General features: G+C 36.9%; 3 protein-coding genes across 12 annotated transcripts in view; 2 read left to right on the forward strand and 1 right to left on the reverse strand.

Annotated features, from left to right (window-relative positions):
- The first annotated feature begins 3,833 nt into the window (after positions 1-3,833).
- LOC113060223 (ephrin-A4) lies at positions 3,834-47,116 on the forward strand. 2 transcript variants are annotated; one of them, XM_026229125.1, is made up of 5 exons: positions 3,834-4,407; positions 33,688-33,983; positions 38,250-38,318; positions 44,697-44,723; positions 45,394-47,116. In XM_026229125.1, the coding sequence occupies exons 1-5, from the start codon at positions 4,289-4,291 to the stop codon at positions 45,498-45,500; spliced, it is 618 nt and encodes a 205-aa protein (XP_026084910.1). In that variant the 5' UTR covers positions 3,834-4,288; the 3' UTR covers positions 45,501-47,116. The 2 variants fall into 2 exon arrangements, with proteins under 2 accessions (XP_026084910.1, XP_026084911.1); XM_026229126.1 differs by lacking the exon at positions 45,394-47,116 and having other exon boundaries at positions 44,697-44,728.
- A 3,667-nt stretch (positions 47,117-50,783) lies between these two features.
- Positions 50,784-59,040, reverse strand: LOC113060224 (FAD synthase-like). 6 transcript variants are annotated; one of them, XM_026229128.1, is made up of 8 exons: positions 58,547-59,040; positions 55,303-55,452; positions 54,342-55,101; positions 54,068-54,215; positions 53,274-53,372; positions 52,478-52,667; positions 51,224-51,297; positions 50,784-51,134 (listed from the first exon to the last, which is right to left on the reverse strand). In XM_026229128.1, exons 1-8 carry the CDS (start codon positions 58,841-58,843, stop codon positions 50,999-51,001), a joined length of 1,854 nt encoding a protein of 617 aa, XP_026084913.1. In that variant the 5' UTR covers positions 58,844-59,040; the 3' UTR covers positions 50,784-50,998. The 6 variants fall into 6 exon arrangements, with proteins under 6 accessions (XP_026084913.1, XP_026084912.1, XP_026084916.1 ...); XM_026229127.1 differs by having other exon boundaries at positions 55,303-55,455; XM_026229131.1 differs by having other exon boundaries at positions 55,303-55,527; positions 58,547-58,683.
- A 1,505-nt stretch (positions 59,041-60,545) lies between these two features.
- The window catches only part of LOC113060226 (SHC-transforming protein 1), a 31,928-nt gene continuing 20,384 nt past the window's right edge, over positions 60,546-72,089 (forward strand). The window contains exons 1-2 of one of the 4 annotated variants that reach the window (XM_026229136.1): positions 60,549-60,794; positions 71,185-71,226. In XM_026229136.1, coding sequence (XP_026084921.1) covers positions 71,215-71,226 — 12 coding nt within the window. In that variant the 5' untranslated portion in view covers positions 60,549-60,794; positions 71,185-71,214. Of the gene's footprint in view, positions 60,795-70,860; positions 70,919-71,184; positions 71,227-72,089 lie in introns of those variants that run through there. The other 3 variants (XM_026229137.1, XM_026229134.1, XM_026229138.1) reach the window with 3 other exon arrangements.

Consider the following 72,089-nt stretch of genomic DNA (forward strand, 5'->3'; position numbering starts at 1 on the left):
GTTTGTGTTGAGTTTTTATTCAGAAAGGATGCGTTAAATTAATAAAAAAGTGCAAGTAAAGATTTACATTGTTCTAAAAATCTATCTTAAATAAATGTTAAACATTTTGTTCATGAAAGAATACTTATCGCATGTTTCATTAAGCAATGCAATTGTTTTCAACTAATGATAATGATAAGAAATATGCTTCTTGGGCACTAAATGAGCATATTAGAATGATTTTACAGATCGTGTGACAATGAAATCATCAGTTTTGTCATTTGAGGGATAAATTACACTATACAATATATATATATATATATATATATATATATATATATATATATATATATTACAGTTTTGAATTCTCCAAAATTATGTACCTAATTCTGCATTTTCTTTAAGAAAATTGCATGTTACTGAGAGCTGAGTGCTTAAGTTTCCCTTTACAGACCCAGGATGTTTTCTGTAACATATCTAATAACTATCATTATGAACATCACTCAAAAATTTAAACTTCTGTCATGTACTCACTCTCATGTGGCAGAGTGTTCATGTTTGGAGGAACTGTTCCTTTAAACTACCATGACTGGATCATTTAATGCTTAACAGATCATTGAGAATGTTAGACATTCGTTATGAACATTGATTGAACTAACAGGTCTTTATTTTAATTGGTTCTACAGAAGTTGAAATTTTGGTAGCACAGACCACACAGATGTAGCACAATTATTTAAAGCATGTTACAACATTGTAACATGCTTTAACAACATTGCACTCCAAATTAGCAAGACAGATCTGTGGGTCTGCGGGCAGACATTTTAATGGAATTGTGTGTATGGACTCAAAACACAGCCGAGACATGGTTTTTGAATCATGTAATAGAGTACTACCATCTACCAAGTAAATTAGAGGTGCACCACTGATTAACCTCACAGTCAAACAAGCACACAACAAACTCTCACTTCACACAAACAAGTGACCTTGCCTCGAACACATGCAAAACTGTATTGCACATGATCTACAGTCATAAATTTATTTCTTGCACAGACCATGGCATGTCCAACATGTATGTCACACTGTACAGCACTGAGTATTTCTTGAACATAGGATTTTTTAGAAGCTAAAATTTAAGGCACTGCATAAAAAAGGTTCAAAATGTTACAATTTAATGAAGCCACTTTAGAGAACCAGGAAATCTGTACTGTATTTTTAAATAAATAAATTGACATGTATGTAAATGCAGATATTTTTAGCTACACAATAATTTGTGCGTTTATTGTGAAATGTTTAAGACTGCAATTCATAGTTTCATCAATTCATTATGTTGTATTCTCCACATTGCCTTCATGGGTGCTACAGCAGGTTTTCGCATCAATGTCTACTTTCTCTTTCAGGGAAACTACTGTTGTGGCACAAGAAGATCTTGCTAAGTGAGTTAGTTAAGGCTAAGGGGTCTTGTTTACATATCATAAATTCAATTCATTATTTTATATTTGTACGCACAAGAGAACTTCAAAAAATAAATGAAAAATTCGCAAACACGTGTAAGCCCACGATTTTGTTCTTAATGAACATTAATTCTAATGTTAATGATTTTAGAGTATTCTAAAAGAGTGACCTCATGCCTAAGGTTAATAATTTGCAAAACACACCCAAACCATCTCCATATAAGGGCTTTTCACACAACTTCTCCTTTACAGCCTTTCATCACAGCAGTGAACATATGACACAAAAAAGGATTTTCTTTAGTGTTTTTCAGTGCAGGTCTATCTGAATGCAACTCACTTTCTTTTCACAATAGTAGGCAAACATTAAAATCTGCAATAACCAAGTAATTTTTTAATGCTTTTTTAACCAGCAATCATGTACCTTCGACTGTCTGTCAACTTGTGCTCTTGTTCAGCTTACTAAAACTACATAAAACAGGAGCAGGGTGAGGTGGGGACGCAAGTTTTGGGACAACACCTGATTGCAGGAGCAAGAAACACACTTCAGAGCGGCTCCTGGAGGAGCACAAGGTGACTGTTCCCCGTTTAGCCCCGATTCTTAATTACCGCAGCACTGCTGAGACTCCCACACAGCAGCCCAGACCCGGCCCACATGGGCCACTGGCACCCAGAACTTCATTTATATAAATCAGAGCTCTGCTGCGCTGCATATATGACCTCCACAAGGGCTCTCAGCTGCGCTCGACTGCCACAAAAACCTGGATGCATCCAGTTAATTCCAAAACAGGACAAAACTGAGGTCAGGAAATGACACAAGAGTCAGATACGAAAGCCCAGGCGTGAATACCTCTCTCCCGTGGATGTGCTGCCTATTATCATGCAGCTTTATTAATTAGATAATAACCAAAGAGGCCAATTCAGGCCTCGGTGGGTGAGACCTTTTGTGTAACTATCCCACGATTGTGAGAGCGAGGGAACGGTAAATCCTCCAGAGGGACAAATCACACAGGGGAAGACTCCACCGCACAATCATGTGATATTAATGAGAAGAGGACAGGGGAATTAATAGGTTGTGCCATAGCGAGGGGAAGACTTGGAAGAATTAGTAACCGAATATACCCACCGCCGTGCTTCCCAACGTCATTGGCGAACACTCTCCACCTGCAGCTAAGAGTGATGGGCCTGCTGCACTGCTGGTCTAACCTGCCTCGCATTACTCACATCTTGGGCCGGATAATTTAACGCAAGCAGATAATAACAAGGGACCACCGACTGCTGCCGCACATGGTGGCCACAGTGATTACTGCCTGAACACACACTCTCCCGGGATATCTGTTGTCAGCAAGGTGAATTAATTCTGCCTCTTCCTTACCTATCATCACATTCACACATACACATACAAACACAAAACGTGTCGACTTCCACAGAGACGAGCAGGACCTGAGCCAAAGTCTCCAGAAGCTGTCGAGCACTACAAACAACTTCAAAGATACTTCTTCATGCACTACTAAAGTATGGAATAACGTCACTTCATCCTGACTTCTTGGGATTCTGAAAGAGAGAGCAAAAGGGATCAATTAAAAGAAGAAACATATACAAAGTATGTGAAAACAACACATTGAGAAGGACAAGAAAAGTCATTTAGGGCTAATGCTGCTGCATGCTAAACACGCATAATACATTACCAATGGTGAAGGAAAACAGCTCTTTTCATTAATAACCAGTTTCGGAGGAGAATTGGGGTGTGTATGAACTGTGGAGGTTTCTCTGCCAAACAAATGTCCTTTATGTTCAGTGGGTTTGTAAATGGATCTGTTTAAATGTTGTTACAGAGCTAGTTATTCTGGTTAATCAAATGGCCAATAATTTGCTGACAATAGCTTAACAAAAACACGATCATCATGACAGAGCATGATATAATTATATATTATTAAAGCAATATAATAACATGACATTCATATATACATAGCCAAAACATACACTACCGATCATACATTTGGAGTCAGTAATGTTTATAAAAAGTGTCCCATGCCATGCTTAGTTTTTCTATAGAATACAAAAGGAAATGTTAGGCAGAATGATGTCTCAGTCGCCATTCACTTTCATTCCATAAATTCTGGTTATAAAGTCACAAAAAAAAAAAAATATATCATCAACAGTGTAACATTTGTTAAATCTAAACAAAATTACTGCAAGAGACAAAAGTTCACAGGGGGAAAAAAAACTTTAAAGATTTTTGTCCCACATTCAGTGGAAGTGGAGCTGCCAGGGCTCTGAGCAGCACACCTTCAAAAAATATGGAATGCTGGCCCCACCCCCTATATCATTGATTGGTTCAAAGTTTTAAGGACACGCCCTCGTGTCCTCCGCCCTGCCCAGAAACGCCGTCCAGTCACTCCTAATCACTGTCAACTAAACGGCCGTGATTGAGAGCGTCCTTCGAATACAAACAATTGCGTCCTTATCCTTTCATAAGTTTGGAGTTGTTGTCAAACTTGGAATTTATAAACCAACACTGGATTTACATTTGAAGAAAAATAAGTTATATTTATGTCAGCGTAAAGTGGAATACTAAGGAAATACTCAACGTCACAAGGATTCGCAAGAAAATATCTTTATGAACTTCTCAGCATGTGTTTTGTATTTTTATAAACTTAAGCATGCAACCTCCTGTTGCATTTAGTAAGCAGAACATGCCTCTTTTGCTTATTGAAAGCATTTAATGTTGCTAAAACCCGGGATTTGTGTTTCTCCTCACGGCTAATAAAGTTCTGCAGCTGGTTTTGACTGGGAACTGAGTCTCATCTCAGTTTAAACTCGTTTCATCAGCGACTCACAAGACCTGGTCGACATCTGTCATGAATGTGCCAAGGTGCTCTGAAGTTTTCGCTATGATAAGACTTCTGGCGCTGTTTATACACGTTATGTCAACCACAGCAAAGAGACACGTTGTATACTGGAACTCTACAAATACACGGTAAGATCACAATTACTTTTAATTCAAGCTCATCGTGTTGACTGTTTCCAATTACCCTTATTACGCAGGATTGCGGCTGCGTTCACTTTGCGTAATTCAGTGCGCGGCGCTCTTCGGGATCTCAGTCCAGTGAATGTGAAGTGACTAAGCTCAAAAACGCTCCCAGATTTGTGTTGCTTCATGTCTCCAGCCCTGCACCTATTAGAGGGTTTAAGTGTGGTAACGTGTCCTCCCATGCCTCACTCTTTCCACCAGTCAAACTTTGATCTGTTTATCCTTAAGGTACACTCAGTCATTTTTGATCATTAAAGTTTTAGGGCTAAAGAAAAAAAAAAAACCCAGTGTTTTCATAAGTATAATGCAAACAACAGTACGTTTAATCTCTATAGATTTACATGGACTCTTTTCTATCCCATAAGGCCATAGGAGAGGAATGTCATATTTATTAATAACAGGTAGCTTTGAGGTTGTAGGTCAGGTGTAGTAAGTCCAGTTTGTATTCATACTTCATGCACTTAACATACTTTTAGTTTTAATATTGGCAAAAACAGTGTGTGATTTTCAGTGTTGTTATTGTCAACTAAAATTTATAAAAAATAGTTTTCAGCAATTAAAATAACGCTAAAATAAAATACAAATATTAGATAAAAATACGTTTATTTGAAATTACTAAAACAAAATTATCATATAAAAGCTAATTAAAAATGAAAAAAAAAAACATTTGACTACTAAAACTTCAACTAAAATGACAACTGAAAATATAAAAATATAAGCTAGTTAAAAATATTAATACATACTAAAATAGTATATAAATAATAATTAACACTGCTGTTTTTAGATGCTGAAAATTGGATCTAGAGTCTAAGAATGTCCATTATGTGAATGTTTGCAGTATGAGATTGAGGAAAACAAACGAAGAGGATCGAAACAAAAGATAAACAAACCGCTTTGGTGTGAAGCGGCTGCGGTTCATAATTATCTTGTGTATCTGTGTTCCAAATTCATTAATTGGGATCAGGGGTCAGAGCGTTTGTTTCTGTTAAATGGGAGAATCAACTATATGCTGTAAAATCCAATGGCCTTTCCGCTCTTTACAGTATGCTGAACAATTTCTCTAGGTTTGGTCAATTAGTGCTGAATGTAGCACCACTTAAATTAATCAATGTTAATGATGTGTGCATATCAGCTCTATTCCTGTAGTGCCACAGATCTGGCCTCTATCTTTCTCTCTAATGGTTTAATTGGTGTCATTTGTAGACTGGTGGCACGCTCACCTGCCAGACCAGGTGTTAGCTCGTTCTGGATTGGCTGTTCAGTTTAGGACAGCCTGAAGGGCCAGCTGTGCTCCGCCCCTCTCGGAACGCCTGGGACACAGGAAGCCAGCAACAGCAACAGGCCTCATGTAGTGACATACAAACTGTTAAAACACTTGAAACTAGTTCTTTTGTCACAGCTCATTAATTTCTCATCAGAGAAAAATGGCTTTTTAAAGTTTTACAGATTTGTTGTTTGGCTTTCAGTTTATTATTCATATGAACGAAATGAAAGATTAATTTCCTCTTAGCTTGTGGGCTAACATACTTTTTGCATGCTAGCACATACACAAATCTACACGTGCATTCAGCACAGTCATGTTTAGTCTTGTTATGCAGTGATGTGGTATATTAACAGAAGGCATCTGCAGGCAAAACGTCAACTCCTTTGCTTCATGCTTCTCCAGTGCTGCAAACAATGAATACATTGCACAGACATTGATTTGCTGTTTACACCAAATTGTGCAATACAACCAGATTAATGAGGCTCAGTTTTTGGAGGCATGAGTGCTGCAAGGTAGTCATGTTCAGCTTGCAGTGTTTCATCACATCAATACTTTAGGAAAAAAAGTTGGAGAAATACTTAGGTTTCTGTTTAACTCTGTGTTTTGTGTGTGTGTGTGTGTGTGTATATATATATATATATTTCTTTCTCCTTAATCTCCACTCCTGCCTTTCAGTTGTAACTGAGCTGTGAACTGCTGTGAGAAACTTGTTGCTTTTGGTTTATCAGCTGACGTTTTAGATGGCCTGCCAGGTGGATAAAGCTTATAAAGTGTGCTTGGCTCTTATCTGTCACGCTCTCTCAGCTCACCCCTTTATTTCCTCATGTTTTCTTACAAACTTAACCAAAAAGTTTGAAACCTGATGCAATGGATGAGTATGAACATAGAAAGGAGCTTTTACTCACACACATAGTCAGAGCTTCTTTTTTTTTGTTTTTGTTTTTGTTCACATAAAAATGAAACTTTTTGTCCTTTTCTCTTTCCAAACCTGTATGGCCTGCCTTCTGTGGAACACAAAAAGAGATTCTGAAGACAGTGCTAAAAAATTACTAAAATTGAAATCGAAACCAAATGAAATGAAAACTGAAAGTATAAAAATAATAGCTACTTCAAAATACTCTACCAATTAATTGTTGTGACAGATTGAGTCCGAGTTGAGCTCAAGGATCATGTACAAATCATTCACACTGGGTTTGGGAACTGGATCAGAAAATTCATTGAAAAGATCCAGATTTGTTCATAAATTATGACGACAAGAGCTTCCTTTTTTGGTGAACTAGTGTTTTTAGGCACAAGCTTGAAACGTTTTTTAAGTACGTCAGTGATATTAAACATCTACATTTTCCAAATTCATCATTGTATATCTGTATTGTACATCTCTCGTGTGAGTCACTTACTCAACAAGTTTGAACACATTTTCTCTTCGACTCTTGAAATTCCAAATGCCTCTTTCTCAACAACTCTCTTTTACCTCTCACAGCTACGTGTTTTTAAACAGGATGCGAAAAACTGTATTTTTTTTAAATTGCTTATTTTGAAATAAACCATCAATTAATACCCAAGGAACTTTGAATAATTTAAATTGTGTTTGTGCGTAATAGTGTATTGTGTGTTCACACGAGTGTTAATTCATGCATACAAGCACATCAACCCCCCATTCACACTCTCCAAATACAGTGTAGTATGTTTTCTCGTAGTTTCAACAGCGAGAGGCGGGATCGAACCTCTCAGGCAGCACAGGGGCGGACGCACCCAAGCGCATGCAAATTTAAATTAAGGCTTGAAGATCAACTATAATTTTGCTCAATCAGGGCTGCCGTGATTGGACCCCTAAGCACGTCTCGTGCTTGGCGAGGACTTCCACAATTTTCGGATAATCTCCCTACTACTTCTATAAATCATTAGCTACGAGAACCTGTGAACCGTAATCAACAAACCTACTCAGAAATAATCACACTCAGGCTCGCATTCAGTGAACTCCCTGCTGCTTTCGCTCTCTCGCTGGTTATTATGTGGTTGACTATAGCTTAATGCATCCTAGTGGGTTGTATAATTATCCATATGAATGGAACTATATTTACTTCATGCTTGTTTTTGTCTGTCCTGCCCAGTGTCTGCCCGTAACATTCAGCAATCTGCAGCACAGTGTCATGAATGGCCATTTCCCGATAATGTAGATGAACTAAGAACTAGTTTGATTGCATAAATCAAAACAAAATGTTGCGAAAACAGGAAATATTCCTCAACGTTGGACTCTGTAACCTGAACTATGTCATTACATTTTTCCTGCTGTGTAACTATGAAATATGTTCCGAGAAACATACCCTAGTAAAGCTAGATAAAGTCTCTGCTTTTTATTCCCATTTAAAAAAATAAAATTTCATGGCATATTTTCCTTTCTTTGTATTGCTATATTTTCCTTGGCTTACATACTTGATTGAAAACTTACTTTTGAAATTGCTCAATTTGTAACTGTGCATCATTCTGGAGATGTTCCTATTTCCTCCGTGGTTTCCTATCAGTCTGTAAAGGCCACCCGGCCCAGTGGGCATGAAGAGATTTTGGAGGTTCATAGAGGGACTTTACAGACAAGATTTGGCTTGTTCCCGATTCGCTGAGGTCCAATCTGCTTCTTTGAAGGAGTCCCAGCCGATATACGTTTATGGACTATGCATGGAACGGATATAATCTTATAAAATGGGTCTTGAGCAGTGGAATTTGGCCAGACATGGTAGGGATGACCTTTCAATCTACCTTGGAGAAAGTTTTGTCAGCTGTTTAATATTATAATTTTGTGATCATATGAGCTTCAGATTTCTCTGTGGGATTGCGCAGGGCTGGCTTCGCAGCCATCCCTCTGGATAAGGCGAAGAGAGAGTTTCCATATTTTCCCCCTTGCCTGGATATTTGGCTAATACCCACCGTTCAGATGTTATCAGCAAGTACTCTCTATTATCTCACACCTCCACATTGGCCTATAGTGCTTCTCTCAGCATGACCACATCAATATCACTCACAAGTTCGCTATCCTTTGCATGGCTGGTTTTGCATGTGCTTGCATGTGCTATTGCGTTATTAGAGGCCGGGTATGTTGCCAGTCTGTATGCCAGCCGGTGGCCTGAATGTGTCTTTTGGAAGATAAAATGAAGTTTTAAGTGTAATGTGTAAATTTTCTTGGTGTCTAAAGAAATAGATTATTTACTAAAGAAATTTTGGAGGCACAGAGTGTCTTTAGCCAGCTAACAAGCAAATTGTGTACCAGTGCCAAGACAAAACAACCATTGTCCCCAAAAATGAAATGTTCTGGAGTTACAGTAATGTACATTTTTAGTTGCCAAATTAGAGACATGCTTGATATAGCATTGTTGATGATTGTTCAGAAACTTTAAGTGCTGTTTACTTAAGCCTCTAACAATAGTCACTGTTCAGAGATATTGTAATATAAAGACTAGACTAGTTAACTATAGTGCTTTTAGAGTTGTATTTAGTGTTCTTTTCCCCCAGTTTTTTTCTGGCAATCTACGAGAAGTTGTAACATTACCGGGAAATAACCAGTAAAGTGCGAATGCAGAACAAGATTACCATTATGAGCATGTACTTGTTCAGAATGCACTGACGTAAGACATCTACCTTTGGCTTTATCATAACATTTGACGCAGATGATGCATTTACTCTGAACTGTTTATGGGAGTCAAAGAAATATCTAATGTGAAAGGGGCTAATGTCACTCCAGTGATCCTTATTGTATTTGCCTCATAAGTAAAAAATATATGTTGTTCTAACATGCTAACCTTACAGTTTTATACCCGATTTGCTTCTACTTGCTGGACCTTACTGTGCTAAAACACACACACACACACCTTGCAGTTCAGTTGTAAATTCAGCTCAGAGTGAGTCTTATTCAAATTGCTTACAGTTTCAGCAACATACTGGATCATAGGAGGCATTTCACAAATCACTGAAGCTCACAAGATGATATGAGTCATTTAGTTTCTAAATCGTCACGTTTATTTTTTGTTGCATTTGTGACCATTTGCCATCTGGAAATTTGATAAAAGCAAATTTCCTTGCATTTATAAGCCTAAGATATATTTTATTATTAACAATAAGCAGCTAATTCACCACGTTAATGCTATTGCAGCATAAAAACACTGCATGTGGTAATTGGACTGCATATTTTCAGTTTTTTTTATTCCTGTTGTTGGGGAGTTGTTCGCACCGGTTAGTGTTTGATGAGGAATGCAGGAGTGGATATGGCCATGGTTGAGGATTCATAACTAAAAACAGTTTTCTTCTTTTTCACTGGACTTAACCTCATGGTGCCCTCTTGAAAATACCTCCAACTCCGTACCTGCGCCAACACTTCAACGGGCAAACCAAATTACTGCGTGACATGGGGGTTTTACTCTGTTTGTACAATCATATTAGCCTGGCTGGGAGATATTGCATTTCTAGCACTGCCTGTTGTGAGGCATCAAATGCGGACCGGAAATCTTATTGTTTTGGATTTCGATATTACACATGCAAAATTGTTTAAAGGAAAAGCTGCTTTTTCAGGAAACACACACACACACATTCAAACATGCAAACACATGCACAACTCTCTTTCCTCTGTGGGATGCATAGGATGTTCTGTCTCTTTGAGACTTTGATCTTGTGTGGTGTCCTCCTTTTTCTGCTAATGGACATGTATTATCTGAGAGACAGCGAGAGAAGTGCCTTGGCCTGATATACTGTTTAAGCTAGACCCTATATAGATCTGTGCCAGCTTGTGATGTCTGTGAATTCAGACACTATTTATCTTTTTCCTCTCCTCCCTTGCCATAGCATCAGTTACTCTTTCCCATTTTCTAATGTGTTGTTCTAGTTGTGTTTGCACAAGCATAATTAAATTATACACTACTATTCAAAAGTTTGAGGTCAGTAATATAATTTTCAATAAATTAATACTTTTATTTAGCAAGAATGCATTAAATGATAATTAGTGACAGTAAATATTTTTTTTACATTGTTACAGTGATTTATATTCAAAATAAATGCTATTTTTGAAATAATTTGTGTGTGTGTGTGCGTGTCTGTGTGCACAGGTGCTGGTCATATAATTAGAATAAAAAATCATCAAAAAGTTGATTTATTTCACTAATTCCATTCAAAAAGTGAAACTTGTATATTATATTTATTCATTACACACAGACTGATATATTTCAAATGTTTATTTCTTTTAATTTTGATGGTTATAACTGACAACTAAGGGAAATAAAAAATTCAGTATCTCAGAAAATTAGAATGTAACTTAAGATCAATACAAAGAAAGGATTTTTAGAAATCTTAGCCAACTGAAAAGTATGAACATGATTTTCTATGGGGTTAAGGTTAGGTGAGTTACCATAGTCCTTAAACCAGGTACTGGTAACTTTGGCACTGTGTGGAGGTGCCAAGTCCTGTTGGCAAATGAAATCTGCATCTCCATAAAGTTGTACAGGAGCAGGAAGCATGAAGTGCTCTAAAACTTCCTGGTATATGGCTGCGCTGACCTTGGACCTTAGAAAACACCATGGACCAACACCAGCAGATTACATGGCACCCCAAACCATCACTGACTGTGGAAACTTTACACTGGACCTCAAGCAACGTGGATTGTGTGCCTCTCCTCTCTTCTTCCAGATTTTGGGACCCTGATTTCCAAAGGAAATGCAAAATTTACTCTCGTCAGAGAACATAACATTGGACCTGTCAGCAGCAGTCCAGTCCTTTTTGTCTTTAGCCCAGACGAGACGCTTCTGACGCTGTCTGCTGTTCAAGAGTGGCTTGACACAAGGATTGTGACAGCTGAAACACATGTTTTGCATACATCTGTGCGTAGTGGTTCTTGAAGCACTGACTCCAGCTGCAGTCCACTCTTTGTGAATCTCCCCCACATTTTTGAATGGGTTTTGTTTCACAATCCTCTCAAGGGTAAGGTTATCCCTATTGCTTGTATACATTTTTTTACCACATCTTTTTCTTCCCTTCGCCTCTCTATTAATGTGCTTGGACACAGAACTCTGTGAACAGCCAGCCTCTTTTGCAATGACATTTTGTGTCTCGCCCTCCTTGAGCAATGTGTCAATGGTCGTCATTTGGACAACTGTCAAGTCAGCAGTCACCAGCAGCAGACACCACGTGTCTTCAATATTGAACCTTTTCACAATATTCTAATTTTCTGAGATACTGAATTTGGGATTTCCCTTAGTTGTCGGTTATAATCATCAAAATTAAAAGAAATAAACATGTGAAATATATCAGTAGGTGTGTAATTAATAAATATAATGTACAAATTTCACTTTTTGAATGGAATTAGTGAAATCAACTTTCACGGTATCACAGTTTCTACCCTGAATAAGTTTTTTTCACTAAATCAACATGAAAATGATTTGATTGAAGACACTGAATTCTGGAGTAATGGCTGCTAAAAATTCTGTCTATATTGTATATTCTTCTTTATATTTAATAGTCTATATTTTTTTACTCTATTCTTGTAAAATCATGTACATTTATATAAGTTTTTTGTGCTCTGATACGAGTGAATAAATAAAACATACTGTTTAAAGGGAGGATTTATTGCAATTTTCCTTCTGTTGAGTCATTTCCATTATTATAATAAATAAAATACAAGTATTATTGTCTGAAAGAATTATTTGTTATTTTCATTGTGAAAATTAAAGGGCCAATAATCATTCCCAAGTTCACAAATTTGTGTGAAGTAGCCTATGATATAGAAAAAGTCAATCATATACCAACCAATGGTCCAGCATTTAGAGATATCTTTTTACGTAGTTACTCATTACCAAAAAGCAAAGCATATCACTATTTCATTAGCTGTTATTGTTCTGTAACAGTATATGTTCTAGCACAGCGTAGGCTGTAAAAGCAGGTGAGGAATAGGGCTGTATATTGTTGTAAATTAATTTGTGAATAAACCTAGTGGGCCTCTAGCTGTAATGTTAATTTAGGTGTTTTTTGGCTTTGCATGAATATAGTTTATAAAGAGCTGTAAGTCTGTCTGTCAACACATTACCATTTGTGGTTGACTGAAGGGCAGTACGTGTGTGTGTGTGTGTGTGTGTGGGTGCGTGTGTGTGTGTGTGTGTATAATGGGAGTGTGTTGATTTGTGGTTCAGACTCTTATTTTTCTGTTAAACCAATTCTTATCAACATTGTTGATTTTCTCCATGCTTTATCTTGCAATTTGAAAAGTAGCCATTTGCTTATCTGGTTCCTGCATCACCCCTTTAAAGTCAACATGAAATCAAAATTGACCCTGCTTTCTTAATCAATGCATGTTCTTGGCCTTGTAAATGATTAATCTGTGCATGTTGTCTTCATAATCACAATCATCAAACTTATTCTTCTCTGAAATTAGGCTACTTTCCTTCTTGCTGATGTAAGTAAGGCCTTATGGGCAATTGTTTAATATTAAACAACAGCCAAACAGCTTTTTTGGGGTGTTTTTTTTAGCAACTTATTATTTGAGCTTGTGCTTCCTAAAAGCATAGTTTGCCAGCTAGGATTTACGTTTTTACCAACAAAGTTCAATGATTTTCCCGAATATTTCCAACGAACACTTGCACAGCATCACAAAGTTGTGTTGTTGGAACTACTGGTCTAAACTTTGTGGTTAGAAGGATATTTACTTATCTTAACAATACTAAGGATAACAATACTTATTGTTAATATGACAAATTGACTCGAATAAATCCTGCACTTGAGCAAAATAAGCAAGCTAACATATAGTACAATCTATGTCTTTTATTACATTCATTCAAAATTTCATTCTACGTTTTTGAAGAGAGGTCTTCTCGGGTCCTAAAATCTGTTTAGGACCCAAATCGACCCAAATCACTTCAAATCCTGCTGACTGATTTGGCCACTGCTCCATTACTTTCATTTATTTATTATTACTTTATATTAATGCCTGGCTGATGGATAAAATTATTTCTGAATTGGCTTTCAGTTATGTTCAGTAGGAGTGGATTACAAAAATAAACGTGATACCTTGATAAAAATGTAATCGATAGTCTAATAAATGATGGATTTGCTAGTGTTATCTGCAACACCTCATCTCTGGCAAAGGGCATCTGCACATATAAAAGAAAAGACCTGCAGGAATATTAGGGTTGGCACGGTTCAACTTTTTCACGGTTCGGTTTGTTTCACGGTTTTAGAGTCACGGTTTCGGTACAGTTCAGTATGTGCTACGTTTATGGAAAAACTATACTTTCTAATAAAATGAAAAAAGGAGAAGATTATTCCATCCAACTACAAGCAACAGCACAAATAAATACAATAGAGTAAAGATAAAAACAATAAACAGTGATTTTTTTTTTTTATGTAGGTCTAGCATAAGATGCACAAAAGCAGATTTTAATTATATTACCTGAGACCCAAGGCCACTAAAACTGAACCTGAGCGTTGTCTGAGGCACTCGTCGATAATCTGACATTAATTTGATCTCAAATTGACAATTCATCATTTCTCATTTTCTAGTCCACACACTGTCAGAGCAGAACATCCTGATAGTCCACTCTTCCCTGCATCATTTCTGTCTTCCTTCCCTCTCTCTGCTAAGAAGGAAAAATACATTTTGCCCATTCTGAATGAGCAGGAAAAAAGGCAAGCACATTATGTAGGATGGCAGGAAGAGAATCAACAGTTTTTGGCGCCTGAATCGGTAGGGGAGCCCCTCTGGGGGAAGAAGGGGTGAGGTGAGAGGAGGAGAGGGAGAGAGAGACGGGGAGGAAGAGATGTCAGCAGGTATTACTATCACTGTCACTGTGCAGTCATGGAGAGAAACACCCTCGTCATGCTTACTTACCCTTAAGGGAGAACATTTGGGGAATAGTGTGTACCATAAAATGACCATATTGTGAGTTTTGTCTGTTAGTTTGTATGATTTGTGTGCGAATTTCTAATAATTTTTTCCTCACCCAATTTTAATTTTTTTATGCAAATTTGCATCATATACGCATGAGCATTTCTGCATTTGAATGCATGTATTGTTTGAATGTACATATTCTGTGGGTGGGTGACTAGTCAATTGTTATTGTAAATGGGGTGTGTGTGTGTGTGTGGGGAGTCCATTATAAGTGGTGTTGGAGTTTAGCAGATACGTGTAGAAGAGTCTAGAGCGGAATGCATGGAATGCTGGGTATCGTGCTGGTTTGCTCATTGTTGCAAGGCCATGTGTGCACGGGACGGGATACAGCTTGTGTGCACGTGCAGGTCAGGGTGTGTGCTTCTGATAGATGTGTTCTGATAACCGTTTCAGTTCTTCAAACCGGCAGCTCATGATTCTCCGGTTATTAAACCGATTTGTCCTCTCTGTGTGGAAGCAGAACGCAATCAAAACAACCAGTGCTGATGATGACTGGGTCCTATTCATCAAGCAGGTCTTGTGGTTAGTGTCTGGAACACACTGAACAGATTTCCTGCAGAGCTCTCTGTACCGTTTCTCATATGGTGGGCAGCTTTGCCATCATTATTGCACTGTCTGTGGGATCAAATGCATTTTTTTTCTGAAATTTTATTCATAGACATCAGTTTGAGACTAGTCTAAGATGATATATTATGCTACTAGTAGGGGTTTGGGGGATTACCCCATGATTTACTTACCCTCAAGCCATCCTAGGTGTATGTGACTTTCTTCTTTCAGACGAATACAATCAGAGTTATAATAAAAATGTCCTGGCTCTTCCAAGCTTCATAATGGCAGTTAAAGGGTGGTCGAGATTTTGAAGCCCAAAAAAGTGCATGCATCCATACATCAAAAAAAGTACTCCACACGGCTCCGTGGGGTTAATAAAGGATTCCTGAAGTGAAGTGATGCATCTGTGTCCATATTTAAAACTTCATGAGTCATAATCTCTAGCTACTACTAATTGTCATACTCTCATTCACTAGAGAGTGGCCTTCCAGTGTATGACGTAGGACTGGGGTTGTTAAACGTTCCATATAATACAGAATCATGCCGAATTTAAGGCATCAAAGAAGCGTTCTGTATGAAAGCTATACGGAAGGCAGTTTGTCCCGTATTCACTGGCATACACGTATATGTAATGAACGTGATTATTGATCATGAGTAGCATCCAACAAGGCAAGAACACATGCAGTCTACCTGTGGGAAGAAGTCTTTCACCATTGTAAATTCATTTAAAAAAAAAAAAAAAAAAAAAAAAAAATATATATATATATATATATATATATATATATATTTTTTTTTTTTTTACTTCACTTCTAGCCTATTAAACTTGGACCTCATTATTGAAGCATAAATTCAAGCAGCCCACACTCTCTAAGTTCTCTTTAAAGGGGTCCTTGATTATGATTTCACTTTTTTAAACTTTAGTTTGTGTTTAAGCGTTGCTGTTTGAACATAAACCACATCTGCAAAAGGAAATATTTCATTTTACAGAATTCTCTTTTTAAGGTCTACAACACACAGCTGGTAGGGACTACAACAAGCTTCTTCCTGGGTTGGTGACATCACAAACCCTAAAATTCCCACGGGAACATGAAACAAAGGGGGTGAGGCCATGTTGGGCTGCTTTAGAGAAGAAAAAGAGTTGTTGTAGTAGATTGTCACTGTTATAAATTTAACAATTACTCTACAAAAATGCTACAACAGAGTAATGTATTCTGCTGTACTAAAGCTTTAGTAAGGGTAAAACAGTATATCCAAAGCTAACATAAACAGCAGTAGCATTTACAAAGAACAGCATATCTATAAAGTATGAGATAGCAAAAAAACAGGCATTCTGAAACGTCCTGGAGGAGCCGTGCTTCTGCTCGATCCTCTTCACTAATATTCTCTGATTCGGGCTTAAATTGATAAGGCAATATTGACAACATTGCTTACAATACACCGGAGCACATGCACCTACCCATAATGCTAAGGGGCATGATGTTTCCAGACAATGTGCACTAGAAGGTTAGCGAATCACAACATGTCCTGGGCCAGCTAATCAATCTGAACCAATTGTGTATTTCTGCGGGAGGGGCTTCATAGAACCAGGAAGTCAATAGTCCGTATTTAGGAGAATGGAAACAGCGGTGTAATCTAAAGGTAAAAATTAGTTTTTTTTTTATGAAGCATGTGTACCCCATTAAACCAATCAAATCTTAGAAAATAACTGATTTACCACCACATTTAGATATTTTTCTTAGACAAATCCATTTGTTCGCTTTATTATCCCCCTGGAGCTGTGTGGAGCACTTTTTGCTTCAAAATCTTGACCACCATTCACTTTTGAAAGAAGAAAGTCATAAACGTCTAGAATGGCTTGAAGGTGTGTAAATCATGGGGTAGTTTTCATTTTTGGGTGAAGTATCCCTTTAGTATGAACTGATCAAATGAGAAACTGAAAAAAAGAAGAAGCCCACACAAGTAACAGATTGAAAAAAAATATACTAGTTCTACTTTCTCTCGTCCTTTTAATCAATTTTAGTAATTAATCTTCAAGGTTACCATCTGCAGCATCTTTATCATTGTTAGAAACTTAGTGATGAATAATTCTGCAGATGCTCGTGGGGCGTAGCAATCATTATATTTACAAATCTCTGTATTCATCTCGCCACATTATTATGAGGAGATCATCCATACTCCTACATCAATGTGTCTACCACTTTTTGAATCCTTTCTGCATCTCTGCTTGTGAGTATGAGGGGGCAGCTGTACTTGTGTTACTTGTATTGAAGATGTCAATTCAATTCAATTCAATTCATATTGCTTTATTGGCATGACATACAAAGGTACATATTGCCAAAGCATTGTACATAGCAGAATAGAAACAAACAAAACAAAAATTCATATATATCCATAAGAAAAAAAAAAAAAAAAAAAAAAAAAAAGATGTCACTCATGATGGGTTTTGTAATGTTATCTGAAAAGACTGCACTGGACTGTCTCATTGTTCTAGTGGTAGCTGCTTGTCAGTAATCCTGAATTAAGTGGATAATTCTCTCTCTGCATGGGGCATGGGGGAAGCCATAGCTACACAATGTGTGTGCTCCTTGAACCCACCCTGGCCCTGCCTCCCTCACGGCTCGGCTGTTGTTCAGTACTGTCTGCGCCGTTCAAAAGTGTTTTGTACATGAAGTGCATCCTCCTGCTTACAGACATCTAATGGTGACCCTGATGTTTCACTTCAGCCAGCTGCTTTTGACTGAGTTAGATATTTTGTTTTATTGTATTATTTTATACATTTAACTTTTTTTTTTTTTTTTTTTGGTATTGATTACAATTTTTATATTAGTTTATTTTTATTATTTATTGTATCTATACAACACATTTAATTGTTTTATATTAGATTTTTTTATATTTTTATTTAATTTATTCTAGCTATTTTTAATTGTTTTTACTATTCTTTAGTATTTAAGTTACTTCATCATGTTATTTTTTTATTGTAATTACAACATTAGAAGTATACTTTTAATATAAAACAATTTACTTGATGTATTTTTGTTGTTTATCAATAATTTCATTTGAACTTTGATTGCATTTTATTTTTATCTTGCCTAATTTATGATTTTAGTATTTATTAATTAAATATAAAAATATATATAAAAATTACACACACGTTTAATTTTTAATTAAATTAATTTTAATTAATTGTACTAGTTTTATTCTTATTTATTCTTCATATTTAATATTTTGTATTGTATTTACATACCTCAATTTATTATTTATCTTAGTATTGTAACTTATTTCATTCCTTTTATCTTATATTATCATACTTAAGATTTTTGTTAATTGTTTTCAGTTTCTCTTTTGTGTTACAGAAGACTTATGTGTGGTTTGGGTTCTTGGGTTTTGTGTGGGGCATTTTTTAGCCTTTTGTACTATGTGTGCCTAATGCAGGCCGTGGGTGCAGCTTTTTGTATGGAGCGAGTTCTTCTCTTTGTGCGGCTGGGGCCTTTGTGACCTGAGCATGTTCAGAGGTGCTTGGCTCTACTCCGGCTCTCTGCCTGGCCACTGCACCACAAAGCTCAAGGCTGCCGAGCGCCAGCACTCTTTCATGCCCTTTCAGCTCAGGAAAAACCATTCTGAATTTGAATTTGAAACATTTTGACAGAGAAAGATGGAGAGGAGGAGCTGAGGGAGAGATGGAGAAGGTTACCAGGAGAGAATGGGATGAGAGGGAAGAAGGAGCGAGGTAGTGTAAAAGAGAAAGGGCAGTTTTGTCCCATGAGATTACAATGCAGTGACCGTGAAAGTGCTTAAATAAACAGTGTGTGAGAGAGGAAGAGCCAGAGGAGGAGAAACGGGCACTGGGAGGAAGGGAAGGAAGGGGGAGAGAGAGAGAGAGAGAGAGAGAGAGAGAGAGAGAAAATTGTTGACAAGGAAAGGAAGTGAGTGCAGAGAGTGAGGAAGTGATGTGGAGGGTGAAGGGAGGGAAGACTGAACTTTATTAAAATGCTACAATACCACAAATAAAAGGATGAATGAACAAGATGAGAGGACCAATGAACCCCCTCTTCCACTTCCGGATGATAATGCCTCATGTCTTCTTAGTTGATAGTTCTGACAGTGTGTGTGTGTGTGTGTGAGAGAGAGAGAGAGGGGGGGGGGGAAGAAAAGTTGAGGCTTGTTACCTCTCTCATTGTTTCCTAACGAGACATGATGTTATAATGCAACCTAAAAGCTTCTTCATCGGATCTGATTTTTGTCTTTACTAGGTGCGACTGCAACAAACAACAGGACATTTTGTCATTATTTTGTTTGCACTGTGAAATCAGGTAATCAAATGTTCCCCGTTGTCCAAAAATTGTCCGTTTTTTAAATCATTTTAAAACATCCTGCCATACCCATTTCTCTGTAGCTTATTTCACTAGTTCCATGCAGTGATAATTTGATGTTGCACATTATTATTGTTTTAAGTGGCTATTTGCTTTTAAGAGGTAATTGGTAACTTTGGATCTGAATCAGTTGGGGGGAAAAGTAACACACATTTGTATGAACACAGAATGCACAGAATGATTTAAACTGTAGAATACAGTTGTAATAAACTGTATTACAGATGAGTAGCAAAGTAGCATTCCTGCTGAATTTCTTTTAGGAAAAAAATTTACTGACCCCAAACTTTTGAATGTGTTGTATACACTGTAAATAATATATAAGTATACTCAAATGTAAATTAGGGCTGGGTGATATATCTAACGATATGACCATGCACATCTAGTCAGTAAATCTGGTTCCGTGATTAACGCTAAATCGCCATTACTCGTTTTCAAATTGAGCGGCATTTAATAGACAGAGCCGTAGATCACTGACAAGCTACGCAATATCATGTTCATTATCGAAGGCCATTTGATGGCGATTAAGCATTAATCACGGAACCAGATTTACTGACTAGATGCGCATGATCATATCGTCAGATATATCACCCAGCCCTAATGTAAAGCAAAGTCAGGGACAAGGAAGTCTTCTTTACAGGTGGATGGCTAAAGAGGAAATGGACCAGGTAATGAAAAGAGCCGGACTATGTAGTGATTAAATAAGGAGGAGAGAGCAAGAGAGGAGGGATGTGTGCGGGAAAGAGAGGCAGAAACAGCCAAGAGTTCCTAGCCTATCAAAACTGTGACCCACTTTCGCAATGATGGATGCCCAAAGCCAGCTCAGATTTATCGTTATTGCTTATTTGCTTAGCAGGCGCCCTTTTCAGTGCAGAGCGGGGTTGAACACTGGAGCATGTAACTCTGGTGGCTGCTCGCCCTAACCCACTTACCATCGACAGCTGGGCCTGCAGATCAGAGAGGGGCACGCGCACCGCAGACCACTACAGCGGCCGCTACGCCAATCCTACAGGCAGACACCTGTCTCCAAACGCACTTTCCATTGTGTGCTCTTTCCTTTTTTTCATTCCTTTGGTCATATTTCCCGGCCTTTTAATGACCCTCCGAGGAAAGGCACCGTCGGCTGTACGGTAGCTAAAGGAGGAAGTTGTATTTAAAGCGAACGCAAAAGGTTTTTAAAACAGCCAGAACCATCATTAGTCTGAGGTTTGGAGGAAAGGGTGGGGCGGAGAGGGGCTGGCGTAGCGCCCGGCTCCAGATTGGCTGACTCCCAGATCACTGCACCTCTGGCCTTACATACCCCCTGGACACCCACAAGCACCGATTCAGAGATGTTCATGTGACCGTTATAGCCAATACAACACCTACCACGTAGGGCAGTGCAAAAAACATGGATTGAATTGCGGAATCATAAAGTCGTAAAAATTTAATTAACTGTATTACATGTACTGTATCATGGCATTTGGCAATTTGGATGAATAAATCAAAAGTCAAGTGTCAAATTGTAACATGAACTAGTGTATGTGACTATTAAAGAGGAAAGAAGCTGTTTGTTAAATATGAAGTCTGTATGTTCTGCATCCCTGTGTGAATGACTTTTGTCTACTACACCCACTCAAGCTCGTGTGACGCTCGTGGTGTCTCACTATATGAGGACATTTCACAACTGAGCTGCACTAGTTCACTTCACCTGCATTTCATCATTTCATAAATAAATAATGAATAAATCATATACACAGAAACCTACAAAATAAGTTCCATTTAACTTCAAGAAATTCTGACATGTTACGTTGTACAGTAGAATGTACTTCTCAAAGTAATAATAACAGTTATACAGGTTAAACAACTTTTTTTAAAGGAATACATCTGAATATCCTGTTTCACTCCTGTTTTAATTTTAACAGCAAACCTCCGTTGTGCAGCATTTTGAAAGAAGTTATGGGGGGAAATAAAACAGGCCATAACTTAACAGTAATTCTTACATTAAATTTGGTCCATACAACTCAAGTTAATAGGGTCCAATGTAGTTTGGTTTTGGACTGCACCGTTATTTTTGTTTTGGACCCCATTGACTTCCATCGTATGCGCAATAACAGCTCTACAAAATATAACCTTATGTGTTCCGAAGAAGAAAGAAAGTTATGCAGGTTTGAAGTGCCATGAGAGGTCAGTAAATGATAACAAGTGTATGGATTGTCATTTTTGGGTGAACAATCCCTTTGCACACTTTCCAAAATTGCACTCTCTAATTGTGGCTCTTTTGCGCTCCGTTGGTGTTTTAGTAGTTTATAATGAACAAAATTCTCATTCGTTTTCTTTTTTTTTTTTTTTCACTCTTGGGGTTTCTTTCACAGCCTGAAGTAGGTACTAAGTTTCTTTCATGGTGTTAAATGGGTGAAAAAAGACTATAAAAGAGCCTTTTAAAATGCTTGGGGGTATTCACTGAAAAGCTATTATTTTATGTAGGTATTAGCTTTATCTGTATTCAGCAAGAAAAGCAGCCAGTGTCCACTTCAATAGCAGAGCATCAGCACAGGTTCGCATAGAGGCTGAGAAGGCCATTTGCTAATCTTCTTCTTTCAGATCCTGACTTATTCACACACACACACACACACACACACACACACCGCATGCTAAAGTCATCCCCTCCTGTTCTTTGTAGAGCTGTGGGTCCTGCTGACTCTTGGTGAACGGGGCGCTGTGCTAACAGGCAGAAAATAGACCCGGCTCTCTGTTTGAGCTCCGGCCTCAAGAGCCCCGGGCCGCACCGTTGCCCAGTGATAAACGCATTTGAAAACAGGGGGCACACAAAGACTTGGCAAAGTCTCTGTGCCTTGCTAAATGCTAAACACCCCCCTCTTCCATACACATACACACGGTGCATTCCTTTTTAGAAGACTTTACAAACCTATCTCCTGCAGCTTTGCAGAGGAGCAGCCAAGCTCCGCGCTCCAAGCAAGCCTTAGCTTCTCAGAGCACAGAAACAGGTTTTTTGCACACGTTACACCGCTGCATGGTGATTACAGGAGCATGTAGGTCAATCTTTAGCGTCTGTCCGTAATGTATTAGCTTGAATGGATGAACGAACAAGCCTAATGAACGAATTAATGAACTGAATTAAGAGGCAATGGGTCTCGTTTGTGAATCCGGCATACATGGTTATCTGAGTGAAAAGCTTGTATATGAACGTTTTCACAAAGAAATTATGATTAAAATCTTGTAAACATTTCATGACTGAAAAAAATAGATGTACAACAAATAAAAAATTAATAAACCTCCTGATGACCTTAGGATATATGAAGATGGTCCTGTGAGGGACTCCCTTCCTAAAATGTAAAATATAATTTAAAGCAAAAAGACTAATTTATAAATCTAAGAAAAAATATAGTGTGTTAACAGAATTAATTAAATAATTGGCTGTGCTAAAGCAAATGATTAAAATATTTTCTAGAAGATATTTAATATAAAAAATTAGCTTTCACACAACTTTATGCAGTTTTGTTTTTAGTCCTTCCTTGGGATGCAACATAATAAAATTGTTATTGATCTTAGAATAATTTATGTTTATTTGAAACTCCTCTTATGTTAATAAATTTAAAATGCATTGTAATTATTATAATTTTTTTAAATCTCTTATAAAGCTTTTGTTTGTTATTCTTTAAATCAGACTTTCTAATCTGAAGTTTATAAAAGAGCACTGATCTTTTGACAGACACAAACCCACATTTATAAATGCATAGGTCCACATAACACATTAGGACACATAGGAACACGCAACATATTAATAACCAGAAATATGGCCTTTCCACAATCACTTTTTCACTGACCAAAAGAAATTCCCCTGCGTTAGTTGTTATAAAATGCCATGGACAAACGAATACAGCTTAGCTCAGTCAGAAGCGTTAGTCTTTGTCAAGTTCTCCTCAGCATAACGATAGAAATTAATTTTCTGGGGTGTAGTTACAGCTTTTCCATGCCACAAAAGCCTTGTCCTGAAAAATGTTCAAATCAATATCACGAATTGCTGCACCTGCAGAACAACCTTGTTCTGTCCCCGCAAAGGCAACTGCGGGTTGGTGCTGTTCTTTCAACTGGAACACGGTTCTCTCACACACTACAAATGAATAATACATTCCTAGCATGAACTCACTAGGTTGTTTAGCATGTGTGGAAAGCCATAACCTCACAGGAAACAAACTAAGCCCCTAACCACATGTGGCCCCACACCTGGCGCCTGTGGAGAGATAGAAAGAGCCACGCAAATGCTGGCACCAGAAAGGAAGCTTAAGGTCAGAAGTCCTGTTTGTTTTTGTGTGTGCGCGCGTGTTCCTCTTGTTTCCTCCTCTACACTTCGGAATAACATCCATTAACAAAGGGTTTGGATCCTGCTCACTTTTAGGAAAAAACAGGGAGGAAACGAGACCTGAAGGAGGCTGAGACGACCACTTCAAGAATGTCATATAGAGCAGTGAACAGGAAATGGTTGTAGAGAATGAGATTAAGGGGTAAATAGGGGGGTACCAGATGGCCAAAGTGGGAAACCAAGTAGGTGTTTGTCTGAAGAGCCTTAATAGTCAGGTTAGACACAACATGGCTGAATGAACAGACACACACGGTCTGAAACGGTTGAACACATCAGAGCCGCATGAAGAGCTTAGCGGCTGTTAGGCTAGCGCTGAGGCTAACATGGGGTTTGGGGATGCGCCACATACTGGAGCTTAGGTGGGTTTATCACAGGAGGGGGCAGAGGGGAAGGACATATTTGTGGCAGGGCTGGTTTATTTCGTGAGGCAGTCTGAATGTGTTTTTGGATTTGTGACAGTTTTGGAGGCTGTGGATGGCTGCCTTCACAGTCCCTGAAAGTCTTCCTGCTTTTCTCTGCATAACTACTTTGTATTTAGTGTTTAGTACTCCAAAATGAGCATTATGCACCGTGAGTAATTTGGTTTATGAAAATAATTTGTTTGCAAATACAAATTTGCAGCGCTCAATTTTTGTTGTTGAATCAAATTATGGGAAATATTAAATGATTTAATCACTACTGAGAAGTAGTTGTGCATCACAAAAACTTGCCAGTCAGATTCTCGTTATAATTTTAACAATATGGAAGGCTAGATTTTTTTGTTGTTGTTGTTTTTTAAATACTTAATATTTTTATCCAGCAAGGATATATTCAAGCGGTCAATTGTGACAGAAATATTTTGTAAAATTCCATGAAAAAAAAATAAATAAATATATATATATATTAGTTATCAGCAGCACAACTTTTCAACACTGATAATATTAAAAAACATGTTACTTTAACACCAAATCAGCATTTCTAAAGGATCATGTGACACTAAAGACTGCTGCTTAAAATGCAGTTTTGCCATCACAGAAATAATTTACATTTTAAAATATATTAAATTAGAAAATTGTTTAATAATATCCCATATAGTATTGAAGTTTTTACTGTACTTTTGATCAAATAAATGCAACTTTGTTAAATATAAGATACTTATTTAAAAAACATTAAATACAGATGCCAACCTTTGGAATGGTAGCGTATAATATGTGTGAGTGTGTACATATCTGACCCCATAACCCTGTTTATCATGGAAAAGAAGTGATTAATCTTAACATTTCAATTGCTAGGTTCATGAGCGCATCTGTGATTTTGCTGGTCTAGAACCTTGTGGTGCAGTGGTGCTCAACTGGTTTTGCTTCAGGACCAGATTTTTTATTGGACATCATTTGGAACCCACCACAACACCAAAATTGTTCATTATCCGGAATTTAATTTCAATGGTATCATGCTTTCGGCAGCCAATAATTCACAAAACTCATTGTGGTTGTCATAAGCCGTGCATTCGTGTAGTCTGGGTCCTATCTGATTTGTTGTGTATTTGCGCTCATACTTTAGGAAAATAAGGGCATCTCATGCAGCCTGTCCATTTTGGCTTCCAAAGCATTTTCTCCTCCTTCAAAACAGCATATTTATTTTGATACTTTCACTTTACATTATTATATCGCATATTATATTGGCATCATTGGCATTTAGCATTATTTTTCTCCCTGCTCATGTTTGTGACCGACCGTCAGAACAGACCTGCGAGATGAGAACCCTGGTGTCTGTGTTAACCCTACAGTGATGAAATGCTCCACAGTGGCGTGATTTTTGAGTTCTTCCCTGTTTCACTGGTTTTGAAGTCCTCTTTCAAACAGGCTCTAACAGGGCTGCATCTGCAGCGTGGCTGTCAAACCCCAGAGACTATCCTGACCTGATGAGAGCCGGGGAGAGAAAGAGAGCGAGAGATTGGCGGAGAGAAGGCGAAAAAGAGAACATGCAAGGTTGAGGGTTAATGGTGAATATGAGGACGACTTTGATACAGGTCATATGCACATCGCATGAAATATTCCTGAGTTAAAATGGGGGAGGCAGTCGGAGGAAGATGGTGTGACTGGATGAAAGCCTGCCATCTATATTGACCAGAAAAAAACGTAGGGCTGGGCAATACAGCTAAAAAATCTCAATATTTTTGCATTTTTAATCTATTTGGTCTCAGGTCTAAAGATGTTCTGCTACACTAGTTCTTTTTATGCTATTTTCTGTTGGTTTAGGGGATTTTTTTCTCCAACCTGCCCCCATCATTATCAAAAACAGTACAGTAGTATGCGTGGGATATTAATGTCTTTTTAAAACGCTGGACTTTTCATTCAGCGCACAAGTGTGTTCTATACACACGCAAATCTTTCATTAAAACGAACAACGTTTAAACACAGTTTAGAGATCAGATTCATTGCATAGTATAGACAACTTTTATATTGTTTTTATATTGGTACCTTTAAGTAAATATGGTGTTAATTGTTCCTTTTGTGCACTGTAAAACCGTAAAAGTTGTAATGAGTTTTTAATTGAGGAAACCGATCACTTCATTTAAGTTTAAAAATCAATAGTTCTGAATGCTTAGTGAAACTTAACCATATTGGTTTAAACCATTTAATTTAATAACATTGACTCTTCTCTTTCCTGCTAGCTAACTAGCTGCTTAAAGCACATGTGCTGATACAATAAAACACTATCAATGCAATCAACAAATGTCAATACTACTTTTAAACAGAGCAGTATAAAGATTGGTCCATCTTTGACTTAACCACAGGCTCTATTCTTCAGCATAACCCCCAGAAACTATTTTTAAGTCTCAACATAACAGCAAGCACAAACAGATCTCCCCTTACACAAGTCTTGTGTAAAAATGCATAAAAGAGACTGAACTGAAGCAAAGCATGCTGGGAACTATTAATCTGCTCTAACTATTTCAGTTTGAGTTCTTGTAAATATAATTTTTGTGGCCAGTATAAATCAGACTTTATGTGTCACTGACTAAGTTAAATGCTTTGGTCATTGCATTCAGCGCTCAGCCGACATGTCTGTGATTGGTTACAATGCTCAACACTGTTGATTGAGCATGTTGTAATTAGAAACTTTTGATGCACGCTCACACACATATACTAAGCGTTAGCATAAATTGTGAGATGTGAGTAAAACTGGCATACTGTTTTTAAAGATGAAATTTTAAACACTATCAAAATGTATACAAAAATTCCCAATTTTGTATTGCCCAGGCGTTGGAGAATCTATTTCTGATTTAAATCATCTCATTTGCTCTTCCTCCTGTTACTGTCTGCGATGGAGGGATGAACCACTGACTGAAAGTGCAGTGGAGCGTTGGATCCGCTTTGGGGAATGAGTACACTCTCTTTTTCTTTTGTTTTCTCTCACCCATTCTCTTTCTCACCCCTCTAGCCCCCTCGACTCCCCTCAGATGCCTTGCCTGTTGCCAAGGTCTCTCTTTTTTTTTACCCTTTCTGCTCCTCTCCTCCTTTGCTCCACATCCCTTGTTCCCATGCTGGTGTCCTGCCTGGAAGAGTTCGGCTTGGCCGAGCATACCAGCCCACCTTGAGTCTCAACCCCTCAACTAAATCCTTCATCTTTCCAATAAACTTTCTCTCCTTCTTTCAGTTCCTGTGACTTCACTATATACTGTCTTCTCAAAACCTTCCAAGTCCTTGTCTTCGTGTATTTTTTCCCAATCTCTTATCATAGCTCCTCAGATGAACCTACTGCTGGCCGCCTCAGGGCAGCTCTACATAAATATGCCCTTTCCTTGTTGTTTGACTTCAGAGTTCTTATGAGGTTCCTTCACTGCCGAGTCCATCAGGACCCCCAACTTTCACCTTCACCAGTCCTGAAGCTCGAGGAGCCAATTAGGTCACCTTCACTGACCCCAGCCCTCACAGCTCCCTTTCCTTTCCCAGCATGTTTTCATGTTGTTCTGTGGATAGCCTGGCATTGTTGATCAATTATCAGGTCCATTTAGCAATTATGTTGCTGTGTACAGTAAGACTGAAGCGAGATTGCGTGTCTCACTTGGTATGCGTGCCTTGTTGGAGCTGCTCTGTATTCATCCGCCGTGGTTGTGAAATTGTTCGTGTTTTAATTATTCTCTTTTATAAAGGGATCAAAGGTGCTGCTGGCAGGGTCGGCCCCTATTTTCATTCATGTTCGCGCTAAGGCGTATACTCCCACACAACCTTCTTTTTTTTTTTACTATGAATATGTTCTATTATTAAAAGCGTGAAGCGCCTGCTGTAATGGTATAATGACTCCAGTTTGGCTTCAGTGCTGCAGGATTTAATCAGACACAATATATGTGGTAGACATTATATGGATCTTGTAGGATAATCTACTGTGTCTGTATTTAATCATTTAATGATTTAATCATTTAAGATCTCGTGCCTTTTTTGTATTTGTAGCGGTTCTGTGAAAAAAAAAAAACGATATGATAACTGATTAAAGGGAAATTTTGTCACTTACTCACCCAAATTTCGCACCAAACCTGTATGACTTTCATTTTTCTGCAGAACACAAAAGATAATATTTAGGTTCATAGACAAACAGTTTTGGTTACCACAGACTTCCACTTTATCAACAAAAAATACAGAGAAATTTCTCAAATGTGATCTTATTTTATGTCATACAGAAGACAAAGTCACACATGATTATATGATAAATAGAATTTTCAGTTTTTGGTGATCTATCCCTTCAAGCATATTACCTGCAAATAGCAATATATATTGTCAAGATTTGATGTCAAAAGCCCTGAATTTATGAGAATTAAAAAGACTTATTGTTGCATAAGAAAACATAAAATAGATTCAAAATTTGCTTTTATTTATTAAATCCCTTTTTTCTCCAAATTCATTCATTCAGATTCTTTCATTTTGTATTATTTCAGTATTTTACAGTATAATTTTTGTTTGTTTTAGTTTGTATTTTTTTTTTAGATTTTAATATTTAATTTATTATTTTATTAATATTATTTATACATACAATTTATGCAAACCCTTTTCTAATCTAGTTTGTTAGTCCGTCTGAGGTAAACTTTGCAGAGGATGCATTTCTGTATTTTGTTTTTCCCATATTTACATTTTTTTTATTGTTGGATTGTTTTAATTGTAATAAATCACACAGAATTGACACATTCAATTGACAGCCCCTAGTGCATGAATCTTTTAAGTATTTATTCTTCCTCTTCAGTAAACGGAGTTCTTCTTCATCATTATTCATGCATGCACTGAAGTCCACGGCAGATCTCAGTTCAAGGGAAGCAGCCACCGTGAATACGACCATGATTACCACAGTTTACAGGGCCTAGCACCCCACCTCCCCACCCCCCAGTCGTTCTCTAATACTCAGGGCATTTTCATTTTTCAGACTATCTGACAAAGCCTGACACTTTAACCTCTCTCTGCTGATTGCTTTATGTCTCCTGTCCCTTATAGCTTCTTTTTCCCTCTCACTCCCTCACCTTTTTACTCTCAGTTGCCCTCTGTAAAGTAATATGTAAATGGACGAGTTGATCTGCCAGCTTTTAGTAATGTGTGTAGGAAAGTCGTTCTGCATGCTTCATTTTAGTTGACAGTTCATAACCGATTTTATTTACTTGTGTACATGTATTCGCGAGTATGTGGGTGTGTTAATTGAGATGTGTTATGCAGCTCCAGGGTGTTGATCATAAGGCCTTGTCTGAGTTTCGTTTGACTGACTCCTGATCGATTCGGCCTGTCGTGGAGATTGAGCACCAATACTCAGTCACAGTTATTGATCAGCTCACTGGTTGTGTCATCGCTCGAGTCGCTGTGTGGAGGAGGAGAGGGACCCGTAAACACATTTCCTTTACTTATTGCACTTTCATCTCTGCCGCACTGTAAAGAGAGTGTGCAATGACTGGAAGCTCAGCTACACATAATTATTGGTGTCTGTGAATTATAGCAGTTTGAATATTATAACTAGGGCATAATGTTGTCTGACACTGTCAAAGTTCAGCTGCAGTTCTCAGATGCTATAATTGCATGATTTAGTCTTGCTAACCTTTTTCTCCAGAAAGTTTAACCATCTAAGAGTTCGATTACGCTGGTTTTTCAGTGGCTTTCATCCTAAAAACTTGTGTACTTTGAGTAATTGCGGTGCATTACCCCTCGATTTGAAATTATTATTATTATTTTTTAAGTTGGTTTGAATTGATGTTGTCATTTGTGTGGTTACACTCTGTGGTTCAAACTTACCAAACACAGAACATTTTGATCATTTCTTATTTTACACTACTGTTCAAAAGTTTGGGGACAGAAAGTTTTTATTTTTTATGGTTATGAAGTCAAAACACCAAAAGTATTCAAAAGATACAGGATTCAGAAGATACAGACATATTATTAAAATTTTAAACTGTATTCTATTTAAATTAGTTTGTCTGTGATGGCAAAGCTGAATTTTCAGCAGGCATTACTAGAGTCTTTAGTAACTCAAAATCCTTCGGAAATAAATCTAATGTTCTGTCTCATTTTTATCAATGCCGGAAACAGTTGTGCTGCTTAATATTTTTGTGAAAAACATGATATACAGTAAGCATACTGTTACACATAGAAGTAATATTGTTACATACATTCTTTTAAATATTCACTAAATGTTTTAAAAACATTTTTCACTTTAATAAGATTTCTCCACGAAATAGGCAAGAATAAAATCCTGAATTGGCCGTACCCCATGATTCAATAACAAAGCACTTGAATGCAACAAACTCATAATTACAACTTCAGAAGTGGTTTCCGATAGCACATGAAGGCACAATAAACAACAGAAAGAACTGAACACAAAACACAGATAACCTGTGACAGTAAGACTTCCATTGAAGAAATTTTCTTGATTTTCAGATCAAAAAATGTGCAGGTATCTAACATTTCTAACTATTGCAATCTCACTATTGTTTTCATATCTCACAAATGCAACTATTTATCTTGCAGTTGTGACTTTTTTTTTCTCATAACTGACTTTATTTTAATCCTTATCTCACAATTACCCATTTTATATTTCACTCTAAAGCTTTCCTCTTCCATAATAGGCCCATTCGCACATAGAAAAATAAAAGACTATATTTGCATCCACACCAACAGACCATATTGTTTTGTTTATTCTGCTGCAGTTATGTCATCGATCACTTTAAATTCTCTTTAAACTTTGCTGGGTGGAATCTGATTGGCTGTCAGTGTCTTTATCGATCATCTGCTGAAAAAAAATAAAAATCTGAAAATGATTCCAACCAAATGTGTTTTATCAGAAAAGTTGTTGTATGTATTTCAGTATTCTGATAGAATTAGATTAACAACCAATAAATATCCAATACCAATCTCTAATGAAATTAAACATGAAACTGATCCTCAGATTAGTTTCTGAATGTTTAATCCTGAGAAAACAAGAGAAAAGGTCAAACAAACTCTAGTTATTCTGGTCCAGTGTTCATTTATTCAACTGTGACACCGTAAACACTCACGACGTGAGATGATTGTCCCTTCAGATGGGCCTGATTGATGAAAATTACATTAGCTTGACAGCTAATTAGCAACTTATGGATGTCTCATCACTGGCCAAGCTTGCAATATTTGTAAATACGACATTTGCTGTCAGATCTTGGATGGACTACGTTATGATAGTTTGATGAAGAGATGATCTTTATCTTCATCTCGAATCACTGTCGATGGTTCAGTATGAAAGCTAATGGAAGGATGGCCTCAGCCAGACCACATCTTGTATTTTCTTGGTTCTGTAATGAGTTTACAACAAAAAAAAAAATGGAGGTAATTTTTTAACTAGGTCATAGTTGTGGGTCAGATACCTAGTTTACTCTCTAAGTTTCTCTGTTTCTCCCTCTGCACTCCATCTGTTTGGCTCCCTTGCTCTTTCTTCCTCTGGTCTGCAGTCTTTCATTAGCCTTTTTCTGTCGTCTCTCTGTCCACCCACTTAACTCTGTATAACCCCCTCCTCATTCTTCTGCTCATTTCCTCCCTCCCTTCTTTCTTTTTCAGACTTCCTCTGCCGCTTCTTCACAAAAGACTCCTAGTGACAGACCTGGCCCGGCCACCTCGCTCTCACATCCTGTACTTCTTCTCCTCCGTGGCCTCCTCTCATCCCTCGCTCGCTTTCCTTCTCAGGCACACACACGTTCGCAGTCAAGAAAGACCAATTAAAACCCATCTTGTCTTCTTGCTGTCTCCCACCAAACTCTCTCTAGGGCCACTAATTAAAGCAGAACCCTTTCTTTACCTCCCTCCATGTGTCTGTCTCTCCGCTCTCTAACCCTTCTCTCTCTCCGTCCTCACCTCTCTTCCACGGTCTGTAGTTGAGCTGCACTTCTTAAGTACCTGTGAACTGCAAACTTTTTCTTTTTTCCATTCTTTTTTTTTCTTCTTTTCTGTTTGGATTCCTTCCTTCCTTCCTTTTTTTAATTTCTGTCATTATTTTCTTCTGTCATTCATACTTTCTTTTCATCTGTCTGTCTTGCTATCTTTTTCACTTTCTTTTCTGTCTTTTTCCTTCTTTTTTCTTTCTTTCTCTTTCTTTATATTTTTCTCTCTCCCTACTCTTCTTTTGTTCTTTGCTTCTGTCATTGCTTCTGCCTGTCTTTCTCCAAAATGTTTTTATTATTTTTGTTCATCCTTTCATATCTTCTTTTGTTTATTCATTCTTTTGTTCATTGTCATTCTTTCTATTTTTAGTTTTTCTTGCTTTCTTTTTTGTTCCTCCTTTCTTAATTTCCTGCATTCATACTTTCATTTGTCTGTCTTGCTATCTTTTTGACTTTTCTTTATTTTTCTGTCATTCTGTTCACCTTGTTTTGTTCCTACTTTTCCTTTTTTTTTCCTTTCTTAATATTTTTTTCTCGCTCTATTTTTCTTTAATTCATTCGTTCTTTTTTCCATATTTCTCTCATTATGTTTGTTCATCTTTTATTTTGTTCATAACTTTTTTGTTCATTTTCATTCATTCTTTCGGTCTGTTATATATTTTTTGGTTTTTCTTTCTTTTTGTCTAATTTCCTTTTATCTCTCTTGGTTTCTCTTTCCATCTTTCATTTTTAATCCTTTTATGTTTTTCTTTTTCTTTTCTTTTATTTCTTTGTGTCTTTCTTTCTTGCTTTCATTTCATTGATGGTGTCTTGTACACACTTCCTCCTCTTAAAATCAACAGTGTGTAAACAAATGGAAGCGTGAATTTATTTACCAAGCCACTAAGGGCCATTCTATGCTAATTCTTCCCCTATTAGTGCGACTTGACTTTTGACTTTGGGCGTGTGGCAAGCGAAGGAAGGAAACCCTCACTAATTAGCATGAAGCTGTTATTAAGAGCCATGGTCCGTATCTGCGGCTGTGTGAATCTCTTGACCTTTCTGAATTCCTCAGGGGTTCTCTTTCCTTTCAGTGTTATTGTGAACTATCACTCCAGTAACACGAAAACTTGCTTAATTTAGCTTGCCCATCTTTACAATTACAAGATTTGGCTGCATCCCTCTGTCTGTATCATCTGGTATAACTCATTTTCTGACGCGTTAAAGCATTTGTTTCCCAGCAGTGACTGATCACTAAATATTCCACGGAGCGGCCAAGCGAGTGTGATTCAGTGCGGATCTTGCTGACGCATCTGAAATCTGTTCTGTGGACTTGGAAAAATGCCATTTTTAATGACTGTGGCAATGAATTTCCCTCATGATAGAAATACACCCTCTAATATACCACTCTTTCTCTCTCTCTCTTGCTCTCAGGTTAACAGGAGATGATTACTCTGTCCAGGTCAATCTGAGTGATTATCTGGATATACTGTGTCCACACTATCCCGCCGACCCCCCGTCCAGCGGTCCTGTGGAGACTCTGGCTCTCTACCTGGTGTCTGAGGCCCAGTTCAGGGGCTGCGTGGAGACTAAAGAGGCCATTAAGAGATGGGAGTGTAACCAGCCGTACGCTCCCTACGGTCCTGTCAGGTTCTCTGAAAAGATCCAGCGCTTCACGCCCTTCTCCCTGGGCTTTGAATTCCTGCCTGGACACCATTACTACTATAGCTGTAAGTGAGCTGCAGTTTGGAGAACATACACAAAAACGTCAATCAGGGAGACGGCTTAACCTTGAAATGGATGCATTTGAACTAAATACAACTTAAATTAAGAGAAATTGAAGTAAATAATGTTTTAACAGCAACTTTAAAAAAAAAAAAAATGACTACCCTGGTTAGCAGGAGCCCAGTCCCCACTTTTGTGTTTATCTGCATGTGTATCTTCATATAAATCCTAAAAATAATTATAATATTCATTAGAGTATACGTGAAAAATGCTCCTTTTTTTTGCTTTCGGCTCTGCCCTTGTCCTCTTTTGGCTCCAAAAAGGAAGGAAAGATGGTCTGTGGCCATAAAATTACATGACAGTTTTCCTGTTTTTATAGATTTGGTTTCGGGCCAAAGCTTTTCAGTTCCCTTCTTTTATTTCTTCTCCCCTTCTGGGTTAGAAAAGAACACTGTTTTCGTATTAATATTTATGTTGGGGAAAAAAAAAAAGAAAAAAAAAAAGCCTGAAGTATTAAATATTAAACATTTAGTTTGTTTAAAACGAACCGCTTTTAATGCTAGATCAGTGGTTTATTGTTATTTAGCCATTTTTTACTGTTGCTTTTTAGAACTTTGGAAGTTTACCATATTCTATCAATGTGCCTGATCTGAAAGAATGGAATAGCATGATGGAGCCGAGAATAGAAAGAGAATCAGTATACTGTAGGAACCCTAAGTAGACGAAGAAAACCACTGACACAGGGTTCTTACTGGATGAAGGATGGGAGAAAGTAGAAGAAGAGGAAAGTGTCTCCTTAAAAGAAAGAGTGGGACAAAAAAAGGCCAGAAAGAGGGTGGGAAAAAGAGGAAGAGACAGAAAGGGGGGAACATATCTTTACATAAATTACAGCAGTGCTGACCGGGACAATAGAGCATTGTTCCAGCATGAGAGTGTATACACAGCACAGAGCCATTGTGTCAAACTTCACGAACCCTACCCTACCCTGCTTGTGTGTGTGTGTGTGTGTGTGTGTGTGTGTGTGTGTGTGTGTGTGTGTGTGTGTATGTGTCTATTGTTCACTTCAAAGAAAGTGTAACAATGTGTCTGTCTTTTTAATTGTTTAAGCTCAATCCTGTAGCTGAAAACAAGGGATCAGTGTGTCCGATCTAAATTCAAGTTGTAGTTTGTCTGTGTGTGTTGGTACAAGCAAGAGCATTCCAGGATGAAACAGAAGAGATAACTACTAAAGAGATGTGCTTTCAAGACAAAAACTGGACTTTAATACAGGAAGTACCTGTAAGTGAGTCTCCCATTGGATCGTTTCCTTTTAGATTAACAAGATGGATCGAGTTTTCAGCTTCACTGTAACTAATGTAATCAACAGAGAGACATGAGCCAATGACACGATGCCATTTTTTATTGTTGTTAAAAGATACACTTAAAATTTATGTTAAGTTCATTCATTGACTGAATACACTTCTATTGGCATGTTTGTTTCTTTGTCTTAATCTTTGCATTCAGATTTTAAAATAAAAAAGTATTAATATTTCTTATTAATATAATAATAATTATTATTATAAATATTATTATTGTTTTAAAAAATAACAATTAATACAAATAAATATTAAACAGCAAAACCGCTTATTAATATGTAAAAAATGTGCCTGCCAAATTAGTCATGGTGCAACCAACATGCTTAAAAAAAAAGATAAATATACATCAAATTTAAACATTGCGCACATTTCTATAATGAGTGTGTTTTACTTTGTACTAAAATTATCTATTTTTTTATTTCTTAAAAATTATCATAATTTTTATAATTATTAAAAATATAAAATTATTACAATTAATACAAATACATATTAAACTGCAATACTACTTATTCATATTTTTTTGTAACTTGCAACATTAAAGTTATTGTGCAAACAACATTGCAAAAAAAAAAAAATCATTAAAGCTTATGACTTTTTTTTTGTTGTTGTATGTTTAAAACAATGAGATGTCATGTGGTGCATTCCCAGAAATCTAATGATATTTATGAATTTTCAATTCATGATACTTCTTTTAAAAAGATTAAATTCAGTTATAAATAATACAGTGTAAGGAGTGCAACTTTTTACTTGATTAAACCAGACATGTTTGAGAGCAATTAATTTAAACTTTTCTTGAATTTTTTTTTTTTTTTAAAGAATTTCAAACCATCTGAAACAAACATAAACACAGAACACTGTGTACTGAGTACACTGCTTAAAATCATGGCACATGTGTTTTAAACTAGATTTCTAAAATGTTTTTTTTTCTTGCGTTTATCATGGGCACTTTGTCGTTGACCCCCATACCAAATACAAAGACAAATTTGTTCATTTTTTCAATTAAACGTCCCACTTAAAATTTCTATGCTGCTAATATAATTTTTGAAGAAAAAAAATGCATTAAAAAATAAATAAAAATAGAGGCAGTTTTATGAGTGGTCTCAGACTTTTGGTTTGAAATCCAGAATCACTCAAATGCCTTGAACACAAACCCAAAAGATATGGTCGAATGCATTTTGGGTTTCAGAAAACCAAAACACACACACACACACACAGACCTTCGCTGTAGTCAGCCGTTCTCATTATCGTCGATGTGGAATTACTGCGCATACTAAATGGATGTATCTGCGGTTGTTAGACGTTCGGTTAAAAGCTTCTCTACTAGACGAAAATGGCTGCTGCTGTGGTGTGTGTTACTGAAATGGCTGTTATAAATTTATGGTTATGATTAAACATTGAGTCAGAGACGCTCTTTAAAACGGCAGACCCACTCAAGCCTGAACCTCCAGACCTGCTGCTCAGATTCTGGGAAGAGATTCATTATAGTTTTACAGCGTTCATAACATGGCCTGATGCTAATGAGGTATGCATATGCAGAAACACACGGCATTACCGAGCACATGCTGTGTTGCAGTGGGTGTGTGTGTGTGTGTTTGTGTGTTTCTGTACATATGTGTACATATACATTAATTCTATCTGTATCTACAACTGTAACGTCAGAATTACCCTTGATGTTAATGCAGAATGCTAAAAAAAAACATCAGCAGGCTCTAGCAGAAGTCATCACGTTAAAGGTGCAGTGAGGATTTTTCTTTTTCTTTTTCTTTTTTTAACGTAGAAATTAATACTTTCTTATTTTGCAAAATACATTAAAATGGTGTGCACTCAAAAAACGAATCAGTAGCCTATTAAAATAGTAATTTTAATATAGTATTTAGTTAAATAGGGCTTTTCATTATTTGTTTTCGATTTATACAAATTATGGTGACTGAAATATAGCATTTTTGTGGAGTTATTGGTGATATTTAGTGTAAAATGATTTGTTCAAATGCTGTAATGCTGTCTCCCTAATTAGGTTTCTGAATATTTGTGTCAGATAAATACAGCTGTTTGACAAATAAAATATTAAATAAATATTAAATAAATAATCTTGAATTTAGATGAAATGCAGTAGCTACACATTTTGTCAAAATTGTGTTATGACTAAAACTGACAGGTTCAGCTTAACTTTAAAACTAAACTTAGAGGCCTTCAGTTCCAGTGTTGAACCACTTTTTCAAAAAGCTGCTTTTGACTGCAGTCGAACAACTTTAAATGAGCAGCTTGACAAGCTGCAGTTCCAGTGCAGCTGTAAATGAAGATCATTATATGTTCTCTTCCTAAAGGGCCTAAGCGCCCCGAGAACCTTTCATTTGCAGTAAAGAACAAAGCAGAAATGTAGTGTAATGTAAAATATACACCCATTATCATCAACATCCGCAATGTTTCATAATCCCAGCACGTTTAATTCTTTTTTTCCCACTGAGGAAATGTTAGACTGTGCTTGAGCATTCTGATGCAACTCTGTTGTGGAATTTTCTTCAAAATGAATATATGCCGTCACGCTGGGATCACACTTCGAGATGAGCTGAAAGTAAATATGACCTCCAGGTGTGTAAATAATGTTGTAACGGTGTAATCATGTACGCTTATGAGGTGTGAATGTCTGCGTGGAGCCCGTCTGACTGCATCCGAGTGTCCATCATTTGTGGAACGGCTCACAGTCGGTCGTTACAGCTCCTGCGTGTGCTAATGGATTAGCCATTCCATCAGAGTCAAGAAGTCTTTTTATGGCCCTGGGTTATGTGTGTTTTTGTGTTTTTGTGCAAGCAGTCTAAAGCATCGATTTGGTGGCAACAAATGTAGATTCCTCTGTCCCAGTGTCAAAGACATCAGTCTGCTATTGTACTCTCTCTCTTTGTCTTTCTTTCCTTCCAGCCCTGTCTACAGATGACGGACCCCCCCTCCCATGTATGAAACTACGAGTCACTGTGTGTTGTCCACCGAGTAAGTACAGTCATTTCTTCATCCTCCAAATTTTTTTTTTTTTTTTTTTTTTTGGTTGACATTTTTTTTTCTTGGGGAAAAAAATCATGTCACACCCCCCACCCCACCACCACCACACACACACACCCTCTCACGCCATCAGACACAACCCTTCTCTCTGCACGCAACCTCCTCTCTGCCTACCTTCTGCAGATATGTCCTCATCTTTCCATTCCCCCTCTTCTGCTAATGCATTCTTTTTCTGGCTCATCATGCTATTTTGCCTCCTTCTCTTTTTTTTTCTGCAACACAATGGTTTAAATGGAGGTTAAAGCAGCAAATAGAAAAGAAAGTCTCATACTTGTCTTGGGCTGAACAGTCACCTGATGTTGTTGTACATGGAAAACAACACGTTAATTTTCAAATTTTATAGATATGCATGCATGCATAATATGCATAATATTTAAAATAAACAACAATAAAATAATACATTTGTTAAAATTGGAATTAGTTTGTATTTATTTCTGTAGATAATTTACCAAGAAAATCAGTCAACCTGTCTGTTGAATAATAATAATAATGTTATAACACATTTATATTATAATAAACATTAATTTGTTTTGAAATTAGAATCTGTATTGTATGTATTTTTTTTAGATAATATAACAATGTAATTTGTATACAAATAATCTTTGTATATAAAACATGATTTTTTTTAATAAATATTTTTATATTAAGTAATAATAATAATAATTAGTAGTAGTAGTAGTAGTAGTAGTTGTAGTTATTTGAATTACAATAAACATAATTATAGTATAATACATTTGTTTCAGAATTGTATTTTTTTGTAGATAAACAATATAGAAAAAATAATCAGTATATATATATATATATGGTACAGCAACAAAATCACATTTATTGTAAACTGTTGTCAATTGATATTTATTTTTTAAATTATATTTGGCAAATAAAAAATGTTGTTATAGCATGATGTTTGAAAGCTTGTGTGTGTGTGTGTCTGTGTGTGCGTGTATGTGTGTGTGTGTGTGTGTGTGTGTGTGTGTGCGTGCCCTGTGCGTGGAGAGAGGCTGGCTCTCAGACCCCTGCAGTTATGTTGACCTTCCGCTCGGCTTGGCTGATGCGGGATCAGCAGGGAATGCCGCCCAGTAAGAGTGGGAATGGCAGTCCCGTCCGTAAGCCGTCCGACCCAATTCCACCTCCTGCCTCACACACATGCACATACACACACACACTGCCTCAGAAGCTGTCTAACCCAATATCCAAGTCCTGTCATGGCCCCAAACCTGCCTTCTGGCCTCTCACAGCTCTCCAACTTTTCTTGCCACCATTTGTAGTAAATCAGCTCTGAAAATATTGGACATTTGGCTAGTTTGACTTGAGATCAATAGCACTGTATTTAAATATCTCAGTGACTTTTTCGTAGTTTGAAAAGTGGATAACCATTGCGTTTGTTCCACATCAAGTAAATCAAACAGAAACGCTCTGTTGTGAAATCAAATTCTTGAAGCCTTTAAGATGTTTTGCTTCTTTCTGAGTGTTGCGTAACCTTCAGTGAGAAATATCTAGTTTCTAGTTTGTGGTTGGAGCAGAAAATGTTTCTGCGATTGATTTGAAATGTTTGTATGTGAAACATCTGTAGCTGAGAATGATCTGAGGTGGATGTGTTTGTGTTTGGAGCAAATCTTTGATAGAGAAAGATGGAGTTTTTCTTCATTCATTTGAATTAACATTTACTTTATCCGTGGTAGATGCTTTAATGAATGCGTGGAATGACAACTTTTCTTCCTCGTCTTTGCACATTTTCCCCTTCTCATGCTCTCGCTTCAGATGGTCCATCTCTTTTATCCCTCTCTTTCCCTTTCTCCCTATCTTTCCCCCTCTTTTTCTGTTCTCTGACCGAAACTAATCCAGACTAAACTGTAGCATCCCTGCTTCTCCCTCCCTCCTTTTCTCTTTCTTTCTCCTCCTAGTGTTTAGTCATTCCTGGAGTGGCACTAATCTCCCCCACACTTTCTTTTAGTCTTTTCCTTCCCTCACTCATTTTTATGATCTGTCGTTACCAGAGCAAAACTAATCAGAGTCTTATCCACTACACTTTCTCCGAGTCTCTTTACGAACTCTGTCCATTTCTGGATTTCATCTCATGTTTCATTCTGTCTAGCCCTTGCATCATGTTCTTGAATAGTTATAGACACATCTATTTATATTCATTCATATATATATATTTATATATATTTGACCATTTCTAAGCATTTTGGTTGACAAATGTGCTTGGTTGGCTGATTAACGTAAGTATTCATTAATTCTCGTGTCAGCTTTGTCAATGTATGATGCACATTTTTAGTATTTCTGTATTGATTTTGAGTAAATATTGTACAGAAGGAATTAGCGGTGTATATAAGACAATAAAATATCATTTTATATAACATCATAATAAAAAATACAACTTATTTTTTTAATTATATTTACGTTATGGTCTTTTTTTTAATGCAATAATTTCTTTTCAAACTGTAATTTTTTTCTTTAGCAGAATTCAAACTGTCTTCATGTATTCACTTTTATACAAACAATTATTATTATTGGCTTCTTTTTTATTCACTCATTTAACGTTTATCATCCATGAAAATTGTAATGTTCGTTTAAATTATAAATATTTATTGGTTTTAACCATGCTTCAACCCTCCTGACATCAACTAAAATGTATTGTTTTCTACAAGCCTAAAAAGAGCATTTAAAATTAAGATCTGCACTTATTATCCACCTTTGCTTTCAAATATCTCTGCATTCTCCACCACATTTGGCTTTTAGCCCCTTGTATTTTCCTCATACCTTCTTGCACACCTTTACAGCATTTTCCCTGTGCGGTTTTCCTCTGATCACTTGCATGTAAAGATGAATGAATAGAAAGGTGTGTGACAGGACTTTGCACCAGGGCATGTTTAGCACAGCTGATGTTTGTTCCTCCTGGTAGCGCCACAAACCGACTTCGGTTCCTTCCTGCGGATGGTCTTTTATCTGACAGTCCGTGTTCGACTTCGAGTCCTGTCGGTGTTTGCCTCAGAACCAGAGCCGTGGAAACAACGTTACAGCCGCAACCGGAGCTAAATCTCAGTCACGCGGCACCAGCAGCAAGCTGTATTTAAAGTTTAATTAAGTCGATCTCATTTCGCTAGGTCATTTGAGCCTTAATGACTAGGCTCATGGGAAACAGAACATGCAAATAGATCAGTAATACCAGAGGGAATCAGGTCACAAGTTGGTTGGAAGGTCGGTTAACGCTGTGAAATTAGCCTTTATATTCATTTGAAACGTATTGAGCTGTATGTGAATTATTAAAAGTCTGACTGAATGTAGCGCTCATTATAGACCATGACGGATTCTGCTGTTCATGGAGTGTAACAGTGAAATTGTTCCCCCTGACAGCAACGGTTTCATGCTTGAAGGATCCCCAAAAGCTGCCAATGTGTCGCACTTGTGTGTGTATATATCGCAAATGCACCAGTGCTCGTAAGAAAAGCTTTATAACGTTTATACCTGGATTTTTGTAGCAAGACACCTCGCTCAAATTGTAAAAGTGCAACTAAATCCAAAAACTTGCCAATATTCGGTCTTGATTGAGTGGCGCCTCATGGAAAACAGCCCCTCGTCTTTCATCCCATTCACTTTGCTCCGCTCCCTGCACTTTCTCGGGGGAAACTTGTCAAAACATTAATTCTGCTGTTGTTTTTTTCCCCTCAGCGTCTTACTCGGTCCTTCTCTCCCCTGCTGTGAAAAACCATTTCAGTCAGTTCTACTTTCTCTCTAATTGATCCCTGTCTTTTTCGACTCTTTTAACTCGCTCGGTCCTGCTGTGAGTGCACCATTTCCTTTTTCCAGTTTCTGGCCGTTTCTCATCTTTTTAATTGTTTCAAAAACCCGAAACTCTGTTCGTTTTGCGCTGCCCACCTCAGTGGATGCCTCGTCCTCCCCCTTTTTTTCACCTCTCTCGCCTTGTTAGATTTGTCATTCACCAGAGCGTTTTTTCCAAAGCGGGAAAAAATAATAAAAACCACTAATTCGGTGCCTTTACACAAGTGTAGTTTTTCCTTGAAGTGACCGATTTTTCCGCAAATATAAATGGGAAAATTAAAGTTACGTTTTCGTCATGCGAGTCGAATTATTTCATTTTGTAATAACAAAGTAAAGGGTAAAATTGCAGTAAACGCCTAAGTAGGGAAGCCCTCTTTTCTTCTTTAAATCTCTCGTATCCTCTTCCCGGGCGTTCTCTGCATCTTACCATGGCAGCCATGTTTTAAGGAAAGCGCAACTGCAGCCATTTTGTGCTTGAAAACAAAAACTGCCATTTTGTTGAAGCAAACATTTCATTTAACTTTAGTAAGAGAGAAAAATAGGTTTAAACCTTTGTCGAAATAATATATTTTTCTTCAAGACTAATGATCTTCTAGTTTTTTTTCATTTCAGTTTAAGGTGCCTTTTCAGTTCAAAACAACGTGAAAAAATTTGGATACTTTGGTATATTTGAATGGTAATTATAGAAGATCAGAAAATAGAAATAATAATATCAATTCTTATTCATCTTCGTTTTAATTTAATGACTGATTAACATTTTATTTTTATTTTAACTTTTTTGTGTGTTGTCAAATGTAAACAAATTAATTTAATTCACACTGTTTTTGTGTTCTGCAGAATGTATTTTTATTTCAATTTGTTTAATTGTCTTAATAATGATTTTCTTCTTATTTATTTATGATATTTTTGGTTAAAATACAGATTTTAGATTAGTCCTATTATATAATTCCATGCCCTTGTCATGTAAATTAGTATTAAAATGAATAAAAATTTTGATTAAAATTAAAACTCGTGTTCCAAAGTTAGGATTTGTTGAAAGATAAAAGTGGACAAAAAGTAGCAGAATGTTACATGATCCATAGCTATATGATAAAGTCAAACCGTGTTTGATTAGGTTCATTATAAATGCATTACATTTAGCCTATGCATTGTTTTTTTACTTTTAATTGACTATAATTAAATTTTAAACATTTCTATAGTTTTGTTGCTCATTCTTAGTCATGTTCTATTGTTTTATTTGCACACATTTTTTCTTATTTTTCTTGGCTGTGTACATTGACGAAAGGCAGTGTCCTCATCAGAAGAAGGTATTTTATCTCTCCGTTTAGTCAAGTGTTAATGATGGGTTAAACTAACTTGAACTAATGTGTGTTAACTTGATTTTGCTTAACGAGCAGCCAATTAGTTGACGTGAAATGCTTTTGGGAAACTGACATGTCCTGCGGTGGGACATGCTATGCTTCATTTAAAACCTCGTAAACCATTTTTCCAAATATTTCATAATTATTATGCATGCAGTTTGTGTGACCAGATTAACTGAGAAAGTACATGAAATTAATTTAAACCCTTCTATCTATAACTATTGTTATTTGTCCATTTTATACAAACATACCCGTGAAGGCAAGAAGTTGATTCCAAAATTGAAAATCTAAAAAGGGCACAGTCATAGAATACCACTTCACACGCGTGAATTTAACAGTTTTTCATGTTCATTTTTTTTTGGTTTTTCTTTATGTTTGTTTTTACACTTGTCTTCCACTTTTAACTCACTCTGTAGTTTTCCTCAACATTTTTCTGCTCTTGTTGAGTCTGCTATGCTCCACTTTCCTCCACATCTGCGATATCTCTGTGTCTCTCTCTCTCTCTTTCTCTCTCTCTCTCCATTCATCTTTTCTCCATTATGTTTCTCAGTCTGACCCCCCGTTGAGAGAGTGACACACAGACACAAACTCCCTCCCTCCTTCCCACTCTCGTCTCTTTCCTTTTGCCGTCTGACCTTCTTTCAGGTTCTCTTCCTTGTTCGTTCTCCCTCTGCTTTTCTCACACTTCCTCATCTCGTCTTTTCTCTTCTGTCTTCTCCTGTGTTTCGCTCCATCACTCTATCTTTGTTGCTTTTGTGGCCCTTCTCTGTTCAGTCTTGTATCTCTTGCTCCTTTTCCCCATCTAAATCTTTCCTTTCCGCACTCCTCTCTTTTGTTCATCTTTCCATTCCACCTTTTTTGTTTCTTGCAGAATCTTTCATCTCCTTCCACCTTCATTTTTTGTTTCTGCTATCTTTCTGTGTGCGACCTTTAAGAGAATTTGCATTGAGGACGTATTTTGGGGTTGCGCAGCCGTTGGTAATTTTTCACTATGTTTCTGCCTGAGTAATGGTAAATGTGTCTCTATGTGTATTTTTTGCCTCATTTGTTTTCAAGAATGATGTTCGAAGTTTGTTGTTCTACAAAAAAATAAATAAAAATAGAAATCACTTGATTCTCACATGTCTCTTTCTCTTTCTCCCTCCCTCCCTCTCTATATATTTTGTAGCAACAGCTGGATCATCAAGACGAGAAGGTTAGTGTTTATTGGCATACAGTTTACTTGTAAAGTCCCTTGATTTATAATAAGATGTACCTACAAAACTTTTTTTATTATTAATAAAGCTAATTATTATAATATATATATAATTATAAAAACATTCGTTAGAAATTAATGAAAGTGACCAAATGTAGTCATTTGAATTACTTAAAATAATTGAAATGGTTACACTACTTAATACAAACACTTTTATATTATTGTTGATCATATAATTTTTTTAACATATTAATTTATTTATAATTTTTTTCATATCAGGTTTTGTGTGTGCCCTTGCCACACCAGGAATAATATGAAACAATATAATTGGAATTAGATTTTGCATATACCTAATGCAAAATTATTTTTTATCATTGATTTAATTTTTTATGACCACTATAAACAGTATAAAGTCTATATTTTATGCATATAAAACTGCATTTTTAGATTTCGGGAGCCATAAAGATGCTAGATGAATGTAAATGTTAAAATGGGTAAAAAACAATTACATTTCCAATATGTGCCAATACGGATTGATTTACAAAATCTCAGATGCTAATATAGTGTGCTTCCCAAATATATGTGTGCAAGTGTGTTTGTTTGTTTTGCATTTGTATTTTTACATCATATTTATTTGTTTGTCTGTGTTACCTTTTTATGATTATTATAGACACAGAGAGACCATCACCCAGCAGTGCTGTCCGTCCAGTGACTTTCTCTCCTCCTCATCTTCCTCTTATTGTCTTATTTTCTCTAATATTTCTTTTTAAAACCTAAATACAAGTGCTCCATAACCAGTTGCATTACAGTAAATTCTTGCTCTACTTCTGTGGATTACACACACACACACAGACTCTCTTTCTCATACTCCTTTTCTCTGTCATTTTTGTCACACTATTAATCTCCATCCCTCAATTTCCTTTCTGGTTGTCTCTCTCTCGGTCCACTCTCAGTGGCTCTTTACTCCTGTCTGTTCTGCTGAAAGTTCACTCTGTAACAGAGCGACACTAATCTACCTTCAAAGAGCTTATCTTACTGTTCATTTTCTTTTAATCCTTCTGTCCTTGAGAGTCAGACATTCCTTTACAAGCCCCTGCTCCCCCCCTCTGTCCTACTGTACAACAAACTGAGCCAAAGACGAGGAGGATGAAGCTCCCGCTCCTGCTGTTTGTACCACTGAGTGAAAGACCAGGGACAGATCAGAAGTGACCATTCCAATGTGTGAGCACTGCCATATCCAGTCATCAACAGCTTGGGGGGAAAATACTTAGTGTACATAATTTTTTTTTCTCTCTTTGAAGAATATATATATATATATATACATACATACACACACACACACACACATACAAACATGCATTGAAACCAAAGCCAGACCACAACATTAAATTTTTCTTTGTTGCTGTATTGACTTCACGCAACCTGGCAGAACTCTGGAATTACGTGGAATATCCTGGAATTTTGGTGTCTTGAATTTCTTTCAAATTTATTTGTAATTTGGAATTTGCGTGACTGAGTGACGGCCTCCATGGACCACACAGGAAGAGAAGAAACTACTTCCTGTTTGTCACTTGTGGGAAATGTATGATCAGTCACTTCCCAGTATGGACTCCTCTGATTGGTCTGCGTGTTTCTTAACTCTCTGTAAAGCAAGCAGTTTAATAAGGCACTTAATCAGGTTCATACAACATTGGTTGTTTCCACACATGATTGTTTGTGGGTATGTGAATTATATGTAATGAAAGTGTTCATTTTGTCTACCTTAATAAGGGAATATGCAAAAAGAATAAGCATGAGCAATCAGGTTTTTTTTCCAGTTAGTCTGAAATAATGCATTGATTATAGAGAAAACTATATTTCCTTAGTGTTGTTTAATATCCTTTTTTAACCATTGTTTTTATCAAGATGTTTTATTTACTGTACTTTTAATTTGAACAATGAATTATACATATTATCATCATATAAGAGAAGCCGGAAATGTTTTTATTTAAATAATTTAAGTATTTTTGTTTGTTTGTTTTAAATGTTTGAAATTAATTTTTTTTTTTTTACATTTTTTAAATTCAGTTCTAATAATAGTTAAGTCATTTTGTCCACTTTTTGAGTTTTAGAATGTTAATACATTTTCTGATAAATGTTTTGTTTTTGTTTCTCTAGTTTCTGATGGTTTTCTGTTAATTTCATATTTTCAGATGCAAATCATGTCTGCCAAAACAGAACAGTTTACAGATTTTTATTTAGTGTGTAGGAATGTCATTATCTTTGTATCTTTGTAATTTGAATGTTTCACATTGTTGTGAAGTGATCAGGATCTTCTGTGAAGAACTTTATCTTAGCCATTTTTCCACGGCAAAATGAGCAACAAAATAAAATCTAATGTGTTTTAACCTGTACATTCTGTTTTTTTTTTTTTACCTGTTTCATGTACAGTATGTGTTACTTGAAAGTGAATCTGGAGCCAGTCATGACTCATGAATGTTTTTTTGCAAAATCAGCTTGTTTGCCTTTTTTTATTATGTGTGGCCAGGCTGTATGATCGAATTTGTCAAAAAAATACATATTTTGTATTGCAACACCTTTGCTGCGTGGATGATAAAAACAGTAAAATAGTTTCCAACCACAAATGTCTTCAACATGGCTAACATGTGTCTCTTGAAGAAATGCAACAGTGAGGAGTTCCAGACATAGTCTCTAAATAAAAACCATTCAAAAAAAGAAAAATGACAGTTCGGCTGATGACACGGGGCAACTTTTTGAGCTGTTGTTTTGGCCAATTGTGCGTCAACGGGCAACCATGAGACACAGGGCCCATGAGCGATCTAAAGTACCCTGATAGAAATTTGTCACCCATTCTCAATGTGAAAGTGCCCAAACAACATTGCTCAAAAAGCTGCCCCGTGTATCATCAGCCTTATATGAAAATATGTTAATGTAAAAAAATCATGACGGCCTCATTAAATTCTTGGGACACTTTAATAAAACACGATCTAAGTGTGTGAACAATAGCTCAGATGTCCAACATAGTACAGAATATACCAAGTTACCTAAATATTGTCTAATTAATACATTGAACACTTTAAGGGAAAAAAAAAACAAAGAGTTGAAATTCTCTCCAGCTATCAAGATAATATTGGCACTCTGAAAATATATTGATTAAAGTCAACAGTGCTTCGTTCAGTTCCAGGTGTTCACACCACAGTCAGCTGTTATGATGAGGAGAATATTTAAAACTCACTAAAGAGTCAAATTTATGATATCTACTGTAATCTTCACAATACGTGCTCTATCAGAGGCCAAAAGCAAACTACAAAAGGTGCAATAATATGCTCCCTGTTTATTTATAAGACTCCAACACGTACCCTAATCTTGTAAAATAATGCTATTTAAAAGGGAGCGTACACTGGGGGAAAAAATGTTGTATGTTTTCCTTTTAAATAATTTTCTATCAGAAATTGCTTGTATATATCACAAATAATTAAAAAGAAACTGCAAGTAACATTGAATTAAATATGAAATTCTTAAGTTAAAAGACACTTATAAAACAAAATCTGAATCTTTTTATTTAATTAATTACAATAAATTGTACAAAATATCATTGAACAGTCAAATACTGCTCTTTAATCTATATTCATATTCTGTGTTTTATATCTTTATTAATGGCATACACACAATATAAAACAGTATAAACTATATCAAACTCCCCTTTCTGATGTTGGGTGGGTGTGAGAAACTCTATATTATTATTATATGTGTTGTACTGTCAGCTGTTGACAAGAGTGAGTGATGATTCAGCCTTTCATTGGAGTTTGGTAGAAAAGAAGTTGCCACTCCTTAAGGAGAGTTACATGAGTCATACTGGAATGAAGCATGACTTAAATATTTCAGCATTCAGAAATATGACCCTGATAAAGAGAAAAGATGTGACATTTTGTACTTTGCATCAATATTTTTGGACACCTCCTTATAATAGGTAGCTATTCCAGTAATTCAAGTAATGAAGACAAACAGAGATACTGATAGAGAGAAAGTTGGATTCAGGGGTGCAAGAATAAGAACAAAGTATAACATTAACATATTGATTTCCCTAACTAAAACCTTTGCACTTTTAGTGTGTGTGTGTGCATTTATGAGCATGTGACACAGCTCTGTAGAAAGTATATATTGTGATACAGATGTGTTGCAGTTGTAATAAAGCAATTGTAATCTCTTTTAAACTTTAATTATGATGTAAAAAGATGATGTTTAACTTATAACAGTTCTAATTAAATCAGTGTGAGAGTACTTCAGTCACACATATTATATTAATTCAATATCATATAATATAAGTATTACACAAGCTTGAATGTAGATTTTCTCAGTATTATTTGAATGGTATTAATTAATGGAAACATCAAAATATCGGCTAAACATTCTTTTTAATCGTTTTTTAACATATACTGTATGTGTGCGTGTAAAAATTATATTTACAAGACACTATTGGAAAAAGTATTTGATTACTATCATACACACATTTACAGTTGAATATAGCAGTCATAAAAATGTAAATTATGAATGGGGGCCATGACATGGGGCAAGAAGCCCCCAGGGGGGACATGACCCAACTGTCATCTGACCTTGCAGAACATTTAATCTAAACTAAATTAATCCTAATCATTGTATTTTTGGAAAATCTAATTAAATTATTACAATCGCGCATTTTGGCAATGTAATTTGAATAAATTGTAATTAAATGTTTTATAATGACAAGTACAGAAACATAGAGAGAGGTATCTGAAATGCAATTATATTCAACAGTTTTAAACCTGAAAACATCACAATATTGCAACAGTCAGAATGCAATGATTTTGAATTATTCAGTTTTAGATTATGACGATTTATGAAGTTTACAGTATCATTCTCAGGCTGAAGAATTATTAAATAACATACATAACAATGGATTCCAAAATATTGTGATGACTTATGAACATTATATAACATGTTTAAACACACACACACACACGTTTACTTGTCTAAATGGGTAAGACTTATTTCTAATTTTAAATACTATAACCTAAAACCTTCACAGTATTTATTAGTAGTATTATTACTATATGTTTCTGTTGTTGTTCTTTTAGATTATATATACATATATATATATATATATATATATATATATATATATATTTTTTTTTTTTTTTACTTTTACAAATGAAGATGTCTCTTGATGTGCCCAAAATTATTATTTTCTGGGTTTAGCTCACTTTCAAATTTTGCCCCAATGTGTGAACACACACACACACCTCAGAATGCTTCATCCTGAAGTGAAGGTAAGCTAAAGCAAAATCCTCAGATTCACTCTCACTCACTCTTTAACACTTCATCTTTATCATTTTCAAGCGACCTAATATTTTAGGGCAAGATGTCCCAGAGTGCCTTTTGCCCCATTTTAAGGGGGCCATCTTACCCCAGTGTACAACTTTACCTTTACACTTACAAATTCGATCAATTTACCTCGATGAACAAACCTTTCTAATCATTTACATTAATAACACGTTGGGCCGTATCTAACTTTTATTAAAGAACTATTCTTATCATTTAAATCGTCTAAGATTAAAGGTTATTGCTGATATAAAGATAACGGTGGTCATCTGAAGTGTAACAGGCCACGCGTCCGTGAGCGAGTCGCTTTATTAGATTGCACCGCATCGATTCCCGTCGCCAGACCGCTGATGAATTTCCAGATGGGGACATCGATAACCTTGGATTGAATCTCGCTTGAATAGAGTACTTTATTTTAATCACCATGTATAACGTGACTCCATCGCACCCGTGAGGCGGGAAACAGCCATTGCATTTCATTAACTGTGCCTCCTCCTGTCAGTGAACGACGATGCTCTTCAGACGGCAAGACTACTCTAATCTTTTAAGAGATTTTTCACTTTAAACTTAAGTCACTTAAAACATAATTATTTTAACTAGCTTGTCCTGTTATCTAACGTGAAAAACTTGGAAAATGCCACCAAATGAGACAAAAGATTTGCACACATGGTTCCCCACAACTGAGGTACAAAACACAAATCATGATTTGATACGGTTTTAATATAAATCTTAAGTACAGCATACAGTGACATTTCTCACTTTTCTATGCATCCACATTCATAGACAGACTCTTCAGAATAAAAAATACTGGGGCTTTTTAAAAGATCTGTTACTGAGATGATATTTCAGATTAAGTTCCAAATATTCAAAATTTCCTCAGTTTCACATCGAGTCATCTAAACTCGAAAAAAACTCAGTCATGCCCTTGAGTTGCGTTCCTCCTCCTCATTTTCCAGCTTGTAGGCAGGTTTGTAGCGAGTCACCCCTCTCTCGTCCACCACTTTAAGAGATGGATTCCTGCATGTGTTATCCATACTGCCTAAAGAAGTGTATCTACGAGGATGAGAGATAAGGGCATACGCAAACCATGAAGACAATCTCATTTGATAAGTGAAGACTGACTGTGAAGAGAAGCACCTCACCCTTTGTCATACAGAATGCAGTAGGGCACATACAAGGTTCTGAGGAACGACCAGATGTCATGATAGGACCATTCCTACGGAAAGAGAGAGAGAGATGGTGGATATGAGGCAAACATTTCGAAGTAACAAAGATCCAGGGCATTTGTAATTCAGAGAACATGCTGTACTGCAGTGTCTTTTACATAAGCACCACTGATTGTGATGATGGAGTTGCTGTGTAATGATGTTGGAGAGCCTCATTCATCATCATTCACCATCTCTTGGCTGTTTCTGCTGCCGGCTTACATGAGAGTGAGTGGGAGACATGACAGTGATTTACTGACTGTGGAGTCAGTTTAGACACTACAGGAAAGGTGGGTTTTTGTCTGTTTTTATGTATATATTTGTGTGTTTGTGTGTGCGTGGTCACAAAATACACAGGTATAGTAATACTGTATTACATTAAATGTGCAATAAATGTTTAGAACCAAGTCCATAAAAAAAAAAGAAAATACCCGAACTGGGTATTGATAGATTTCACAAATCAATTCAATTTTGATTTACAAGCTCATCGGTTCAATTAAATTCAGATTCAATTCAATTGCTGTAATCTATATAGGGTTCCTATCAGTTAACATACGGCTAGTCAACATTATATCACTAGTATTAATGTTGTTATTGTTACAGCTTAACAGATGGCAGCTGACCTTGCTAGCTAGCTAAGCGATTGTAATAATGTCATTCCACTATTGAAGTGTTGCCGCTGGGCAACACATAAAATTGAACGATTTACCAAAGACTAATGTCATAAAAACATTTTTGAAAGGTGTACATGTCATCTTGACATCATAACAGAAATGTTTATATTTTTAGGACATGTAAACACTTACACGGGTTAAAAACTGAAACTGGAAAGTGCACTGCATGTGAAATTAAATGACTTAATGATATATCAATGCACAGAATGAGATGTTGTTGTTGAAATCATAAGTGTTATAAATGAATCATGAATCATAAGTGCCAGTCTAAACTTTTTTTCCCCCACTTACCATCTATGAAGTAATACTGTCCCACCAGTCCCTGCTTTGGACTCCTTGTTTTAGGTGCAGGATAGGCTTTACTGCTTTATCAATTTAAGCAGTGTGGCACAAAGCTTCATGTGTTTGTTGAATTTTTTAATCTAACATTAATGTTCAAAAGTTCAAAGTCAGTAAAAAAAAAAACAATGTAACAAAATATTAAGCAGCACAGATATATATATTCTTTCCCCCTTACCAGCAGTGGGTTAACCCTCATGTATTCAGGCCAGCCCGGGTCTGTGGGACAGAGGGGTGTCAGTGTGTGCGAGTAAGGGTCAGTCTGTCTCGTTCCCATCAGAACCGCCTTTAAATCTGGCCTCCTTTCCCGGACCTCATGCAGAGCCTGCCGAATACTGCCCTCCACCGAGAACAGCTCCAGGTCATATCTATAGTAGAGAGAGGACGAGATGTGCCAATTAATTACACCTATGGAGCTTTGATGGACACTGATGAATTAATGAGGCCTGGATGGGCTGGATCCATGTTCAACTCATCATGGATGAGGAACAGACTGCAGCTGGTTCGTCTGTAGCTGTACAAAAGCTGTTAGGGCTCACAGATGGCACGTCTCCCTTGAAAGTCGAGTGATTTGGTTAAGACATTTCACTAACTAGCTGGTGCCAGATCCCATGTTGTATGTGCGTAACCAAACATGACTGGTGATTCTAACATTAGTGTTATACTGCTCAAAGCCTATCTGGAAAACTTCACAATTCAGAAATTTGGTCAAAATAATTGTTTGAATCAGAAAAATGACTAAATCATATACATACTGTAAATAGTTTTCATATGCCGTTTTCTGATGTATGCAAAAAATTCTGGGAGAAATGCCAGAGGCTCCAGTCTGAGATTTACCTACTCGGGAGGAAAGGAAACCATCCCAGATTTTTTATCTCCACTTTAAATCATTGCTGTAACTAATACAGACACACACACACACACACATATATATATACACATGCACACATTTTTTTAAAGACACCTTGTCTTACCTTTTAATCGTATCCTGCAAAAACCTCTCCATTTCTGGAAAAGGAGAGACAATTCGAATGTACAAAGCTTTCAATCTGTCTTTACTATCTGGATACCGCCTGAGAGAGATAGAGAGATTGGGGTTGTTTTTTAAAGATGTTTTTATATTATTAAATGTATATTATTGGCAATTAAACATGGACATTAGATTCAATTCACAGCATTTATAAATACATATAGTGCTCCAAAGAGTATTTAGACACACTCAATGTATACATTTTTAGTATTCATAGAAAATAGCAAACCACATGACATCTGCAAACAAATTATGCAGATGTGAGACAAGTTTTTCTCAGTCATTTTTATGCATAGAGGTCTTAAGGTGATCATTAGTATGAAATCAGTTCTCCTCAAGTTCACAAACCTAGCAAAATAACTGCAGCCTTAGTTCATCAACATAACTCTGAAGATACACTAGCATTTGACAACCAGTACATTTCCAAATACTTGTCTTAAATGTCAGACAGTATATCTATTATTTTATGACTTAAACATCTATTTCTGTAATATTTTTGGAAGTAATGCCCGTGCTGTCTTAAATGGTTAATTTAATCATTTATCTCTAAAGGTGAAGGTAAGTAAATAATGGCAGAATTTTTGGGTGAACTATACATTTAAGTTTGCTTTATTAAGATTCCAAATACGTTTTGAGGTCACTAAACTTAAAGGCGATACTGGGCAAAAATTATTTACAAAATTACAAACAATATTCTCCTTTTTCTGTCTAGCCATTGTCTTTAATTTAGTCTCTCACCGTTTCAGAGCAGCATAATATAAATGCAGTAGAGCTGTGCAGTCTTTGCCACCATTGAAGCCGACACAGATTTCATTAGTCAAGTATTTCTCCATCGCCATCTCAATGGTCCCCAATGCTGCAGCTACTTTCTTCCCCAGCATCGTCTCTGTGAGATATACATGTTTAACAAGGTTATTCTCAACTGATTTAAATCGAGATCTAACCTGGTCAAGATCAAACACATGTAAGTGACTGCGACAACATCACTCAAATTTGGTTAAAGGCAGCTCACCGCTTTTCGAGAGTGCATACACCTCTTCAGCTGCGACTGACACTGGGTCAGTGATGAGAGGAACCACAGATCTTTCAGGTAGCTCTTCTATCAGCTGAGTTCTTGCTCGTTCCACCTCTTCCGCACTGCCAGAGTCCAAAACCAATCGGACACGGTGATAATTACTAAGCCAGTCTGGGTAAGAGCCCAGAGAGACACGCTTGCCCCAATCTGCCTGCAGTTTTGTTAGACACTGGGCAATATCAGTCTCATCTGCATCCACAAACACCTCACGGGTGTGAAAGGTGGTCCCAGAACCTGAAAACAGATGGGCCAGTCCATTGAAAGCCTTTTCCAGCAGAGAGGGGATGCCGGGAAATATGTATACGTTGCGGACACTGACAAGAGGGAAACGATTTCGCTGGCCTGTCTGAGGGTCTATGCCAAAATTGAGTTTGGCTGAAACTGGAACCATGGCAAGCTTCATTTGGGCACTACTGGGAGTGTCTGGGCCAAAGAACCCCTCCACTAGCTTTGTCAGTTCAGGGTGAGCGTGCAGACCTTCGCCAAATGCCATCGCAACGCTCTCAAATGTGACATCGTCATGAGTGGGACCGATGCCACCGGACGTGATGAGGTGAGTAACAGCGGAGGAAAGCTGTGCCACTTCTTTAGCAATGACTTCCTGGACATCAGGTACGACAGTGATTCGCTCTACGGTGACGCCAAGCTTGCGAAGTCCACGGCACAGGAAAGCACTATTAGTGTCGACAGTGTGACCCTGTAATGTAAGCATATAAACCATTGCTTTCTAATAATTCTTAAAGAGTTTAATTTCTGAAGTGGAAATGTCCCTGCATCTGTCAATGGTCGGAAAACGGATAATCCATATCCAGATAATCCAGCTCCCAACTGTCATAATAACATCATATATAAGACACAGGGTTAATTGTGACTATTATCAATGGCTAGTGTAAATTACCTTGAGGATCTCATCTCCTATGATGAGAATAGCTGCTGTGACAGCACCATCTTTCTGTGTGGAGGACGCAGTGCAGTTCTGAGCCATTGGGATGATTTGGCTACCAATTCGCTGAACCCTCTTAACTACTTTACTGATCCGAGGCAACGCCTGCTGCATTCAGCCGAAAATTGTAACACAGGAAAAAGGCAATGAAAGAAAAAGGAAGAGACAGATGGAGAGGGTCTGTTGGGAACAAGCACAAAAGTCTGAGCAATAAAACTAGTCGACTTGACTTTTAAATTGATCAATTACAATGCCAAATTTTAAGACTGAACATCAAACACAATAAAAATGTGGATACAAATCAAAATTTCTGCAGATCTATAGATTTCTCTAGATGACTTTGTGTAACATGAAACCAAGACATACCTTTCATTTAAAAACAACTCACAGATCTTAAGGCTGCATGGTTAATAGGAATGAAACCAAAATCGTGACATGACTTTGTGTAATTATCAAACTGCAAAGACTGCAGTTCATTTAATTAAATGCTCTGAATGTTTCAATGGAGCGCAGCACTTTGCTCATTTACACATGACCAGCTAATGATCCTGTGTCTTCAGAGTCTTATGCATGGTTTTCATGCACAGTTCACACACTGCATGGTTTTCCAAGTCGTTGGATCGCCATTGTCTTCACACTGCATGACTATCTATCTATCATCAGGAAAGATCACCTACAACTCTGTCTGGTCTGCAAACTATGTTTCACAATCATACGCAAGCGATAATTAATAAGGAAATAACTCCTCCTCAAAGCCCTGTCTCTTGCTCTCTCATTGGCTGTAGGTCATCGCCAATGTGTTTTTTAGTCAGAACTCATTTCACACAAAAGGGTTTTTGAATCGCAGACAGGTCCAGATATTTAGCATACCAAATATTTCATGGACGTCGGCTACACGTCTTTGATTCTGTTATGCTGGGTACACACTAAAAGATTTTTTACATCTTATAAGATTTTCTAAATGTGATCGACCACAAACATGAGGATAACAAAAATCCTAGATTTAACCGTCTTGCTCCTATAGTGTGTGGTGTGCCATGATGTGACAAAAACAGCACACCACACATGAGCAGATTTTCAACCAGAGTCTTGACTGTGAACACAGGAAATCTCGCAAAAAAAATTGCCTTATTAAATAAACTTTAAATAATTGTTATCACTCCTTAAGAACATGATCATTCGCTTTCTGATTGGATATTGTTTAGTTTCACATGATGATCTCCAGAGCGTAAGTATTAAACATGTTGAACATTTACGATTTGTGATCGGGGCGGCTACGACGTTCTTCCGATCAGGTTCGGACACTCTGGGGAAAATCTGATTGTCGGAAAGGGGGAAATTGGCCCAAAATCAGTCCGATTATCTTTTGGTGTGTACCCAGCATTAGATCACATCTTTGATAATTTATGCTGTGATAGAGTCATTGGGTGACAGACACGTTTTCAGCTTGTGTAGTCTATGAACTCCTGTTGTGGATCATTTACGTAATGTCACGTAGTGTGAACACCACACCGACTTCAAGACAAGCCAAGAAGTCTTTTCTTGATTTAAAGTAAATGCTTCTCCACACAATCTCATCTCTGAAAGGTTTTGGATTGTTTATAACATGCATTTAAAAACTCAACACGCACCAACCATCTTCCCAAAGCTTTAATACAAAGCGCTTATAAACGGGCAGTTGTCAACAAAAGAGAAGATTTAAGGGTCAGCTGTGATGTAAAATAAAACAATTTTTCTTGATATTTTCAGTGAATATATTGCAATACTTGTAAATATATACACATCGCAAAAATTTTACCAAGTTTTTTCCTAAATCATGTATCCCCATGTTAGATGTTAACAACAAAATCACTCTACACCTCATAACTGCTGTACTTCTACAGTACTGCATTTCTATTATATTCCCACATCAATGTCAGTCTAAAGCAGAAAACAGCGGTCACTGCCAATGATTCATGTCACTGCTGTTTTAGTTCAATTACATCTTACTCTTTTTTGGTTCATCAAACCATAGAGTGACTTCACATGGACTAATGAATTAAGATAATTATTTATGTTAAACTATAATTTAAGATAATTATCGTCAACTATAAATTATCCACACTAGACTATTACAGAATGGTTGAGACAATAAAAACTTAATTTTGAAAGTCCTGAAAACACATATATTCTACTTACTAAAGTAAAGTGGTTTACAAAGAAACTAAAGTATGCGCCAAAACAAACATTTTAGCTGCATCAAAGTCTAATTATCTGATCTACGTCACTAAATAGAAAAAAACATCTTTATATTAATAGGAATGTATCATTTATCCTAAGTGAAATCACTCACGATTGTTGGCAGTTCTCTTACCTGGAAGGCACGTAACTGAATCCTTGCTTTAGCCCGGATTGTGTGGCCAACTAAAAGCTATTCAATGAAGCACTTATCTCATTGAAGGCTGGCTCAGGAAAACTCAAGGTACTGTCACGGTCATTTGAAAGCTATGAACATGCCATCTGTGAACATTGATAAAGTTAACAGCTAACGATACTAGCTAATGCAAGCTCAATACAATAACGATTCGGGATATGTATATTTTTTAAAGCTAGAATTGGTTTATAACGTTTACTACCGGACGAGACCCTAACTACGCCAGTTATATATCAGTAAGAACACATGGTGCACTCCTCCTGTCACGTGACGTCTCTTGGCCAATTGAAGCGAGGCGTTTCATTACTTCCTTAATAACTAACCAATCAGCGTAATGAGGGCGGGAACGTCCCCATGGAAGTAAAAGCAGACTATTTGCTTTTGTCTCTTATAAAATTAACGTTGATTCTATTGCAAATGTTTACAATTAATTATCCCTTTGAACAACTGTTAAACATTTATATCAAATCAGCTTAGTTTTCTTCTACGGTTAGTCTTATGGCCACTTGTAAGCAGCTTTGACACACAAAAATGTATCTGACGGTTAAGTTTGTTTGTTTCACAGTCATTTTAATAGTAACGTTACGCTATGTTTAACATGTTTACTTCGTAAGTCTAACGTTACAGACACCGCATGATATATTATCCGTCGCATCGCTTAGTTAAAGTTTTTTTTTTTTTTTTTTACAAAAATAACTCGGGTCGGACTCGAGCCCCCTTGAAATGATCATTGTCAAGTCCATGGGAAATCATATGATTATGCTAAATGTGTATTTCCACACCTACCTCAGCACGTTGTTGTATCTTAGGCACAGCTGTTGAACACAAACGCCTTTTATTTCCTTTGGCTACACTGAAATCGGACGGTACAAAATGTTGGCTGCAGACCCTCAATCCTCGGATGGACTGGACTGGTGCTCCGGTATCTCGACGAAGGGCGATCAGCCACAGGTTCAATCTTTCTGCATCGTGCAGGGGCAATGTGTGAAAAGTCAAACTTTCCTCTTGCATTGACGCCCACTGACGGAGTCTCACGGATTTCTCTTGGTTGAAGCATCCAGGATAAGCACACACGCGCACCATTTTGAAAAATCCACCGCCACGCGAAACCAATAAAGTTTGCGTGCACTTTCTTCCCTTTTGTAAATCGAGCTGTTCAGTTTGTAGTCCTCTCAATCCCGGAAGAGAACTAGCAGATTCGAAGCCCGGCGATGGGCTTTAGAACCTTTGAGAATCATTTGTTTCGAACCCGTGAAAACTGCCAAAGTCACGTGATGTCAATAAACGAGGCTTCCTCACTTTAAAACTGTTCAGAAACGTTTTGAAATTTCAATGTTTCGCCATGTTTCATAAATTTGTACCGATTCCAATGACACATTTATTCATTCATTTATTATATTGACCTGATTAACCAAGCTCTCCATAAAACAACCAAAACATGTCCTAAATGTACACGTTTTACAAACACTTCATATTCTATAAGATGATTTATTAATTGCAGTAATAGATTAAACTATTAAACTAAAAGATCTGCATTTCCCCAATAAAATTATTTTATAGATGTTTGGGATGAGCTTTTGCTGCGTTTACACAGTTTTGACCAGCAGACGTCACCAGCGTGTGGTGTTTGGAGGGCTTCATAGTAAGTATGATTCATCTCAGTGATTCGAATCATTTGAATTGGTTCAGTTCGATCATTGAATTGTTTAGTGGCCCTTTCTGCAGGTTCCATCAGTAGGTGGAGACTTCAGGTTGTCTTTTTTATGTTACGAATGAGTCTTTGAACCATTCATATAAAATATTTCTGAAAATACAGAAACAGGCATATATTATCATTTGTTAAATTAAGATGTTTCGATGTTCGTAAAATAGTAACTAGAAACAGACTCCCTGAAATAAAAAGCAAAATAAGCAGATTTATAATTTTCTTAATTTTGTCAACAGATGGCTGATTTATATCAAGCTAAAACGAAACATTTAGCCAAATATGAGCATTCACTGTTTTAATATTGTGTTTTTGTATTTAACAGGTATTAAATGTAATTCTGCAATATTCTGCAGACCCCCCTGTTGAAGACCCCTGACCTAGTTTATTCAGTTTCAGTTCTTGAAAAAAGTGCTGCTGTGAGTTTTGCTCAGATTCAACTCGCACAATGTTCTTATTCTTAGACTAAACAAATGAAAGTGGATTCACAGCCCTCGTTCAAATTCTGTTTGCTGGTGCTTTGGTGCTATGACTTGCCATATTGTGTTTGCAGGCTACTTTTCTGATACTTTTTTTGTGATTTCACTATTCTGAGACTTGACATCTTTAGACACAATTTATTGTCATTGCAAGTAAGAAAAATGGACATTACAAACATTTTTACTTTTTGTTCCACAGGGGGGAAAAAGTCATATCACTTGTGAAATACATGAGGTTAAATTAGGAGAAAGCTTTAATTTTGGATATATTATTAAATAACTTTTTGCACGGTGGCATGAAATCTAAGACCTCTATTATATATATACTTATAGACTTGCACTGTTCTTAAATTCTTAAACTCGCTTCATGATAGTGTTAACTGCGACTAAAATAGTGGCTTCTTATAGGCTACAAGTTTTTTTTTTAGGTAGCTAAGTCATGAATGAGCTCTTATTCCAAAATTCGTTATTTGTTGAACTGTGAGTCCCCGTCGTTGAACGTAATATAAAATAAATAAAAACAGGTCAAGGGCGCGCGCTGAGAGAGCCAGGTGCGGGCGCTCTCGTGGACGCCAAACCACATGATACAAGCAGCCATCCGATCGCGGAAGTGACTTTTTTGGACCGTGGACAAGGGGGGGAAGACTTGGGGAGGAAAGGAAGGCAGAGCCGAAAAGAAAAGTTTCATTACATTACTCGTACTCGACGTTTAAATGAGCCTGGCGAGTCCAGTGCTTTATTTCTAATCTGGACCGTCTTTTGTTCCTCAAATGTGACATTTCCAGCAGTTGATTTGAAAAGTGCTTAGGAGAGCAGGACCGGAATCGAGTGGCCGAGAGGAAGCGAGCGGGTAAGTTTGGCAAAAGTTGACCACAGTCATGACTGTACGATCCGGGACAGGAATCCAGACTGCTCCGTGCGGAACGTGCTCGAATGCTAGCAGTTTCAACTTGTTACAATCTCTCAGGTTTTGAGGCAAGACTTGGCGGTTTACTTTTGTCTCGGCAGCCTTTCTATTTTAAACATCGCCAGTTCTATGGCCTGTACTGACACAATTTATTTATTTATTTTTGACATTTAACAGAATTTTGTCTCATTATAACCCAGCGTGCTTACTGTAAGACCACATGATAGCTTTTCAGAATCTAGATTCGTTGTCATTTTTAAAGTTTTATCCTTACTTAATCTTTGCCTTTATGTGAATTGTGTTATAGAAATCGTCCAGTATGATGTTTTTTAATGATTCAAACGTGTCATAACTGATATGTAGAACCAAACTGTATTTTTTCAATTCAATTCAATTCAAGTTTATTTGTATAGCGCTTTTTACAAAACAAATCATTACAAAGCAACTTTACAGAAAATTATGTTTCTACAATATTTAGTAGTAGCTAGTAGTTTGTGCACATTTGACAGGATTTTAGAAAAAATTTAAATAATAATACAAGACGTAGTCAGCTAGACGATGAACTATCAATATTAATAATTAAGTTATTATATGATGCAGTCACACATTTAGCAATAATTGTTAGTTCTGTTTGTTGATTCAGGGTTAGCATCATCTGGGGTCCTCTGAGGGTCAGCATCATCTCTTCTCAGGTGTTCTGGATCCAGACTGGAGCTTGTGTAAATCGATCCCGTGGCGAAACATAGAAACAAAATAGAGACATCATTAGCATAGCTGCTGATCCAACAAAGTAAAATTAGTTGAACCCAAGCTAATGAATAAAAATGCACCTTTGATCAGATGCAACTACACTCACAATTTAAAAGATACATTATTCGAATGCTTGGCGAAAGAGATGTGTTTTTAATCTAGATTTAAACAGAGAGAGTGTGTCTGAACCCCGAACATTATCAGGAAGGCTATTCCAGAGTTTGGGAGCCAAATGTGAGAAAGCTCTACCTCCTTTAGTGGACTTTCCTATCCTAGGAACTACCAAAAGTCCAGCGTTTGTGACCGTATCGTTTTTGAGACCGTATTGTAACTGTATTGTTAATACACAAAATAAATAATCAGTTGACTAGAACAATGAAAACAACACCCACTATAAATATTTTAAGAATAATAGTGATACAAATAATTATGAATGCATTTAGTAATTTTAATTGAATTATTTTCTAAATTATATTAATTGTAATTAAATAATTATAAATGGTTATTTTAACATCTTATATTTATGTGAAGTGTTACTAACGTTTTAGACTTTTGGACTTTTTAATTGTTACGCATTTGTTTCACTGTAAGAGACTCTGCAAACGGTGTCATTATCAGTAGATTATGATATTAAACTGGGCGAATTGTGCTTATTATTATGTTAAATAAAGCTGTGTCCAAGAGGAACTAAAAAAACTCATTAACCATTTAGCTGAAGTGAGAGTATTTATAAAAATATTTATAAAACCAATTATCAGTCTATCTCTGTTATGTTGTTGTTACAGCGACACAAATGTAAATAATCTCTTCTTGTTGTGAAGAGCAGTTGTCCTCAACATTAGGGCCATTTATCATGGACTGATCTTGCCAGCTGCGAATCCTACACCAGCCTGAGCTCTTATCTGCTGCATGAGCAGCTGTCGCAGACATTTGGAGCAACTCAAATAATGATTCAGTCCAACACGAGGGACGAGGCTATGTGTTCTTATCAGATTCAGACGTCTGGTTGGGACATTAGTCCCCAAACTGTACATGATCTCTGGACGGTGCAGTCAGTTATGAAACAATGCCCGTGATGTCAGTCTCAGGAAACGGAGTCCGTTGTTTTGTTGCTGATGGAATTGTATTAAAGTTTAGTCTTTCTTGACGGCCTCTATTTCATCTTACATAACAATATCCGAGCCAACTGGGCTCTTTCCATCATATCTTGCATCATGTCCATGTGCTTAATTTGGGAAGAGCTCTTTGAGCCTTGATATTACTTTTTATTTTTGGCCTAATTTAGGCTTCAGTGATAGAAGTTGTTGGATAACTACAATTTTTATAATTTATTAACTTTGAGTCCATTAAAATTACAACCAGTTTATTGTTTTTTCAGTATATTTGTAGCAAGATGATTGACGGTAGCATCATGACAAAACCAAACCGGATTTATGATGAACTGACAGGCTTGTTTATTGTAACTCTATTTTCCCCTTATCTTCTAAGTAGATATGTTGGTAACTCTTTAGAATAAGGTTCCATTAGTTAATGTTAGTTAATGTATTAATTAACATGAAAAAACAATGAATAATACATTTATTACTGTATTTATTCATCTTTGTTAATGTTAGTTAATGAAAATACAGTTATTAATTGTTAGTTCATGGTAATTCACAGTGCATTAACTAATGTTAACAAGAACAACTTTTGATTTAAATAATGCATTAGTAAATGTTGAAATTAACATGAACTAAGACTTATAAATGCTGTAGAAGGATTGTTCTTGCTTAGTTCATGTTAACGAAAGTAGTTAACTAACATTAACTAATGGAACCTTATTCTAAAGTGTTACCGATATGTTATTAGGTTGCCTGCAGATGACACTAACCGGTGAAGGAAGCTCTAGATAGCTCACAGTTTCACCTGATTAGAAGCAGGACGAACAGGCCGAAAGTGGAAATTCTTACTGTAAAATCGACTCTCTGAAACAGCCTGATATCACTGTGACACACACCTGCTCAATCTCAGATGAAAAATCAGGTGCCCAGAACAGACATTTCGGTTTCTGAGGAGTATCGATCTGTTTGAGGCGTCAGAAAGTCTTCTGAACCTGTCAGAACAGAGTGGACCGTAATATTGTCCCTTTTGAGGTGTCCTCCAAACAGCTTATCTCATTTTGAGGACTTCAGTTGGAAGTATTTCGAGATTTTGCTTTTGTTGTAAATGATTACGTATTGAATGATGTTTGCCCAGTGAATCGCATTGATGAAATGCAAGCAGGACGGATTTATGTAAAGATGGATTTATGAACAATTGACCAAATTCCAATGAGTCTTTGGTTTTTGGTGATGTTATTGATGTTTTCCATTGTCTGGCTTCCTCTAATTAATATCAAGTTTAGAAACACGCCACTTTAGTTTGAGCTACTGTCCCAAACTTCCCATCTAGTCTCTTAGGAGCACTCGACAGGATATCATGTTCCTGTGCTATCACAATGTCCCGCTGAGTAGTTTGTATTTTCGATAGCCCAGATGATAATTTTGCTGGGCAACAGCGATTTATAGTTTGCCTGGTCAAGTTGACTGCTTCAACATATGCAGTCGTTTCCAGATCTAGTCCCTTACCCTGAGCAGGACGTCAAATGGGTTTTTCCATGGGTTTCAGATTCGCCTGTGGCATATCTGAAGCAGTATTCACCACTGTATGTGACTGCTGAAGGCAGCCTGCCCTCTGTCTCCTGTCATGAGACTGCAGTGTTGTCACCCTGAAGGTTTATTTAGGAAGCTATCTTCGTGCAGTTGTTTGATGAGAAATTTGGCCAGTGCTAAAACAACTACAGCAGCAATGATGTGGAAGTGGTCAACCCTGGAGTCAACAGGATGTTGGTTAGGTTTGCAACAAAGCGAGTAGTTCAGCTGCTGCATGTAGAGGAGCATGGTCAGATACTGAAGCCACATGGACTATATACAGTGATGATGATGATAATAATAATAATAAAAAAGTTCTGCTCTAAATGTGGTGTGTAGTTAAATGTCATGCTTTTATTATGCACAGACCTCTTGCAGTATGCATTGTCTTTTGTTTCTCTCTCTTCCTCTCTTTCTTACCACTTTATTGGTTGTCTTGTACCCAGAAAAGTAGGGAGGGCATTTCCTGTTCAATTCTGACCATGTTCTGTATTTTCTTCAACAGGCACATGCACGCACTTACATACACACACACACAAAGCTTAAAATTAGTCATTAAATAATATGATACTGATATATTGTGCATTCCTAGCCTCGTGTTTTTTGATGCGCTTTATTTAATCAGTTAATCATCATCATCATAGTTAATGAACAGAATTCCTCCACTTTGTGTATGCGTATAATCTTTTTTTCATACATTTTGAAAACTTCATTTGCATCTTGTTTTTTTTTCCATCCAGCATTTTTGATTCCATTTTCTATTTTGTATTTTTATTTTATGCAAATATTCCTACATTTGCATAAAAATGTGCGCCCAGAAACCAGCTACTGGCAAAATACAGAGGCAGCCACATTCTTTGTTTATAACTGATTTATTTGGCTCTTTATGATCCATAAGCAAGTAGTAAAAAAATAAAAAATGGTTGTTTCTAGTCTGTCTGTCTCCTCTCATGTCTGGCACCTCAGTCTGTCTGTCTCCTAACAGGACATCTTGTCTCCTCACATTAACATCCAGTCTGTTATTGGTTATTGTCGTGGAGGTAGTGATGAATTTTTTTTTATTTCTCAAACTCTGAAATGTCACTCCAGAAAGTGAAGATCAACTGTCTCATCTTACATGGTAGGCCTCTAAATGTCCTGAAATGGCAAATGTGTCATCATTTACACACCTCTATGTAATTCCAGCCCTGTATTGTGGATGGTGATTTATACTCACAGGTTCTAAAAAAAAAAGTTCATAAAATGCTGTGTGATGAATCGTCTAAAACCCCACAGTTGCGTTATGAGACATTATTCACTGATAATCTTCCAGTCTGACAGCGCTATCAAATATATTCTGAAAGAAAGAAAATAATACTGGCTCAAAATTACATGAGGACAAGTATTTGATAACAATGTTCATTTTTACATGAACTGTCACTTTAAAAGTCAGTCCCAAAGTTTTGTTGTTGGAGGAGTGTTACATGACCTCTGACCTCTTCCAGCGACAGGACCTTCTCTGAGATCACAGGCATCCTGCTCCAACCTGGTGAGCTGTTTGCGGTTCCTGTGAACATTTTTTCCGCTTGGATGCTACTGCCTTTTGTCCAAATAGTCTTGCTCTGAGTAAACCCACGCATGGCATACCCACTGCGAGAGACACACAAGCTGTTTCTCAAATCCTGCACTTGTGTCCCTAATGCCTAGGCATTTGGAAATGTGAGCTTGCAAATGTTTTCCCTAGTTGAGATTTTGACAAATATCCAGGGTTGATTATGAGTTAAAAAGCTGGAGACTTTGACCTACTTTGAGAAATCAGGCTGTATTTTGTTGCTAGTTCTAGCATGTGGTTGGTTTAAGGTCAGTCCCACATTAGTTCTATTGTAGTGCCACAATATTTGTGCATGTAGGTTTCGACTGGTCTTCAGCGAACCCAAAAGAGCCCATGTTGCACCTCTCTTTATCTCCTTGCATTGGCTACCGGTAGCGGCTTGCATCAAGTTCAAGACATAGATGCTTGCATATAGAACAGCCACAGGCTCAGCACCCGCCTACTTCCACTCACTATTATGAATCTACATCCTCTCCAGAAGTCTGAGATCCACTAGTGAGCAATGCCTCATGGTTCCATCACAGAGAGGCTCAAAATCACTTTCCAGAACATTCTCGTTCACCATTCCTGGCTGGTGGAATGATCTTCCCACCCCTGTCCGGAATGCTGAATTCCTGACAATTTTCAAGCGACATCTGAAAACTCATCTCTTTCGAAACTACTTGGCTTTATCGTAAAAAAAAAAAAATATATATATATATTTATTCCTTCTTTTTCTAGCTTGCACTTATTTGAACAATGTCTAAAACTTGGTATTACAAGCACTTCCTGTGTCTGTTTGCCTCTTTAAGAAGAATTGCTTTATGTTTCCCCAGTCAGTTTGGATGAAAGCGTCTGCAAAATTTCTAAATGTACCGGTAATATCACATATTATTAAAATATATGTCAGTACTTAGGTTTTTCTTGACTGTATAAACACAAGATGTTATACTGGTCGCTCAGGATTTAAACGATTCTAATGAAATGTGAAGAGTTGGAGAAAAAACAGTGAGAACGTTTTACATACATTAATATAAGGTCTAGAAATGAACATATTTCTTAAGCAAAGACATGTTAAACTGACCAAAAGTGGCATTTATAATATTACAAAATATTGCTATTTCAAATAAAGGCTGTTTTCTTTGAAAGTCAGAAAGAATGCTGAAAACAAAATGTATCACGGTTTCAGACAAAATATTAAGCAGCACAACTCTTTTCAACATTTATAATAATAAGAAGAAGAAGAAGAAGAAGAAGAAGAAAAAATGTTTCTTGTGCTCCAAATCATTACAATGAATTCTGTAGGACGATGTGACACTGAAGACTGCAGTATTGGCTGCTGAAAATTCAGCTTTGCCATTACAGGAACAAGTAGAAAACAGTTATTTTAAATTGTTATAAAACTGTTTTTACTGTAGTGCAACCATAGAGAGCATAAGAGACATTAAATAATCATACTAACGAGGGCTGTGCGATTAATCAAAATTGAAATAAAATCGCGATTTGAGTGTGCGATTTCTAAATTGGGCATATGCCAACTGTGCATTCACACCGCCTTCATCTAGAGCGTCAAAGTGGCAAGAAGTCATTCATTTTCAATGTAAGCCATCGTCGAGCAGCGGCACTGCGTGACTTGGCCATTGAGAGCGTAGAGGAGAGTTGAAATCAAGGCAACTTTATGATAATGAGCTATGAAGCGGTTGGGCAGCAACCAATCGGAATGTAGAAGTCCACCGCATGAGAGGATTCAAGAGAACGCAGCTCCGACCATTAGTTCCCAAGCACAATAGAGGACAGGTTGATTATTGCTGTTTCGGGTTTGCAATAATCTATGATGTGTCCATGTTTGCGTACAGGGACGTAAAAAATTAATTAAAAGTGATACGTGGACCAAGGTGTCTGAGATTGTTCATTTTCCTGGTGAGTTGCTGATTATGCAGTAACGTATGAATAATAATCTAATGATATAACAAAAAATAATAGTACTGTAGTCCCAGTTTACTTTTAAACAAATTTCCCTGATTATACTTACATTAAGTAATGTTTATACTTGATATATTTACTTAAGTAGCATTTTCAATGCAAGACTTTTACTTGCATCAGAGTATTTTTACAGTGCTTTATTCATTATTAAACTCCAGGTTCACACACTGTCTGTGATGCGTAGCCTTTTATTTTTTGGGGCCCATGTTAACGGATCAGAACGTTCACACTGCACGCAGTAAAAAGATGAGAACAGAAAAGGTTATAAATAGAAATGTGTGAAAAGATTTAATATGATCTAAGCACATGCATCTGGTTTTGTTAACAGAGCAAAGAAAATCTGCCTGCGAGCGGTTGCTTCTGAACCACGTACACATAACTTACTGTATACGCACTGCAGAAGGAGTATGTGTAAACCTTGGGCAATATTTGGGCAAAATTGGGCAAAACATATAAAACTTGAGGCACCGCTACAGTGAGCTCTATGACCAATGCATGGCAAAAAATAAATAAATAAATAAATCCCTGAACACCGGTTTAATATTTTTATTATTATTTTTTGCCATATGTCTAGACATTTTGTTTGACATCTTGGTGATTATTTTGACTTCTGTCTGTTCTAGAGACATGTTACAACTTTTTGATAAAGCTCTCATTGGTTTTCTTTTGGAAATATGTTTCAAATTTATACTGAATGCATTTATGACTGTAAAGCATGTCTGTGTGTGTCAAAATAGTGATTAAAATCAAAATCGCTAAATTTATAAAAAAATTGTGATAGGTTTTTTTTTTTGTCCATATCGCAAAGCCCTAATACTGACAGTAGTGTATAGAAGAGTTCAACTAATAGATCTTGTGGATTAAATCCAAAAAGTGAGTTATTTTAGTTCTTTCGATTTTAACATCTACAAACCCGATTCCAAAATTTGGGACAATGTACAAATTTTGAATAAAAACAGAATGCAATGATGTGGAAGTTTCAAATTTCAATATTTTATTCAGAATACAACATAGATGACGCATCAAATGTTTAAACTATCAAAACGTATAATTTTAAGGGAAAAATAGGTTTATTTTAAATTTCATGGCATCAACACATCTCAAAAAACTTGGGACAAGGCCATTTTTACAGCTTTGTGGCATCCCCTCTTCTTTTTATAACAGTCTGCAAACGTCTGGGGACTGAGAATAGGAATGTTGTCCCATTCTTGTCTAATACAGGCTTCTAGTTGCTCAACTGTCTTAGGAAGATGCGCCAAAGAAGACCTCTTCATGATGCGCTAAATGTTTTCATGTAGGTAAATGAAAGGTCTTCCCTGAAAGAGACTCATATGTTGTTGTAGAACTTGGATATACCTTTCAGCATTGAAGAGAAAGTGGAAACTGATGTTTGAGGAAGCGAGCAACACTGTGTGTTTAAGCTGGACAGACTGTGGTAGTACTTGGAAAAGAGAGAAGGAGGAAGAAACCTAAAATAGAAAGCTCACACTTTTGTAGTCTAGAAGTCTGAGTGAACGCTAATCTAATGTGCGCTCAGAAGAACCAACGACAGATTCCCACAATTCATGCCATCGTGACCACAGTGAGATGATGGTGTTAAGCTTGGTATTCGTCCGAGAATCAGGGCACTATTGCATGCTTTCTGGTTTTGTTCATAGTCCTGGTTTGTGGTTAGAGCAGTATTTTAGTATCTCCTGTCACGTTTGCTGTCTTTGCAGTGCTCTGAACACCTGTGATTGTGAAAGGTAGACTTTTATACAGTGTACATGCCTGAAAGAATCAAAGGTATCATAAGACCAATATGAAACCACATGTAAAAGTTCTCTGGGGCGTTTTATGTTGTTTTCCTGCTTCACTTGAAAATATGCTGTCACATCTTGGTCAAAGGTTCTGTATGTATGTAAATGGCTGTGTGTCAAGTTGACAGAGAGTTGTTACTTGCGTCTTCAGGCCTTCTATTAATCGTTTATCACAGAGATATGTGGTTTCAGGGACATAAATGGGCCGCATGTCTGAAACATTGCACTGCTATATAGTTCATAGTTTAAGTATATAGTTCATAGTTTTGACTATATATAGTCAGCCCTGTTATTATGGGCCTTGCAGAAAAAAAGCAGGCTGTGTTGGGCCTCTGTCCAGTCCCAGAAAGAGAAGTGCAAACACGCAGCCCTTCCACCAATATCAACAGTCCACCTCCAGCTGATTCAGAACTATATGTACCTCTGGGACTGGCAGGACAAGTTGCTTGTCACAAACTGATATTTATTACCATTTGCTTTTGCTCAGTTTTTGTTATAGTTTTTTGTTCATTAAAATAACACTGTGTTAATGTAATTGTCACAACACACTTGGTTGAACTTTAATTAAAAAAGCAAACTGTGATCAGCCAATTTATTTTTTGTCAGTCTGAGTAGGTGGTTCTTTTCTAAAATAAGCTGCTACTGTAAATAGCCACTAACAAACAGTCTCTGTGCCCTGTGTACAGTAAATGCAGATATAATACATTGGAAATAAAGTGCCAGTTTAATCCTTTTTTTTTTTTTTTGCATACATTTACAAAAGTTATTGTAGTTCTATGAGCCTGTGTACCTTGCATCCTCTGCCCACATCTTCACAAAAGTGTGAATGTGGGTTCGAAGTGCACCCACAATGCTTTTTGAGATCAGTGTCTTTTTTTTTTTTTGATAAGCAAAGAACACATTGTTACCAAAGTAGCACAAAATTTTCCTGAGGAGTTGCTATTGGTTACTGACCGCAGGAACACTTCTATTCTGGATGACTGTTTGAAGAATGTTACCTGCTCTGATCAACTCTCAGCAGGCTGGAACATGTGCACGCTGTCACCCATTCAGTCTGCTTGTGTTTTGGAGATATCAGCAAGCTACAGCATATAATGTACCCGTTTCCCATCCTGCCTGGTCATTCCTTTCATTCCATGGCTTGTCTGAGCACGACCAGAGACATAGATGCAGACATTCTTTAATTTGCCTTTTTCTTATTTGCGGGGTGTGTTTTAATCTTGAATGTACAATCAAACTCTCAGTTGTAGCCAGATGGAGTTGTGATGAGGTGCTATGAGGAAACCGGACTAATTAGTAAGTCTTTAGTCATCATAGATGACATAAATCATAGATGAATGAATGCATTCCTGAGGTAAAAATTTTTTTTATGACAATACATTCTCTCTCTCCCCTTTTTTTTTTTTTTTTTTTTTTATAAATCTTTTGGGTGATTTCGTCCCTCAGGCTAATCAAAGGCTTACTGTGATTGATGTCTTTGCTGATGTGTCATGTGATTTTTTTATTTAATTTAATTTGTATGTGTGAGAACATTCTAATATACGTTTACATGCATTTTCTAGGAGAACTGACACACAAAAGAGTGTTTTCCAATGGAGTATGTGGTAAGCGTTTCCAAACACACCTGCACGTATGTGTCCCGAGGCATAGAGGCTGGTCATACATTACTGAAAAACCTGACCTGACACATTTGGCCGAGTTAGTGTAGAAGCCAGTAGGTTAACTTATAAACCTGCTGTATGCTATTACTCAGACAGAGACTCAACCTTCAGGAATTACACCCTTTATAATTGGTATGAATGCTTTTTCATCAACGATTTAGGCTAAATTACGTTAATTTGTTGGGCGTGCCTCGATTAACCAGTCATGTCACAAGCCTCACAGTGAATATTCTGCTCTTTCACTGTGTATTATGTAGTTTATTATTATAATAGGCTTTGATTTTGTCCTCCATTCTTATTTTTAATCGATGCGAGTCTGGTCCTTGCAGTTACATGGCAACAAAAGTTTTAGCAGAGTGAGCAGGGTAAGAAGAGAACATCTAGTGCCGTCTATGAATATCTTTTACTGCATTCCACACATGCACGCGCACTGTGCTTTATACACAACATTACGTTTCTTCAGGGAGTTGAAAATGTAGGTCATTAGATTTACCATAATGCCTGGCTCTGCATCTCTCTGTGTTAGCTCACTTCCTGTCCTCCTGTTCTGAGATGCTCTAGTGTGTGGTTCTATAGGTGAAACACCTCCATGTTGTCATTGATCACAATCATTAGCCTCTATGCCTTGGGTTACACTTCCGACATGCAACAGGTGATGGGTTGGGTGTCTGGACCTTTACTTTGCCACGTGTGTGTTCTCCTTTCCTTTCTTACTTCTTATTTTTGAGGTGTGGATTTACCTTTTTATTTCATCTCAATGTGTTGGAGATCTTGGGTCATGGCACCAGAATTGAAAATGAAAGCGG

Source organism: Carassius auratus, chromosome 41 (assembly GCF_003368295.1).
Source record: "Carassius auratus strain Wakin chromosome 41, ASM336829v1, whole genome shotgun sequence".
NCBI classification, from domain to species: domain Eukaryota; kingdom Metazoa; phylum Chordata; class Actinopteri; order Cypriniformes; family Cyprinidae; genus Carassius; species Carassius auratus.

Bases quoted from the DNA above. Each gene is read 5' to 3' on its own strand.
- LOC113060223 (XM_026229125.1), top strand. From the start codon at position 4,289: ATGAATGTGCCAAGGTGCTCTGAAGTTTTCGCTATGATAAGACTTCTG. The intron at 4,408-33,687 runs GTAAGATCACAA...TCTTGCTCTCAG, and splicing joins TGGAACTCTACAAATACACG to GTTAACAGGAGATGATTACT. The intron at 38,319-44,696 runs GTAAGTACAGTC...TATATTTTGTAG, and splicing joins CACTGTGTGTTGTCCACCGA to CAACAGCTGGATCATCAAGA.
- LOC113060224 (XM_026229127.1), bottom strand. From the start codon at position 58,843: ATGGTGCGCGTGTGTGCTTATCCTGGATGCTTCAACCAAGAGAAATCC. The intron at 55,102-55,302 runs GTAATTTACACT...CTTACATTACAG, and splicing joins TAGGAGATGAGATCCTCAAG to GGTCACACTGTCGACACTAA. The intron at 51,135-51,223 runs GTGAGGTGCTTC...TCATCCTCGTAG, and splicing joins TGCATTCTGTATGACAAAGG to ATACACTTCTTTAGGCAGTA.